The 68,812-nt window shown below is 60.1% G+C and overlaps 1 protein-coding gene, 1 long non-coding RNA gene and 1 gene segment (V, D, J or C); 2 read left to right on the top strand and 1 right to left on the bottom strand.

Moving 5' to 3' along the window:
- Positions 1-11,820: 11,820 nt before the first annotated feature.
- LOC142821073 (uncharacterized) lies at positions 11,821-17,226 on the bottom strand. The gene is made up of 3 exons (XM_075911867.1): positions 16,848-17,226; positions 13,674-16,481; positions 11,821-13,537 (listed from the first exon to the last, which is right to left on the bottom strand). Exons 1-2 carry the CDS (start codon positions 17,224-17,226, stop codon positions 15,391-15,393), a joined length of 1,470 nt encoding a protein of 489 aa, XP_075767982.1. The 3' UTR covers positions 11,821-13,537; positions 13,674-15,390.
- A 3,608-nt stretch (positions 17,227-20,834) lies between these two features.
- Positions 20,835-22,874, top strand: LOC142821165 (uncharacterized). Its single transcript, XR_012898103.1, has 3 exons — positions 20,835-21,091; positions 21,537-22,396; positions 22,483-22,874. It is a non-coding gene; the product is annotated as an uncharacterized LOC142821165 (long non-coding RNA).
- A 12,433-nt stretch (positions 22,875-35,307) lies between these two features.
- On the top strand, positions 35,308-59,993 carry LOC106731800 (T cell receptor delta constant-like). The segment is given in 7 exon segments: positions 35,308-36,313; positions 36,399-39,376; positions 40,072-40,330; positions 54,898-55,188; positions 56,576-56,644; positions 58,510-58,623; positions 59,095-59,993. Coding segments are annotated over 4 exon segments (495 nt in total).
- The last annotated feature ends 8,819 nt before the right edge of the window (positions 59,994-68,812 follow it).

The following is a 68,812-nucleotide window of genomic DNA, read 5'->3' as shown; positions in this document are numbered from 1 at the left end:
GGCCAGACTGAAATCGGCTTTCATCACGCCGCTGGGGCTCTATGAGTTCCTGGTCCTACCCTTTGGCCTCAAAGGGGCGCCGGCCACCTTCCAGCGCCTGGTGGACCAGCTGCTGAGGGGAATGGAGAACTGTGCCCTAGCGTACATCGATGACATCTGCGTCTTCAGCCAGTCCTGGGAGGACCACGTGGCCCAGGTCAGCCAGGTACTGGATCGGCTGAGGGAGGCTGGGCTGACTGTAAAGGCTGGGAAGTGCAAGGTTGGAATGGCCGAAGTGTCCTACCTGGGCCATAAGGTGGGGAGCGGCTGCTTGAAGCCAGAGCCGGCCAAAGTGGAGGCCATCCGGGACTGGCCTGTGCCCCAGACCAAGAAGCAGGTCCAGGCTTTCATTGGGATGGCGGGGTACTACCGGAGGTTTGTGCCCAACTTCAGCTCCATCGCTGCCCCGATCACAGAGCTGTGCAGGAAGGGGAGGCCCGACAGGGTGGTCTGGACAGAGCAGTGCCAGAGGGCTCTCTGTGCACTGAAGGAAGCCCTGGCCAAGGCCCCAGTGCTGGTAAACCCAGACTTCGACAAGCCCTTTATCGTGTTTACTGACGCCTCGGACACCGGGCTGGGGGCGGTGCTGATGCAGGCGGACGAGAAAGGGGAACGTCACCCCATCGTGTACCTGAGCAGGAAGCTGCTGCCCCGGGAGCGGAGCTACGCGACCGTAGAGAGGGAATGCCTGGCCATGGTGTGGGCCCTGCAAAAGCTGCAGCCGTACCTGTTTGGCCGGCGTTTCACGGTGTTCACCGACCACTGCCCCCTGACCTGGCTGCACCAGATGAAAGGGACGAACGCCAAGCTGCTGCGGTGGAGCCTGCTCCTGCAGGACTACGACATGGAAGTGATCCACGTCAAGGGGAGCGCCAACATCATCGCTGACGCGCTGTCCCGTAGCGAGGGGCCCGAACTTCCCCAGGTCACGAGCGGAGTGACCCTGCTCAGTTCGCTCTCGGAAGGGGGAGAACTGTGACGTAGTGGGGGTACTTGCTGGGCTGTGGTGACCCCTGCTGTCTGGAGCAAGACCCAGCAGGGAAAATCTCGCTAGGCAGAGATAAGGACAAACTTGTCGAACCAGTGGCCAGACACCCCCCATGGAGAGGAACAAAGGAAGGTGAATGCTGCCCTGGACTGGGGGGCAGGGCTGCAAGGAAATTTAGTTGTTACTGTGGGAGAGCATGGAGGAGACAGCCTAGGGAGAGGAGCTGGAGTTTAGGGGCCCAGTCTCCCCCCAACTCAAGGGGGCCTGAGGCATCCTAGCCCAGTTCTGTGACCAGACTACATCTGTGCTGTGCTGTATCCTGGAGAGGCAATAAACTTCCTCTATTCCACTGGCTGGTGCAGTCTGTTTGTGACATCTCGGGGTGCAGGAGACGGGGAACCCCAACACGCCGTCACACAGGGGCTCCTGCCCCCTCTTCCCAGCGCACCCTTCTCCTCCCTCCCCCCGTGAAACCCGGGGCACCAGACTCCACAGCCCAGGTACTGACCGGTCCGAGCGGGGGGGCTACAGAGCTTGTGTGCAGGGTGAACAGCAGCCCCGCATGCTCTCCAGTTCCACCCCACTGAGCCAAACCTCTCTGCCTGGGACAACTCATGGGCTGCTTCCTCCCCTCCCCCACTGCTGGGAAAGGGGCCGCGGCAGGGGGCGCTGCGCACCCTCACTACAGAACCCGGTTCCCTTGGAATCCTTCTCAGCCAGCGTCCCGGAGCAGGGCGGAGCCGGTGACTTGGGGAGGGCTTAGGATTTCACTGTTGTGTGTTGCAGAGAAGTGAGGGAGAAGGGGACGCGCGCACAGACAGGGACACACACACACACAGACTGACACACGGACACACACAGACTGACACACGGACACATACAGAGGCAAGGGATAGATGCTCACAGGTGCCCACAGAACCTTCGCCCTCTTCCGCGCCCCGCACAGGGCCGTGTGAGCGCCACCCCACCGTCGCACCGCACCCCCCGTTCACACAGGTATTCCCAACTCGCTCTCTTTCCCTTGGAAACCGAATCGGTGATTTTGGGGTTCTTCCTCCGCTACCCGATGCCAGCCATGCCGGGGTCCGTGTGGCTCTGTCTCTGCGCGCTGCCGCTCTTCCCAGGTGAGCTCCGGGCGGGGGGCGCGGCCCGTCTCTCCAGGGGGCTCCCCTCGCGCCCTGACTCGCTCTGGATTCTCCCCTCCCAGGTGCGGTGTCCGGGAACTCGCTGAGCCAGAGCCCGGCTGCCCTGCGGCCCAGGGAAGGGGAGCGGGTGGAGATCAACTGTCAATACAGCACCTCCTACAGCGACTACGCCCTGGACTGGTACCAGCAGCGGCCGGGGGCCCAGCCCGTGTTCCTGATGGGCAGATATTCCTACGGCTCGGAGAGGAAATTCGGCTCGATTCCAGCCCGGTTCTCCTCGCAACTGGACACCGGAGCGAAGTCTTTCCGGCTGAGCATAGCCTGGGCGCAGCGGGCGGACTCGGCGCTGTATTTCTGCGCGCTCTGGGAAAGCACATTGGTACAGAGCGCGCCCGGCTCCCTACACGAACTGCTCTGGAGAAGATGGGCCATTTCCCCTCCTGCAGTGGGGAGCGGGGGAGCCTCATCCCTTGGGCCACACAGAAAATTGTTATTAATAAGGGGGTCTATGACCTCGTGTCCGCACCTGGTCCCCAATGACTCACCCACATGTGGCTTGGCCCAGACGCTTAGTCCCAGCCTGAGTAGTTAACAAGGCTCTTCCCACAGGTAGAGACAAAGGAAGGGAGGTGGAGATGGGACTTGGCTGGGGGCAGGGGCGAGGGCGGAGCTACGCCATCATGGAGAGAAGAGATGGCACTGAGGGTCCAGAGGCCTGTGGACCCCACCCCAAGGGGCCTGTGGCTCTCTCTCCCCTTACTCCCATGTCCACATCGAACCCAGGCTGGGCTGTGTCTCTGAGACTCAATAAACCCTCCCTGTTCTATTTGCTGAGGGAGTCAGCAGGGGCCCTCATAGGGGTGCAGTCCTGCTATCTGCTGCAGGCCTATTTTGTGATTGGTGCCAGGCAAGGTCCTGTTGCTTTGCTCCCTGGACACCCCTACCTCTGCCCCTCTTCTCCGCCTCTTACTTCAGGGGCTCCCTGCTCCTCCCTCCCATCTCTGGGACTCCAGTTCACCCCCGACCAGCTCTGTCAACTTGTCCACCAGCCTCCTGGTTTCCCGGGGTTCTCTGGCTTCCTGTCCTTGAGCCACAGTCTCAGGCTGGGCTGGCACACTTCATAGAACTGCTCCAGCATCATCATCTTAAGCAGGTCCAGTGCGGTCTGGGCTCCAGCCCTGAACACCCACTTGCAGCAGTATTGCGCTAGGCGGGGGGCCAGATCCACATAGATCTCCCATGGCCCCTTGTGCACCCCCCGGGACTTCTTCCTGTATGTTTCTGAGGTTAGAATGAGCTTGTGCATTAGGGCCTGTTTGACCCATTCATAGTCACGGGGCTGCAGATTCTCCAGCCGGTTGAGCACCTCTGCCGCCTCCTGATCCAGCAAGGGGGTGAGCTGTTGCACACAAAGAAACGTTTCATTATTTCTGGGGAGGGGGGGTCTCACACTTCCTAGCTATTGCAGGGCCAGTTCATGGCTCACCCCAGGCAGGGTCCCCTTGCATCGGTCCCCACACAACCCCCCCCCCCCGCCCCGCCTCTTGATTCAGGGGTTCTCGGCTCCTCCCTCCTATATTCCCTGCGGGAGGCTGTGACGGCGCGTTGGGGTCCCCCGTCTCCTGCACCCCCGAAAGGGCGCGAACAGACTCCACCAGCCGGTAGAACAGGGGAGTTTATTGCCTCCCCAGGATACAGCACAGCACAGATGTCACTAGGTTACAGGGCAGCCCTAGGATGCCTCAGCCCCCCTTGATAAGGGGGGGGTGTCTCGGCTTCTAAACCCTCCAGCCTGTTGCTGAGGCTGCTTCCTCCATGCTCCCAGACAGAAAACTAACTCACTCTCCTCCAGCCCTGCCCCCCAGCCAGGGGCGCATCCACCTTCCTTTGCTCCTCTCCATGGGGGGTGGCTGGTCAGACAGGTTTGGAGCCCCCTTTGCATAATGACCAGACAGCAGAGGTCGTCACAGCCTTAGCAAGTTTCCCCCACTACGTCACAGAGGCCTCCTTGTGTTCCCTCCGCCTCCCTCCCCAAAGCCCCCCCCCCCATATTGGCCGCATCCCAGTGGCTCTGTGAGCACCCACCTTCCATTCCCCGTGCACCCCCCCCCCTACCCTCCGGCTGGTGCGGGCCGGTTTATGGCGCACCGCCCAGGGTCCCTTTCCATTGCTCCCCGCTCAAACCTCCCTCCCCCTCTGCACCGCGCCTTGCTTCAGGGGTGCCTGCTCCTTCCTCCCATCTTCCCTGCAGGCGTCTCCCCGTATTCCCACCGCCTCCCTCGCCACCCCCACCCATATCTGCGGCATCCCAGTGGCTCTGTGAGTTCTCACCTTCAAACTCTCCCCGAAATCCCATTCCTCTGTGTGCCCCATTCCTTCCTCCCCCCAGTCCAGCTTCCCCCAAAGGGTCCCTGTTCCAATGGCTGCGCACCCCTTATTCCCGTCCCCCTCAGTGTGTAACCCCCAGGCACCAGAACCCCTCTCTGCTGGGGGCATCAGGGAAGAGCGAATCTCCGGCAGCGAGACAGAAAAGCTCCCTCGCCCTCCGGGCGCCTGCCCTCGGTCCCCAGACCTACAAGCGCGTGATCCTCCCGCAGCCAGGTTACAGGGACTGAGGCAGGGACCGGCAGGGGGCGCTGCGCCTCCACCTTACAGCGCTCTGCCCCCGCCCCTCTGGCTCTGAACCCTCCCAGCCCGAATATCGGAGCTGGAACCAATGGCTGGGGGGTGAGGGGGGGGAGTGACTCACTGGTGAGGCTCACAGAGTGGAGGGATCAATGCTCACGGCTTGACTTACAACGTCTTCACGCTGCCTCGCGCGTTACGGGCCGTGTAAACGCCACCCGTACCTCGGCTCCGGATCCCGCCAGTTCACACGGCAGCCCGGGTCGCTGCCCGGTTGCTCTGTCTTCCCTCGGACCCGGATCGCTGACTTTAGGGATCTTCAGCAGCCTTCCCCTCCCTCATCCGCCCCCCTCGCCCATGCCAGCCATGCCGGGGTCCGTGTGGCTCTGTCTCTGCGCGCTGCCGCTCTTCCCAGGTGAGCTCCGGGCGGGGGGCGCGGCCCGTCTCTCCAGGGGGCTCCCCTCCCGCGCTGACTCCCTCTGGATTCTCCCCTCCCAGGTGCGGTGTCCGGGAACTCGCTGAGCCAGAGCCTGGCCGCCCAGCGGGCCAGGGAAGGGGAGCGGGTGGAGATCGACTGTCAATACAGCACCTCGTACAGCAGCTTCTACCTGGCCTGGTACCAGCAGCGGCCGGGGGCGCATCCCATGTTCCTGCTGCGCAGGAGCTCCTACAACATTGAATACAAAGCGGATTCGGTGCCAGCCCTGTTCTCCTCGCAGCTGGACACCGGAGCGAAGTCTTTCAGGCTCAGCATAGCTGGGGCGCAGCGGGCGGACACTGCGCTGTATTTCTGCGCGCTCTGGGACTCCACGTTGGTACAGAGCTCGCCCGGCTCCCTACACAAACTGTCTGGGGGCGCCCCCTAACGGAAGGGGGAAGATGCGTCATTTCCCTTCCCTGCAGAGGCGGGGGGATCCGCAGGCCAGGGGTCACAAAGAAACGTTTTATTATATCTGGGGAGGGGCCTCACACTTCCTAGTTGGTGCGGGCCGGGTTTATGGCGCACCGGAGATGTTCCCTTTCCATTGCTCCCCGCTCAAACAGCCCTCCCCCTCTGCACCGAGCCTTGCTTCAGGGGCTCCCTGTTCCCCCTTCCATTTTCCCTGCCGGCGTCTCCCCGTGTTCCCACCGCCTCCCTCGCCAGTCCCCCCATATCTGCGGCACCCCAGTGGCTCGGTGAGTACTCCCCTTCCCACTCACCCGGAATCCCCATTCCTCTGTGTGCCCCCATTCCTTCCTCCCCCAAGACCGGATTCCCCCCCTCTGTCCCCGTGCCAGGGGCTGCGCGCTCCCTGTTCCCATCCCCCTCTGTGTGTGGCTGCCGGTGCACCAGACCCCCTCTCTGCTTGGGGCACCCGGTAAGAGGGAATCCGCAGCAGTGATACAGGAAAGGCCTCCCCTCTCCGCCCCCGCGCCAGCCTCCCGGGTGTATCCCTTCCGCCCCAGCCCCACCGGCGCGTGAGTCCCCGCAGACAGGATACAGGGGCCGGGCCACGGACCGGCAGGGGGCGCTGCGCCCGCACCTTGGAGAGCTCTGCCCGCCCCCCTCCGGCTCTGAACCCTCCCAGTCCGAATCTCGGAGAAGGAACCAATGGCTGGCGGTGGGGGGGGGGGGGGGGGGGATTGTGCTTGGCTGACTGGTGTGGCACACGGAGAAGAAAGGGATAAGTGCACCTAACTTGACTTACAACCTTTTCACGCTGCCTCACGCCTTACCGAGCCGTGTGAACGCCACCCCCAGCCCGGCTCCGGATCCCAGCAGTTCACACGGCAGCTGGGGTCGCTGCCCGGTTGCTTTGTCTTCCCCCGACACCGGATCGCTGTCTTCAGGGCTGTTGAGCGCCGCTGCCCATGCCCGCCATGCCGGGGTCTGTGTGGCTCTGTCTCTGCGCGCTGACTCTCTTCCCAGGTGAGTTCCGGGCAGGGGGCGCGGCCCATCTGTCTAGGGGGCTCCCTTCACGCCCTGACTCCCTCCGGATTCTCCCCTCGCAGGTGCGGTGTCCGGGAACTCGGTAATCCAGAGCCTGCCCGCCGTACGGGCCACAGAAGGGGAGCGGGTGGAGATCAATTGTCAATACAGCACTTCGTACAGCTACTTCGCCCTGGCCTGGTACCAGCAGCGGCCGGGGGCGCATCCCGTGTTCCTCATGCGACGGAGCTACGACAACAATGAATACAAGCCCAGCTCGGTGCCAAGCCGGTTCTCCTCTCAGCTGGACACCGGAGCGAAGTCTTTCCGGCTCCGCATAGCCTGGGCGCAGCGGGCGGACTCGGCGGTGTATTTCTGCGCGCTCTGGGACTCCACGTTGGTACAGAGCGCGCCCGGCTCCCTACACGAACTGTCTGTGTCTAGGGGGCGGGAGGGGGCGTGTTGCGTTTTCCAGAGCGAAGGGAGCGGAGTCGTTCCCCCGCCCGACAACTGTGCATGGGACTGGGGGAGGGAAGGGGCATCTGAGAGCGCACAGAGCAGCGCGCTTGCGTGTCCTTGCACGGGGGGGGGGGAATGTTCCCAGCGCCCCAGGCAGGGGCAGGAAGGCAGCGCCCGGGGAGGTGTCTGGTGCCAGAGAGCCGGGAGCGCACAGTGACCCTGAGTAGAAGGAGGGAGAGACTCATTTGGGGGCCCGCTGCTATTGTACAGGGGGTTAATACCCCACTCTCTGCTTGCCCGCTGGGACCGACACACCCGAGTTAGGTCACGGGCTGTGTAGCCGGCTGGGCTGCGTTTCCGGTTCCAAACCAGTCACGAGAAACTGGCGTAGCCCTGGCTGGTGACTCAGGCCCGGGAAATACTCGCCCCTGTCGGGAAAGGAGCCGGAATCCGAATTGTTCGACTTCTTGGGAGAATCGGTGAGATCGTAGTCTGGGGGCGACCAGTGAGGGAATGACGTCACTTCACGGGGTCACTCAGGGCTGGACGAATGGAGGGAGCCAACTTGTATTTACTGCTGGAGTTCCCTCCGTGCGTAAAGGCGAGAGGGGCTATTTATGAAGATTTGTGTCTCCCGCGAGGACAATTGCCCTGGGTCCGACTGCCCCCACTGCGCCCCTGGGGTGTAAGTGCTCCCGCTGAGCTCCCCCCGGGGCTGATTGGTCTGCGCCGAAAGAAAGGAGCCTAAGCAAATGGAGTGACGCCATTTCCTGTCACGCACCCCCCCCCTCCCCTCCGCAGTGTCTCTCTCCCTGCAGGGGACAAGCGCGGCCGCCCCGGGTGCCTGCAGGTATCACTCACCCGGTCCCAACCCGGGGGCGTCTCTCGGGTCACTAGGCGCACGATGCTGCTCTGGCTGCGCGTTGCTTTCCTGGCGGCGCTTCCCCAAGGTGACCGTGGCCCGGGAGGGCGCGGGGAGCCCGGGGTCCCGGGGCCCAGGGCTAAGGCCGCTCTCTGCTGTGTCCGCAGGTGCCCGAGCGCAGGTCCGGCTGGTGGAGTCCGGGGGCGGCGTGAAAAGGGCCGGCGAGTCCGTCAACCTCTCGTGTGCAGCCTCCGGGTTCACCTTCGGGGACTACTCAATGCACTGGTACTGACAGGCCCCCGGGAGGGGCCCCGAGTGGGTGTCCTATATCAGCCGGGACGGCTCTGCCTCGAAGTACTCCGACCCGGCCAAAGGGCGGTTCACCGTCTCCAGGGACAATCCCAGCCGCCTGCTGCACTTGCTCATGACGAGACTAAGCGAGGAGGACAGCGCCCGGTATCTCTGCGCCACGCACAGTGCTGGGGAGCCGGGCTGAGCTCAGACACAAACCTCCCCTTCCTGTCACAGGCTTCCCCGAGGGAGCCCGTCCCGCCCCACCGCTCCATCGCCTGCTTGTCAGTCGGGCACTACGTCCCCAACGCTGCGCTCAGGATCCAGGAGACAATTTCTGGGGTCCACTCAAGGCTGCAAAGGTTGCGAAACATGGGAAAGCTGCGGCCTCTGCCCCCGTCCCTGGCGCACCCCACCCAACACCCGCAGAGTTCGGGTTGCACCGGGAATCCAAGTTCTGGCTTTGCCCATGGTGCAAGCGCTTGGCTTTCGCTGCTTAAGGTTCTTTTCAAGTAGTTTTTAAATATGCAGTTTCCTATAAGTAAAAAAATTGAAAAGAACCCCCCTCAAATCTTCCTTGCTATGGAGCCACATTGTCTCCGACCCCTTCGTCTGAAAATGCGGAATTGGCATTTTCAGAGGAGTGCGCTCTTTGTCTTAGATGCACCTCTCCCGCTAGGTTATCAATTTGCCACTTCCTATTCCGGTAGGGGGTGTCACGCTTTTGTGGCGTAGCATGTGGGGAGTTGACTGTGCGCCTTCCATCCCAGTGCCAACCCGCAGAGGGCAGCATTTTGTCTTCGGCGCCCTCAATCTGCGTGCGATTTTCATTGGGTTCTGGAATATCGGAGGCTGCGAATCTCTCTGCGTCCGCGCCTGGAAGCTGGGGCCCGAGAGCGAGGCCGGCAGAGGTTCACAGCCCTCGGCTTGTCAGTCGAGCTCCTCCCGGCACCCCAGGGGCTGGAGATGTTGGTGCCCCTCCCCATAGTGCCATTGGGCTTCCTGGAGAGGCACTGAGCCAAACATTCCCTGCCTAGACCCACTCAGGGGCTGCTCCCTCCCCTCCCCCAGTCCTCTGCCAGGGGCCGGAGCAGAAGCCGGCAGGGGGCGCAGCGCGCCCTCATTACAGAGCTCTACCCCCCTGGGGCATGTGAAACGGGCCGGGGTTGGGGGCTCACCGTCGTGTGTTGCAGAGAAGTGAGAAAGAAGGGGGCGTGCGCACAGACACAGACTGACAGACAGACACACACCGGATACATGCTCACACCAGCCTCCGTGCCTGCCATGCCGGGGTCCGTGTGGCTCTGTCTCTGCGCGCTGCCGCTCTTCTCAGGTGAGCTCCGGGGGGAGGGGCGGCCCGTCTCTCCAGGGGGCTCCCCTCGTGCCCTAACTCGCTCCGGATTCTCCCCTCCCAGGTGCGGTGTCCGGGAACTCGCTCACCCAGAGCCCGGCTGCCCTGCGGCCCAGGGAAGGGGAGCGGGTGGAGATCAATTGTCAATACAGCACCTCGTACACCTACTTCGCCCTGGACTGGTACCAACAGCGGCCGGGGGCGCCGCCCGTGTTCCTGCTGCGCAGATATTCCGGCGGCTCTGAGTACAAGCCCAGTTCGGTGCCAGGCCGGTTCTCCTCGGAGCTGGACACCGGAGCGAAGTCTTTCCGGTTCTTCATAGCCGGGGCGCAGCTGGCGGACTCGGCGGTGTATTTCTGCGCGCTCTCGCAGGACACAACGATACAGAGAGCGCCAAGCTCCCTACACAAACTGTGTGTCTGGGGCGGGAGGGAAGGGGTTTCGGTTTCCAGAGCGAAGGGAGCTGAGTCGTGTCTGTCCCTCTCCCGGGCCTCGGGCTGGGGGAGAGAAGGCTCAACTCAGAGCGCTCAGAGAATCGCTTGTGTCGGTGCACGGAGGGATGTTCCCAGCGCTCTAGGAGGTCTCTGGAGCCGCAGAGCGGGGAGTGCACAGTGACCCTGGTGTGGCGCAGTGGGGGGCTGTCTGCCCTGTAACCCTGCGCTGTGATGGGAGATTCTCACCGACTCTCCCAAATGTGTATTGGCCCAGACACTTAGGCTCAGCCATCCAGGGAGAGAGACAAAGCGAGGAAGGCGGAGACCAGCACCTGGCAGGGGGGCAGGGTCTGGGAGGGAGGCAGGGGCTGTCCGAGAAGCATGGAGAGAAGAGGCTAAGCTGGGGCCTAGGGTGATGGACCCTCTACCCGTAGGGCAGAGGCATCCTGGCTCTGGCCCCTGTAGCCACGTCACAGATGGAACAATAAACCCCTCTCGATTCTACAACTGGCGGGGTCTTTTCTTGGTGCTACGGGCTGGCAGGAACGGGAACCCGGGAACCCCTCTGCATCGTCACACCCGGGCAGAAGGGAGGCCAGACCCATTTGGGGACGCGCTGCTATCGCAAAGGGGGTTAATGCCCCGCTCTCTGCTGCCAGCAGGGACCGACACTCCCGGGTCAGGCTACGGGCTGTGTAGCCGGCCGGGCTGCGTTTCCGGTTCCAAACCAGTCACGAGACACTGGATAGCTCTTTCTGGTGAGTCAGGCCCGGGAATTACTCGCCTCCTCCGGGAAAGGAGCCGGAAACCGAAATTGTTCGACTCGTTGGGGAATCGGTGACATCGTAGTCTCGGGCGACCACTAAGGAAATGACGTGGCTTCCTGGGGTCGCTCAGGGCTGGGCGAATGGAAGGAGCCAACTTGGATTTATTGCTGGAGCCTCCCTCCGTCCCCCCGCCTAAAGGCGAGTGGGGCTGTTTATGAAGATTTGTGCCTCCCGCGAGGACAATTGCCCTGGGTCCGACTACCCCCCCTGCGCCCCTGGGGTGTAAATGCCCCTGCTGAGGGTGGGCGGCTGCACAAAGGGAATGGCAGCTCTCCCCCGGGGCTGATTGGTCTGCGCCGAGAGAAGAGACCGCATGCAAATGCAGTGACGTCATTTCCTGTCACACACCCCTCCCCCTCGCAGTGTCTCTCTCCCGGCAGGGGGCAAGCGCGGCCGCCCCGGGTGCCTGCAGGGATCACTCACCGGTTCCCAACCCGGGGGCGTCTCCCCGGGCCGCTCGGCGCACGATGCTGCTCTGGCTGCGCGTTGCTTTCCTGGCGGCTCTTCCCCAAGGTGACCGTGGCCCGGGAGGGCGCGGGGAGCCCGGGGTCCCGGGGCCCAGGGCTAAGGCCGCTCTCTGCTGTGTCCGCAGGTGCCCGATCGCAGGTCCGGCTGGTGGAGTCCGGGGGCGGCGTGAAAAGAGCCGGCGAGTCCGTCACCCTCTCGTGTGCAGCCTCCGGGTTCACCTTCGGGGACTACTGGATGCACTGGTACCGACAGGCCCCCGGGAAGGGCCCCGAGTGGGTGTCCGCCATTAGCTATTGGGCCGGAACCGACAAGCGGTACGCTGGGTCGGTGCAAGGGCGATTCACCATCTCCAGAGACAACCCCAACAACCGGCTCCATCTGGAGATGGGCGGCCTGAGAGCCGAGGACACGGCGGTGTATTACTGTCAGAGAGACACCGTGAGCGGCAGGGACTGGAACCGCGTACAAAAACCTGCCGTCGGCCGCGGGGCAGGGTCCCACACACCGCACTGACCCGGGGAGAGACTGTCCCCGCGCTGCAGCCAACACCTGGGGAGCCGTAATTTGAGGGGGGGGGGCAGTGAAGGCTGCCAAGGCTGAGGCGCATTAATTGGCCTTTATCCTCCTCCCGGACTCCCACTTCCCCGAATCCCTGAAGCAGGGGGTCCCACAGAGAACAGCCTCCTTCCCAGCCCCGATTCATTCCCCAGCAGGCCCCTTCCCAGCAGGGGTGCCTAGCCGGGGTCCCGTGGGAAAAAGTAGCGAGTGAAACCTTGTGGCATCTCTGTGAGGGCGCGTAGGGGTTCCGCCCATCCTACAGTCCCATAGCGGGAAGAAGAGACTCGCCAGCCAGTAGAATAGGGAGGGTTTATTGCTTCTCCAGGATACAGACAGATGTGGTTACAGGAGTCCCCGCCAGGATGCCTCAGACCCTTTGGGTTAGGGGGTCCATCTCCCCCCTAGACTCTCAGCCCTCAGCTTAGGCTGTTCCCTTCATGTTTTCCAGCCAGCAACTGACCCTTCCCCTCCAACCTCTCTTCCTTTGTTCCCTCCCTGCCCTCAACCGGTCGGACAGGTTGGGTCTTTGCCTAGGTGACGTTAGGCAGCCGTCCTGCTGGGCACTGCTACAGATACCGGCCACTGGGGGTCACCCGCAGCCCAAACACAGCCACCAGTGGATGCCCAGAGTGTATGGCCTGGCCATTATCAGAATCACCGGCAAGAGGGCAGAGTTAAGAGTAGCTGGGCAGCCTGCGTCCTGGCATGGCCGAGTTTGTGAAGCCAGGGCTATGCCCCCTTAATGTTCCCTTAAACTACCCAAAGAAGAAAAATCCAAACATTTTAATTCTATGGCACCCAGCTGAGTTATTGGCAGTTGGCATTTTCAGAGATGCGCACTTCTTGTCTTAGATGCGCACATCTCGATTTGAGGCACCAATGCGCACCTGCTGTTACGATCCCCCCAGTAGGGGGCAGGACGCCTTGTTGCTCTTCTACAGTATCTATCCTCTCACCTGAATCATTCCCGCGCGTCTTCTATCCCAGTACCCACCACTAGGGGGCAGCGCCCGTTCTCTTTGGCGCTCTCCAATCTGCGTGCGACCTTCACTGGCCGCTGCAATATTGGACTCTGCCCACGGTCACTATCCCCTGATGGCGGAACAGAGTGTTCGGCGCTGGCTGCAGACACATCATGAGAAGCGCCTTGAGAAAGTTTTTCCCTCTTCGGGTGCCTGTTGGTCGGTTTCCAGGCTGCCATGCAAGGTGCCCGGCCAAGAGCTTCTCCCAACCCGCTGTCGTGGCATAGGTCTGGGAGTGCGGCTGCACGCTCACACACAAGGGCTGCTGATGTCCGAGCGCCCTTCCCCCACATACAGACCTTGGGCGCAATTGGGGCTGCCCAGGCTGGGGAGACACGGCCCGGTTCTGTCGGGAATGAACCCAGGCTCCCCTTGGGCGTTTTGACGAGTCACTGGGGGGGGGGGGGGGGGGTGGAACCGGCATTGCCAGACTGGAAATTAATCTGTTGAAAACACAAAGTGCCCAGCGCGAGAGATTTGTGTCCGCCTGGCCCCCACACTGCGCCCCTGCTGGGGATCGGCGGCTGCCCAAAGGGACTGGACACGGTGTTGGATTGGTCTGTCGGGAGAGAAAGGAGAAAATGCAAACAGAGTGACGTCATTTCCCCTCTCCCCCCGCTCCCCCCCGTCCGCCCAGTGTCTCTCCCGGCAGGGGACAAGCGCGGCCGACCCGGGTGCCTGCAGGGATCACTCACCGGTTCCCAGCCGGGGGAGTCTCCCCGGGCCGCTCGGCGCACGATGCTGCTCTGGCTGCGCGTTGCTTTCCTGGCGGCGCTACCCCAAGGTGACCGTGGGCCGGAAGGCCGCGGGGAACCGGGGGTCCCGACTCCCGGGGCTCACGGCTAAGGCCGCTCTCTGCTGTGTCCGCAGGTGCCCGAGCGCAGGTCCGGCTGGTGGAGTCCGGGGGCGGCGTGAAAAGGGCCGGAGACTCTCTGCGCCTCTCCTGCAAAGGCTCCGGCTTCACCTTTAGCAACTTCACCATGAGATGGTTCCGCCAGGCCCCCGGGCAGGGGCCCGAGTGGGTGGCTACGGTCAGCCAGCCCAGCGGATCCAAGCAGTGGTATTCCGAGGCTGCCAAAGGGCGATTCACCATCTCCAGGGACAATCCCCGTAACACGACGCATTTACAAATGAGCGGCTTGAAACGCGAGGACAGCGCCGTGTATTACTGCGCCAGGCGCACCCACAGCGAGGGGAAGCGACTCTGCGCTCGTACAGAAACCTCCCCCTGAAGATCCCGGGCCGGGGTTCCCCGGGGACGGCGCTCGCGCCCCGCACGTTGAGAAATCAAGCAGAGTGGTCCCCGCCTCCCGCGCCAGGCCGGGGTTGGAGGAGAGAGACAGGCGCTGCTGAATCCGAGCTCCCTGGGGAGCGCAGAGGGTGCGTCCCGGCGCAGGGAGAACGAACAGCTGCATCCGGCCTCAAGCTGCGGCTTCGCCAGCGACTCTCTGCTCAGAAACTGCCCAGTGTGGGGCTCCTGCCCCTCCCCAGAGCAGGCAGCGGGGAGGTGGGGCCCTCAGGGCAGGCAGGGGGCAGGCTGAACCCTTACCATCTGTGACGTAGTGGGGGTACCTTGCTGGTTGCTATGCTGGGCAGTGGGTTGTGAGTGACTCCACTGGCTGCTGTCTGCAGCACGGCCCAGCAGGGCAGGGGATGAGTCATTATGCAAGGGGGCTTCCAATCTGTCTCACGAGTTATCTCCCAGGGAGCGGAACAATGGGAAGAAGGGGAGTGGAGACCCCAACGCGCTGTCACACCATCACCTGGATTTTAACCGAGCACAAATGTCTCCAGCGCTGCGCTCAGGACCCAGGAGACAACAACTTCTGAAGTCTGGGAAGGTTGCGGTACATGGGGAAGCTGCAGCCGCTGCCCCGGTCCCTGGCACACCCAACACCCGCAGAGTTAGGGTTGCAGCGGGAACCCGAGTTCTGGCTTTCCCCATGGTACCAGGGGTTGGCTTTGCCTATTTATGATTGTTTTAAAGTAGTTTTAAAAAATGCAATATAAATAAAATAAAATAAAAATAAAAACGTAAACTTTCTTGCTATGTACCCACATTGTCCCCCCAGCCCTTAGTCATCAGTAGAATTGGCATTTTCAGAGGAGTGCGCTCTTTGTCTTAGATGCGCACCACTCCCGCTGGGTTTCCACTTCCTATCCTAGTTGTTGCCGCGAGGGGACGCACGCTTTCTGTGGCGCAGCGTGTAGGGGGCTTACTGTGCACCTTCCATCCCAGTGCCAACCGCTAGAGGGCAGTATGTGTCTTCGGCGCCCTCCGATCTGCGTGCGATTTTCATTGGGGGCTGGAATATCAATCCGACGCTGAGAATCTCTCTGCGTCCCCGCCTGGGAGCTGGGGTCTGTGAGCGGGGCCGCCTGAGGTTAAAAGGCCGCCGCTTGTCCCACAGCCTAGGTCCGCCGAGCCCGCTGGGGCTGCGCTGGAGATGTGGGCGCCCCTCCCGATGGTGCCGTGGGTCTTCCTGGCCCTGGCTCCGGCCCCGCGTGAGTCTCTGCAGGGGTTGCGGGGCTGGGAGCGGGGCAGGCCAAGGAGAGAGGGGGGATTGACTCTCTGGGCACCCGGTTGAAGGCTTGTTTGGGGACCGGGTCCCCTCTTTGTTCCCAGGTGTCCTGGCCCAGGTGCAGCTGGCGGCGTCCGGCCCGGGCGCGGGGCGGGTCTCGGAGTCGGTCACCCTCAGCTGCGCCGTCTCCGGGGTCTCCATCACCGACCCGAGTTACAGCTGGAACTGGATTCGGCAGCGCCCCGGAGCGGGGCTGGAGTCCCTGGGATGGATCTACCCGAGTGACGGGAGAACCGGCTACGCCCCGGCGTTCCAGGACCGAGTCACCATCTCCGCAGACCCCGTCGGGAACCGGGTCTCGCTGCAGCTCCGCTCGCTGAGCGCTGCGGACGCCGCCACCTATTACTGCGCCGCGCACCGTGACACCGGGACACGGAGCCCTCGCACAGAAAGGGAGGGACCCCTGGGACCCACCTCCGGGGCGGGACCCGCCGGGCCTGTGCCTGCTGCCAGCGCCTTCTGCTGGAGCAGCCCCTCTTGATGTGTGTGTGTCTGTGTGGGGGGCGAGGGGTATATGGGATAAGTAGAAAAATGGACAGATAGTGGAAAGGTGCGAGCGCGCGGGCGCACACACACACACTCTGAGGGAGAGAATGGAGGAGAAAGCGCAAACTCCGCCGCCACAGACTGTCACCCCCAGGCATGGCCACCCCTTCCCGCCCCCCCCCCCCACAGACACTCTCCAGTTGCAGACACGTTCCAGCTTCACCGCCCCACCCTCTCCCGGAGTCCGCCGCTGTCCGCTCTCGGGGGCTTGGGCTTGGTGGCTGGCGATCTGCGCGCTCTCCGGCTTGCGAGAGAGACAGTCCCGGGCCAGTGAGGTGCGTGCGCGGGTGCGTGCGGGGCGGAAGGGGGCGGAAAGCGCAGCCTGCAGCTGTAATCGCAACACTCCCTGGAAAGGGGCCCGCAGCCCCCCCCCCCCTTACCGCCCTCCAAGCCTGGAACACAGACCCTGCCGGGGGGGGGGGGGGGGGGAGGTCTGCCCCGCTTCGCTTTCCGGCCGAAGAGCCCAAAAAGCCGAACCCCACCCCTCGGAGACTCCGGGGTCAGCGGACGCTGGACTTCAGGCCGGGTCAGTTCGGGACCCCTCCCCCCGGGCGGGGAAGCGCCGGGCGAGTCCGTCTCTGCGGAGAGCAATTCCCTGCGCGGAACGAAGTGGGGGGAGGGGTCTCTTATAAAGGAGCCGGATATACAAACCGGGGCGGCACTTTCCGGTTTCTAGCTGCGTCCGCAGGGACAATCCGCCGCCGCCTGGGTCCGGGCAGGGACCAGCCAGTGCGCGGAGACCTTCCCCCCCGCACCGGGGGCAATGCGGCGTTGGCTCCCTTGGGTGTCCCTGTTCGCAGCGTTGGGAGGTATTTCGGCGCACCGGAGCAGTGCGCACCGCCCGGGCAATGGCACAGTCCCGCTCTCTGACCCGGGATCGCTTTCTGTCTCCCTCAGGGGCCCGGGCCCAGGAGCGGCTGGAGGAGTCCGGCGGGGGCGTGACGAAGGCTGGAGACTCTCGGCGCCTCTCCTGCAAAGCCTCCGGGTTTAACTTCAGCAGCTTCAACATGTATTGGTACCGCCAGGCCCCCGGAGAGCGGCCGGAGTTCGTGGCTAGGATCAGCTTCCCCAGCGGGTCCAAGCAGTGGTATTCCGAGGCTGTCGAAGGGCGATTCACCATCTCCCGGGACAATCCCCGCAACACGACGCATTTACAAACCAGCGGCCTGAGACCCGAGGACAGCGCCGTGTATTCCTGCGCCAGGCGCACAGCGCGGGAATCGAGTCTGCGCTCGGACAGAAACCTCCCCCTGCAGGGCGCGGGGCGGGGTTCCCTGGGGGCGGCGCTCGCGCCCTCCGCAATGAGAACTCGGAACCCCCCCGCGCCCCGCCGAAGGGCCCTGTGCGCAGCGGGAGCAGGGCGTGGAGACGGGGGCGGGGAGGCGGCTTCGTTTCCCTTTCACCCTCCCTCCAGACGCGTCTCGGGGGTCGCAAGAGGCAGAATCGCATCGGTCCGCGCAGGGAAGGGCTGAACCCTCCGGCTCTGCCACCGACTCCTCCCTCCTGTGCCGCTCGGCCAGCCATGGCGGCCTGGCTGCGGGGCGCGCTCCTGCTCGCGGCCTGGCCAGGTGGGGAAACCTCTGGGAAAGCAGGGAGCCGAGAGAGAGAGAGATTGTGCGGCGTGTCTGGCTCTTCGTCTGTCTGTCCACCCGGCTTCGGTCTGTCCGTCTGTGCCACTCTCCCTCCGTGCGTCGGCAGCCGCCTAGACATCGTCACACATCGCCTCTTTCTTTCTTTCTTTCTTTCTTTCTTTCTTTCTTTCTTTCTTTCTTTCTTTCTTTCTTTCTTTCTTTCTTTCTTCCTTCCTTCCTTCCACGCCGCGTTCCTTGCGCACTGTTCCGCGTTTCTGTCTCTCTCCAGTCCCCAATGCGCTTTCTCCCTCTGCCGTTTTCTCTCCGCCCACCCGCGTTTCTCTCTCTGCTGCCCCCAATCTCCACCGGGGCTTTTCCTCCGCCGCAGAAACTCCCCGCTTCTCCCGTGTATTCCTGGTGCGTATTGTGAGCTCCCTTCCTCCCCCCGGGCACGGACAGGGCCCATTACGCTCCTTCATTGTGGGTTCCCCGCAGGCGCCCGGTCCCAGTTGCAGCTGGCGGAGTCCGGGGGGGCCGTGGCGGAGGAAGGCGAGTCCCTCCGGCTGACCTGCACAGGCTCCGGGGGCTCCTTCGGCAGCTACACCATGTTTTGGTATCGGCAGCGGCCCGGGACGGAACCGGAGTTTGTCTCGCGTATTAACACCGACGGGACAGACCCGCGTTACGCGACCTGGGACCAAGGGCGATTCACCATCTCCAGGCACAACTCCCGGAGCGAGGTGTACCTGGCCATGCGCAGGCTGAACCAGGCGGACTCCGGCCGCTACCTCTGCGCGGCGAGAGACCCACAGCGCGGGGAGCCCGGTGCGAGCTCCGACAAAAACCTCCCGGCTCGGAGCTCCAGGCTCCTTCCCAGCCCGGCAGCCCCGGGAGGTTTGGGGGGCGGGGTGGAGACCGCGGGAAGCGCTGGACAGTGAGTCTCTGCAGAGCGCACCGGCGGGTTGTGACACCCAGGAGATATTTGGGGGGGGAGGGGAAGCAGAAAACGCCCAACCTCCCCATTTCCAGTGCAGGGCGGACTCGGGCAACGTCACCGAAAAACTACACAGAGCGCTGGGAACTGATTCTGAAGAGAACTGGTACGGCACTGACGTCACTTCCCGTCTGGGTTGCTGCTCGCTCAGACCGGCAGCTCACACATCTCTGGTGCCAAGAGAGGGCGCCCGACAGCTGCGTGTTCTCCTCCTTTCTTGAGGTTCATTGGGAAAGCGCGCGCGGGGGGGGTGGGGGTTGTTTTTTGAGTGCGCGCCTACCATGTGAATTACGGCACGGCTCTGCAAGCAGATGCCCTGCAGACAGGGGAGCTGCCGGCAGATCTCGGGCTGCCCCCCCCCCCCCCCCCCGGTGGGAGGCATGGGCCCCCGGCTCCTCGCTGCGCTGCTGGCCCTGGCGCCCTGTGAGTGCCGGGGCGGGGGTATAAGGAGAGGGCGGCGGGTACAAGTGTGTGTGTGTGTGGGGTGGGGGTTGTTCGCTGGCCCATTTCCCTGTTCATTGATTCATTCGTAGGTGGCCTGGCCCTTGTGGAGGTGGGGCGGGTGTCGGAGCCGGTCACCGTCAGCTGCGCCGTCTCCAAGGTCGCCGTCACCCACCAGAATTTAAGCTGGCACTGGGTCCGGCAGCGGTCCGGGGCAGGGCTGAAGTACGTGGGATGGATCTATCCGAGCAACGGGGACACCGGCTACGCCCCGGCGTTCCGGGGCCGAGTCACCATCTCGGCAGACCGCGCCCAGAATCTGTTCTCCCTGCAGCTCCGCTCGCTGAGCGCTGCGGACGCCGCCACCTATTTCTGCGCCGGGACACACAGTGACACCGGGACAGGCGGGGCCGGGACAAGAACTGAGTCACTTCACAAGGAAGGTGGGGCCTGCCCGAGGCGGGAAGCGGGGCGGGGAGGCAGGGGTGTTGCTGTGGCATTGGGCAGCCATTGGCGATAAAACCACAAACGTATCCACACAGCAACGAAACGCCCCCTCAGCACAACCACCACAACACAACGACATGACAAAGAACCACCCAAAGCGTCACCAGCGCGGGGAATCCACCCGCAACGGGCTACAAGGTGGACACAGAAAAAACCTTCCTTGGGCAACTCACAGATCAGTCCCCACCGCACCGCGAGCAGAGGACGCACCGCCCAGCGCCCAGGAAACCCCACGGCGGCGCGCAGGGTGTGACTACGCAGTCGGGGTTCCCTCGATGCTGCAGCTCCCTTGTAGCACGAACAGACTCCCCAGCCAGTAGAATAGAGGGAGTTTATTGCTTCTCCGGGATACAGCACAGCACAGATGCAATCTGGTTACAGGGGCCTGGGTGAGGATGCTTCAGGCCCCTTGAGATGGGGGTGACTGGGCCCCTAAATCCCAGCTCCCTACTTAGACTGTCTCCTCCAGGGCTCCAGACAAGACTCACGCTTTCCCCAACCCTCCAGTTACCTTGTTCAGCTTCTTTCCTTAAATTGTACAACTGGTTTTAGCCACTACCCTGGAGGGTAAGGCACCCCCTGCTGGGCTGTGCTTACAGACAGCTACCAGTAGGGGTCACCCACAGCCCACAGCCCAAGCTTAGCAACCAGCAAGGATCTTACACTATACCACGCAGGGGCTGTTGAAAGTTTCTTGCTGTTCCCTTGGGACTCTGCTAGGGGCTCACGCTGCATGTTTAACCGGCCAGATGGACAAGACGCAACGCACCGGCCAGTGCAAATCGCTTCTTGCCATGAGGAAGCCCCTGGGAAAGCCACGGGTGGCTTAAAGAATCAAGGGAAACTCCGACTTGTCAGCCTCTCCGGTGTCTGTGTCAGTCGCAGGGCGCGCGCAGACGCTGAGGGATGCGGAATTGGTGGGGAGCAGGGAGCGGGGCTGGGAGATCTCAAGGAGGGAGGTGAAAGGCAGGAAGGAGCCTGAGTCCCTCTGGGTTTCGCTTTGGAATTCGGGCGCCTGACTCCCTTCGGCACCACTGAAAATCCTAACCCAGCGCACAAGCAGGAGACGGGGGTGGGGGTGGGAAAGCAGAGCGTGGGTGCGAAAGAGAGACGCAGAGTCCTTGTGTAAAAGATGAAAAGGAGCCAGGTAAGGAGGAGAAACCTCCCCCTGCAGGGCCCGGGGCGGGGTTCCCTGGGGGCGGCGCTGGCGACCCGCGATATGAGAGCCCGGGGGGCCTCGCCAGCCCCCAGCAGGGAGCCCGCGCGCAGCTGGAGCAGGGCGTGGGAGGGGGCTTCGTTTCCCTTTCAACCTCCCTCAGCCGGATCTCGGAAGCCGCGAGGCAGAATCGCATCGATCAGCGCAGGGAAGGACTGAATCCCACCGGCTCTGCCACCGACTCGTCCCGCCCCTGCCGCTCGGCCAGCCATGGCGACCTGGCTGCGGGGCGCGCTCCTGCTCGCGGCCTGGCCAGGTGGGGAAACCTCTGGGAAAGCAGGGAGGGGGAGGGGGGAGAGAGAGAGAGCTCGTGCGGCGAGTCTGGCTCTTCGTCTGTCTGTTCACTCGGCCTCGGGTCTGTCCGTCTGTGCCACTCTCCCTCCGTGCGTCGGCAGCCGCCTAGATATCGTCACACATCGCCTCTTTCTTTCTTTCCTTCCGCGCTGTTCCGCGTTTCTGTCTCTCTCCAGTCCCCGCTGCGCTTTCTCCCAGCCGGGGTCCCGCTGCCGTTTTCTCTCAGCCCACCCGCGTTTCTCCCTCTGCTGCCCTCAATCTCCACCGGGACTTTTCCTCCGCCGCAGTAACTCCCCGCTTGTCCCGTGTATTCCTGGTGCGTATTGTGAGCTCCCTTCCTCACCCCTGTGAAAGCCCCGAGCACGGACAAGGCCCATTAAGCGCTTTCATTGTGGGTTTCCCCGCAGGCGCCCGGTCCCAGTTGCAGCTGGCGGAGTCCGGGGGGGCCGTGACGGAGGAAGGCGAGTCCCTCCGGCTGACCTGCACAGGCTCCGGGGGCTCCTTCGGCAGCTACACCATGTTTTGGTATCGGCAGCGGCCCGGGACGGAACCGGAGTTTGTCTCGCGTATTAACACCGACGGGACAGACCCGCGTTACGCGACCTGGGACCAAGGGCGATTCACCATCTCCAGGCACAACTCCCGGAGCGAGGTGTACCTGGCCATGCGCAGGCTGAACCAGGCGGACTCCGGCCGCTACCTCTGCGCGGCGAGAGACCCACAGCGCGGGGAGCCCGGTGCGATCTCCGACAAAAACCTCCCGGCTCCGAGCTCCAGGCTCCTTCGCAGCCCGGCAGAGCCCCGGGGAGGTTCGGGGGGCGGGGAAGAGACCGGAGGATGCGCCGGACAGCGAGTCACTGCAGAGCGCGCCAGCGGGATGTGGCTCCAGGAGATATTGGGGGTGTATCGCGGGCCCATTCAGTGTAACCGAAAAACAAAGCGCTGGGAACTGATTCTGAAGAGGACGCGTACAGGAATGACGTCACTTCATTCCCGGGTTGCTGCTCGCTCAGGCCTGCCGCTCACTCATCTCTGGTGCCAAAGGAGGGCGCCCGACAGCTGCGTGTTCTCCTCCTTTCCAGTGGTTCATCCGGAAAGCGGATGGGGGAGGGAACTTTTTTGACTGCGCGCCTACCGTGCGAATTACCAGACGGCTCTTTAAGCAGATTCCGCGCAAAGAGGGGAGTCGCCGGCAGATTTCAGGCTGTCCACCCGGTGCGAGGCATGGGGGCCCGGCTCCTCGCTGCGCTGCTGGCTCTGGCGCCCTGTGAGTGCCGGGGCGGGGGTATAAGGAGAGCGGGGGCGGGGTCTTTGCTCGCTGGCCCATGTGTTTGATCGTTGGTTTGTTCCCAGGTGTCCTGGCCCAGGTGCAGCTGGCGGCGTCCGGCCCGGGCTCGGGGCGGGTCTCCGAGCCGGTCACCCTCAGCTGCGCCGTCTCCGGGGTCTCTGTCACCGACCAGAATTACGAATGGCACTGGGTCCGGCAGCGCCCCGCAGCGGGGCTGGAGTCCCTGGGTCGGATCTATGCGAGTACCGGAGGCACAAGCTACGCTCCGGCGTTCCGGAGCCGAGTCACCATCTCCGCAGACGCCGCCGGGAACCAGGTTTCGCTGGAGCTCCGCGCCCTGGTTGCTGCCGACGCCGCCACCTATTACTGCGCCGCGCACAGTGACACCGGGACAGGCGCGGCTGGGACAAGAACTGAGCCCGTTCACATGCTACGGGCCCCGGGCGGGAAGCGGAGAGAGCAGGAGCGGGTGTGGGGGGAAGGGGAGGGGGGAGGAGTTGCTATCGAAATTTGCAGATATTCGAGAGAAAACCACAAACGCATCAAGATAGCGACGAAAAGCGTCCCCCGGCGAACCACCACTCAGCAATATGACTGCTAGACCCCCTAAGTGCTCAGCAGCGCGGGTCATCAACACGCAAAGGCCAAAAAATACACAGAAGAAACCTTCAGAGGCCAACACACCCACCAGTCTCCACCACACCGGAGGCAGGGAACTCACTGCCCAGCGGACAGTCCCTTGGGACTTTGCTAGGGGTCGCGGTGTATGGAGAGAGCTCCAGCTACAAACGTGGAACTCACAGACTAGAGCAAATCAATCTTTTTGCCACGAGAAATCCCCTGGGGATGCCCCAGCAGATCGGTGGCTTCAAGGAATCAAGGGAAACTCCAACATCTCAACCTGTCCAGTGTCTGTCTCCGCCCCAGGGCGCGCGCAGACGCTGAGGGATGCAGACTTGGTGAGGAGTAGGCGGTGGGGCTGGGAGATCTCAAAGGGGGGGTGGTAAAAGGAAGGAGTCTGATTCCCTTTGGGTTCCTCTTGGAATTTGAGCGACTAACTCCCTCCACAACCACTGAAAATCGTAACCCAGAGCACAAGTAAGGAAGGGGGGAGAAAGTAGGGGGGAAAAGAGACACAACGTGTTAGAAGAGATTAAAAGAAGCCACATAAGGAGGAGAAAGTCAATAGACAAGTGCCCTTTACTCCTCTGAAAACAAGAACTAGGGGCCATGCAAGGAAATTAACAGGCAGCAGGTTTAAAAGGCAGAACAAGGCAGATACAACCTGTGGAACTGCTTGCTAGAGGATGCCCCGAAGGCCAACACTATAACGGGGCTAAAAAAAAGAGCTAGATCAATTCATGGAGGATAGATCTAGCAATGGCTATTAGCCACGGGAGCTGGGCTGGTGTGCCTGGCCTGGCCTGGCTGGTTTGTTAAGTGTTAGGATGTGGAAGATAGTGTGAGAGTCAGCAAACCTCTGTGACAGGAATCAAACTTGTGACTGAAGTTAAGCTCCAGCCCTTCCCTGTGTTTGGCTGGGCTGTATCCGGGAGAAGCAATAAACTCCCTCTGTTCTACGGGCTGGGGGAGTCTGTTTGTGCCATTACAGGGGTGCAGGAGTCCGGGGAACCCCGACAGGTCATCACAGTTGCATACAGGAGGGCACTCAGTGCCCAGCAGTTACTGGTGTCATGTGACAAAGGTGGGTGTTTGTTGTCTCAGAGAACAGCCCAGAGTTGGAGCTGTGGTGTCTGGGACCCTGGTGACCCCGCCCCTGCTCAGAGGACAGCTGACCCCAGTGAGGGGAGAACATTGGAGGGAGGAGAAGAGGCAGAGAAGAGGGTCCCAGGCAACCCACTCACCTGGGAAGAAGACAATGGACTGGGGAGGGGTGCTATTGCTGGGGACATTGGAGGCTCTGCTCTGAGGCTGGGGGTTGTTTTTGGAGGACTGAGTACAGAACAGGCAGAGCTCAGCTGGCTGCAGGGGAGGCTGACCTGCGGGCTGAGGGCCTAGGCCCACTGGCTGGAGGGACCCCTTGCTGTGTTCAAAGCTCAATAAACCCTCCTGTTTGGTGCTGGCTGATAGTTGCTCTGGTCCAAAGAACAGGGGGGCACCATCCCCTCTAGGAGTAGAGGCCCTGGGCGGCCAGAGGGATGGGACCCCCGAGGGGGCTCACCGCAGAGGCAGGCAGCTGAAGGCCCTGAGAGGCGCCGTCCCAGAGGCAGGGGGCAGACCCCCAGGTGAGAGTGGGCCCCCCAAGACAGGGTCGCTGTACTGGAGTGGACACCCTGCGAAAGGGCTGTGTCACTGCTGCTGGAGGGGAGGGGGCTCCCCGAGAGGGGGGTTCCGCTCAGGAGCAGAGGGGCCATGTGCAGGCAGGACCTGTGAGCCTGACAGTCCGATACAGGAGGACGGGCTGGGGGGAAGGGGATCTCACTGCGAGGCTGAGCGCCCTGTATTCACCCGGGACTCCGACTTCTCTTTCCTTCCCCTCCATCCCACCCCAACTTCCCCGCCTTTGGCCAGGCTGCTGGAGAACCCCCGGGAAAGCAGGGGGGCGGGACTGCCTGTGCCTGGCCGCTCCTCGCTGTCACCGTGTTCCCGAGCCGCTTTGCCGGGGCAGGAACGGCTCCGCTCGCTGGGGCTTCCCTCCGAATTAGCACGTTCACACGGCGCCTGTGCGGCGGCGGGAGGCGCGCGGATCCTTTTCTAGCACGTTCCTTCGCCTCCCCCTCCCCTGGCTCCTCCGCCCTCGCGGTGTCACCAGTGAAGAATGAGGAGCCGGCCTCCAGAAGGGGGATCCCCGCACCTCTGAGCGGGGGGCGGAGTGGAGGAGCCGCGGCTCCGCGTTTCAGCCGGCCGGCTCGGGACCGTACGAGGGAGGGGGAAAGGGGTCTCTTGGGGGCATTTACTGCCGGAGGAGGGTCTCGCGTGTCCCTGCCGCTCGGGGGTGGGGCCCCAGCGCCCGCCGAGTCCCTGAACTCCGCTCCAGTGGGCCGAGAGCAGGCACCATGGCCGCGGGTTGCCCCGCCGGGCTCAGCGTCCCCAGCAGGCGCAGCAGCCGGCCGCCCAGCGCCGCCCTCCAGCAGCGCACAGAGCTCCCAGCGCCCCGGGGCCAGGCGCAGGCCCCGATCTGCCGGGCGCGGGGTTCCCAGCGCGGGGCGGCCTCCGCGGGGCTCCCCGCCTGCTCTTCCCGCGGCCGCAATGCCGCCCCTGGCAATGGCACCTGCTTGTTTTGCTGGCGCGTAGAGCCCGCCCTGGATACAACAGGAAGGGCCCCGCAGGGTGGGCGCTGAGCTCCCCATAACTAACCGCAGAGCGGCCCCCCCCTCCCCCCGCCCAGCCCAGCCCAGCCCAGCCCAGCCCAGCCCAGCCCGGCGGCTCCTGCGGTAGCACCAGGCCATGCCGCCAGGGGGCGCCCGCGCTCTTTATAGGGCCCATCCCCAGCTCTGGCACACAGCAGCGAGCAAATCGGTGCCTTGCCGGGCCTGGGCGCTGGGCGCGAAGCAGGCAGAGGTTCGCGGCCTCCGACTCATCCCCCAGCGCAGCGCTGTCGGGCCCGCAAGAGACTGCGCTGGACATGTGGGCGCCCCTCCCGATGGTGCCGTGGCTGCGGTGCGCGATCCTACTAGCGGCCTGGCCAGGTGGGGAAACCTCTGGAATAGCAGGGAGCCGTGTGTCTGTCTTCGTCTGTCCGTCTGGGCCCCTCTCCCTCCGTGCGTCGGCAGCCACCTAAACATCGTCACACATCGACTCTTTCTCTCCTGCCTTCCCTGCGCGCTGTTCCGCGTTTCTGTCTCTCTCCAGTCCCCCCTGCGCTTTCTCCCAGCCGCGGTCCCTCTGCTGTTTTCTCTCCGCCCACCCGCGTTTCTCCCTCTGCTGCCCTCAATCTCCACCGGGACTTTTCCTCCGCCGCAGAAACTCCCCGTTTGTCCCGTGTGTTCCTGGTGCGTATTGTGAGCTCCTTTCCTCACCCCTGTGAAAGCCCCGGGGCACGGACAAGGCCCATTACGCTCCTTCATTGTGGGTTTTCCCACCAGGCGCCCGGTCCCAGTTGCAGCTGGCGGAGTCCGGGGGGGCCGTGACGGAGGAAGGCGAGTCCCTGCGGCTGACCTGCACAGGCTCCAGGGGCTCCTTCCGCAGCTACGACATGTTCTGGTACCGGCAGCGGCCCGGGACGGCACCGGAGTTTGTCTCACGTATTTACAGCGACGGGAGTGGCATAAAGTACGCGACCTGGGCCCAAGGGCGATTCACCGTGTCCAGGGACAACGCCCGAAGCGAGATGTCCCTGGCCATGCGCAGCCTGCGCCGGGCGGACTCCGGCCGCTACCACTGCGCGGCGAGAGACCCACAGCGCGGGGAGCCCGGTGTGAGCTCCGACAAAAACCTCCCGGCTCGGAGCTCCAGGCTCCTTCCCAGCCGGGCAGAGAGGGGAGTCTGTGAGTCTCTGTAGAGGGCGCCGGAGGGATCTCACTCCCAGGGGATATTGGGGGGGGGGGGGGACACCGAACCTGCCCCCTTCCAGTGGCGGGCGCGAGGAATTTCCCGAAAAACAAAACAGAGCGCTGGGAACTCATTCTGAAGAGGAGTGGTACAGGAATGACGTCACTTCCCGCCTGGGTTGCTGCTCGCTCAGGCCTGCCGCTCATTCACCTCTGGTGCCAAAGGAGGGCGCCCGACAGCTGCGTATTCTCCTCCTTTCCTGTGGTTCATCGGGAAAGGGAAGTGGGGGAGGGGGCTGTGTTTCAGTGCGCGCTTACCGGTCAGAATTACGGGACGGCTCTTCAAGCAGATACCCGCAGAGAGGGGAGCAGCCGGCAGATCGTGGGCTGCCCCTCCCGGTGTGAGACATGGGGCCCCGACTCCTCGCTGCGCTGCTGGCCTTGGCCCCGTGTGAGTTCCGGAGCGGGGCTCTAATGGGGGGGGGGGGCTTTGCTCGCTGGCCCATGTGTTTGATCGTTGGTTTGTTCCCAGGTGTCCTGGCCCAGGTGCAGCTGGCGGCGTCCGGCCCGGGCGCGGGGCGGGTCTCCGAGCCGGTCACCCTCAGCTGCGCCGTCTCCGGGGTCTCCATCACCGAGCGGTACAACTACTGGCACTGGGTCCGGCAGCGCCCCGGAGCGGGGCTGGAGACCCTGGGACGGATCTACCCGTATAACGGGGATACTCGCTACGCCCCGCCGTTCCAAGACCGAGTCACCATCTCCGCCGACCCCGCCGGGAGCCGGGTCTCGCTGCAGCTCCGGGCGCTGAGCGCTGCGGACACCGCCACCTATTACTGCGCCAGACACACAGTGACACCGGGACAGGCGGGGCTGGGACAAGAACTGAGCCTCTTCCCAGGGCACGTGGGGCCTGCCCGGGGCGGGAAGCGGAGCGGGGTGGGTAGGTGTGTGTGTGTGTGGGGGGGGGGGGGGGGTTGCTGTGGAAATTTGCAGACATTGGAGAGGAAACCACAAACGCATCAACACAGCAACGAGAAGCGCCCCCCGGCCACCCACAACCCAACGAGGTGACAAACAAACCCCCAAAGTGCTCACCAAGGCAACGGGCAATAACGACAACGTCATCTTGAAGGTTTATTGTAGTTCCCTGGGGACTTTGCTAGAGGCTCACACTGTATGTAGAAAACTGCAGCTACAAAACATGCAACACAGGGGCCAGTGAAAATCAATTATTTCCTCGGAGAAAACCCCTCGCAAAGCCAGGGCGGGTCGGTGGCTTTAATGAATCAAGAGAAACTCCAATTTCTCAGCTTCTGCGCTCTCTGTCCCTTCCCAGGCGGGAGCAGAAAGTGAGAAATGCGGATTTGGTCGGGTGTGGGGGCGGAGGGTTTTTGTTGGCATTCGTGCACCTAACTCCCTTCAGCACCACTGGAAATCCCAAGCCAGAACACAAAAAGCGGTTGGGGGTGTGGGGTGGGGGGAGAGACACAGAGTCAGGGTGGAAGAGATGAAATGGAGCCACATAAGGAGCAGAAAGTAAATAGACCAGAGTTCTTTACTCCTCTGAACACAAGAATTAGGGGATCATGCAAGTAAATAAACAGGGAGAAGGTTAAAAGAAACAAAAGGCAGCACAAGACAGAACCAACCGGTGGAACTCCTCGCCAGAGGATGCTGAGAAGGCCAAGACACTAACAAGGCTCCAAAGAGCGCTAGTTCAATTAATGGAGCTTAGGTCCATCCATGGCGAGGAGACAGGATGGCCAGGGCTGGTGTCCCTGGTTTGCTAGAGGCTGCAAATGGGCGACAGGGGAGGGATCATTTGATGTTTGCTTCACTCCCTCTGGGGCACCTGGCACCGGGCACAGTTGCAAGGCCGGACCCTGGGCCAGAGGGACCTTTGCTCGGGCCCAGTCTGGCCGCTGCGGCTGCCGCTGATAGTCTGGAGACTCCCAAAAACCTAACCGCACAGCCGCCCCCTCTGGCCCCGCCCCAGCTTAGAGGCTCCTGCGGTAGCACCAGGCCAGACCGCCAGGGGGAGCCCGCGCTATTTCTAAGGGCCACCGCCAGCCCCGCTCCCAGCAGGCAGCAAATCTCTGCGTGGCCGCGCTGGGCTCTGGGAGCGGGGCCGGCAGAGGTTCGCGGCCCGTCTCCCAGCAGAGCTCCGCCGGGTCCGCCAGGGGCTGCGCTGGAGATGTGGGCGCCCCTCCCGATGGTGCCGTGGGTCTTCCTGGCGCTGGCCCCGCGTGAGTCTCTGCGGCGGGTGCGGAGCTGGCCCGGGGGAGGGGGTTGACGCTCCGGGCAGCTCCTTGAAGGCTTGTTTGGGGACTGGGTCCCTTCTGTGTTCCCAGGTGTCCTGGCCCAGGTGCAGCTGGCGGCGTCCGGCCCGGGCGTGGGGCGGGTCTCGGAGCCGGTCGCCCTCAGCTGCGCCGTCTCCGGGGTCTCCGTCACCGATGAGGAATACGAATGGCACTGGGTCCGGCAGCGCCCCGGAGCGGGGCTGGAGACTCTCGGATGGATCTACCCGTATGACAACGACACTACCGGCTACGCCCCGGCGTTCCTGGACCGAGCCAACATCTCCGCCGACCCCGCCGCGAACCAGGTCTCGCTGGAGCTCCGCTCGCTGAGCGCTGAGGACGCCGCCACCTATTACTGCGCCGCGCACAGTGACACCGGGACAGGCGGGGCTGGGACAAGAACTGAGCCTCGTCACAGGATACGTGGGGCCTGCGCGGGGCCCGGAGCCGGGAGGAAGGAAGGTGGGGGGGGGGGGAGAAGGGGCAGCCATTGGAGAGAAAACCACAAAGGCCTCAACACAGGAACGAAAAGCACCGTCAGCAGAGCAGCGAGAACCACATGACAAACAGAGCTCCAAGCAGCACAGCAGCCCGTCAATACATGAGAGGCAAGAATGAGGAACCAGCAAGCTACAAAGTACCGAAACCAAAAAACAACCACCCCTCAGTGGCCCAACAAACAAATCAATTCCCAACATGCCCACGTCAGACAACAGGCGCTGCCCCGCACACACTGGCCAGTAACAGCGCAACACAACCCACAGGGGATGTTGAAGGTTTGTTGCAATTCCCTTGGGACTGTGAGAGGCTCAGCTCCAGCTACAAAACACGCAACACACGGGCCAGTGCACAGAAGGCTCTTTTTATTTTTTCCCTTCAGGACAAAACCCCTCGGAAAGTCAGGGCGGGTCTGTGGCTTCAATGAGTTCAGAGAAATTCCAGTTTCTCACCCTCTCCAGAGTCTGTCTCAGTCACGGGGCGGGAGCAGACAGTGCGAGATGCAGCCTTAGTGGGGATGGACGGTGGGGGTGAAATAGGGATAAAAGGAAGGAAGGAGTCTGACTCCCTTGGGGTTTTTTTCCACCAATCTGGGTGCCTAACTCCCTTCGGCAAGATTGGAAATACCAACCCAAAGCACAGCCAAAGAGTGCTGGGGAAAGAGAGACAGAGTCAGTGTGGAAAAGATGAAAAGCAGCCACATAAGCAGGAGAATGTAAATAGACAAGAGCTTTTTACACCTCACGGCACAAGCACTAGGGGTCAGGCAAGGAATTATGAGGCAGGAGGTTTAAAAGAAACAAAAGGCAGAGACAACCGGTGAAACTCCTTGCCAGGGGATGCCATGAAGTTCGAGACTATAACAGGGCTCAAAAAAGAGCTGGATCAATTCATGGAGGAAAGATCTATCCATGGCTCTTAGCCATGACCAGCTGGGTTGGTGTCCCTAGCACCTCTGTCAGACTCTGGCAATGGATACACTAAAAACACAACAAACACTCTGGTCACACTTCAAAGACTAACAAAACTTGTGGATGGGATCATGAGCTTCTGTGGGAGCAACCCACTTCTTCAGATGATAGGAGTGTTACAAGTCCAGATCCAAGAGAAACGCCAATTTCTCACCCTCTCCAGGATCTGTCTCAGTCACGGGATGGGAGCAGACAGTGAGAGATGCAGATTTGGTGAGGATGGAAGGGGTGGGGTTGGGGATTTCAGAGCAGGTGAATGGTTAGAGGACCATGACTCGTTCAGGGTTTCATTTGGAATTCCAATGCCTAACTCCCTTGGGCACCACTGTGAATTTTAACGGAGAGCAGGCCTAGGATGCCTCAGCCCCCCTTGAGATGGGGGAGACTGGGCCCCTAAATCTCAGCCTCTTTCCCTAGGCTGTCTCCTCCATGCTCCCAGACAGAAACTAACTCACTCCCACCCCTGCCTCCAGCCAGGGCTCCACTCCCCTTCTTCCCATTGTTCGGCTCCCTGGGAGATCACTGGTCAGACAGGTTCAAAGCCCCCTTGCATAATGACTCATCCCCTGCCCTGCTGGGCCGTGCTGCAGACAACAGCCAGTGGAGGTCACCCACATCCCACTGCCCAGCAGAGCAACCAGCAAGATACCCCACTACCCAGCACCAAGTAAGCAGGAGAATGTAAGCAGACGAAGTGCCCTTTATTCCTCTGAGCACAAGACCAACGGGCCATGGGAGGAAATCAAGAGGCAGCAGGTTTAAAACAAACAAAAGGCCTCTCAAGGCAGAGACAACCTGTGGAACTCCCTGCCAGAGGATGTTGTGAAGGCCAAGACTCTCACAGGTCTCAGAAAAGAGCTAGATCAATCCATGGAGGTTAGGTCCATCAATGACTGTTAGCCAGGATGGGCCGGGCTGCTGTCCCTGGTCTCTGTGCTTGGGACTCTGACAATGGCAGAGGGGGGGGGGCTCCCTCGATCTTTGCTTCGCTCCCTCTGGCGCTCCCGGCACAGGGCACCTGGTCAAGGCAGGACCCTGGGCCGGAGGGACCTTTGTCCGGGCCCAGTCTGGCCGCTGTTACTCTGGACACAACACGCCCCGCAGGGTGGGCGCTGAGCTCCCAATAACTAACCTCAGAGCCGCCCCCTCTGGCACCGCCCCCTCCCCCCCCCCGGCTCCTGCGGTAGCACCAGGCCAGGCCCACAGGGGGCGACCGCGCTATTTCTAGGCCCACCCCCAGCCCCGACCCCAACCCGGGCTTCGGGCGCGAGGCCGGCAGAGGTTCGCGGCCCGCGGCTCGTTCCCCAGCCGAGCTCCACCCTGCAGGCCAGGGGCTGCGCTGGAGATGCGGGCGCCGCTCCCCATGGTGCCCTGCCGGTCCAGCTCTAAACCGTTCCCAACTCCCCTGAGATCAGCGTGTTTCGCGCGCCCCTCCCTCCCGCTCATCCCTCGGCTGCCGGGCGGGTTTCCAGCCTCGCTCCTTCCTTCCGCCGCTCGGGTCCGACACTTTGGAGGGCGGTGCGATTTGCATATGCAAATGAGGAGGACATTTCTCTCCGTTCCGAACCCCGGTCGGTGCGCGCCGCGGCAGCAGCAGAGGCGGTGACCGGCTGCCGCAGGGCCGCTGCGCCATGGAACCTGCGCTCCGCTTCCTTCTCCTGCTGGCGGGTCTCCCAGGTGGGTGACTGTCCCCGGGGCCAGGCCGAGGGCGGACAGAACCCGCCGGCAGGAGCCTCCCCTTGTCTCCTCTTCCTCCCCAGGGCTGAGGGCGCAGATCCAGCTGGTCCAGTCTGGGGCACAGACGAAGAAGCCGGGGGAGTCGGTGACCGTGTCCTGCACAGGCTCTGGCTACAGCTTCACTCAGTATTCCATTCACTGGTTTCGCCAGGCGCCCGGGAAAGGGCTGGTTAGCATTGGCTGGATTAACACAGCCTCGGGGGCGCCCACCTATGCGGAGAGTTTTCGGGGGAAAGTCACCATGACCCAGGACACCCCCAGCCGCACGGCCTTCCTGCAGGTGCGCAACCTCCAGGCTGCGGACGCCGCCGTGTATTACTGCGCCAGGCACAGCGAGAGAAACCCCATTGGCAGCCGTGCCAAAAAGGAGAAGCGGGTTTCCTGCTGCGCTGGGCCCCAACCGCTCCTCGCACTCACCCGCAGGGGACTCATCTCGCTATTCCGCTCCGCCTACTCGTGTGCCTGGCACCCCCCTGCCGCGGCGCAGCCCAGGTCTCGCGGGGAACTCGGACACCCCTCCCCGTGCGTGTCTGATGGGTCCTGAGCATTTGCGTCCTGCGACTGCCTGGCGCATCCACCCCGCCTAGTGTGCTCCCCTCCGGGCAGCGGCCTTCATCGCCTGGGGGGGTGTCTGTGCCCCGGGGTCACGGAGCCCTGATCTCTGGCTGTGGCCCCCAGATGCTACGGTGGGAACGTGGCTGTAACAACGACAATATCCCCCATGGCCCCGCACGCAGAGCCCACGGCTGGTTACAGCGTTAGGCACAGGGGCCGGATTTTCCGCCTGTAGAAAGAAGCACGATCCCATTGGCTGGGACTCGGGGGACCCCAGCTCCCTCTGCCCAGTTCGGGACACCTGGCAAGACGGCGCCGATTTCCGGGAGTGGGGCAGCACCCGCCAGCGCTCTGCCGCGCAAAGGTTGAAAATCGCCTTGCGCGGACAGAGCCGCCACGAAAAGACTCTGCACGGTCACATGTCTGGGTAGTTTAGAAACCTGCCCCTGTCTGGCCACCCGCCCCGGAGTCCATTGGTTGGGGAACTCCTCCTAAACCGGGTGGTTCACTGGGGTTACTCCTGCGCAGGGCGCTGCCTCTGTATTTACCGGCGCCTCCGCAGGTATCGGCGCTGGCAGCTCCCATTGGCCTGGAAGGCCCATCCGCGGCCAATCGGAGCTGTGCTCCCGAGCCTGCGGAGCCAGAGTTAAACACGGTGATGTGAGGGCCCACTGGCCCGCGGGCCGGTATTTGCCCCTCTGTCCTAAATGTGAACCGCCACCAGCCCTGCCAGCCACCGACCCCTGAGCTGTGACCCCTTGGGCCCACCCTCAGGATTGAAGAACACAACGCCAGCCCCCAAGGGTTGTAAAGGGGGGGAGGTCCTCAGGGGCTGCATTAGTCTGTAGGAGAACACGTGTTTTCTGGGCATAAACGCTGTTGTTTTGCTCACTGGCCCTCTCGGGGCTATGAAGGACCATTCTGCCTGTGCGCCCTCCAGACGGTACCGCTGCTCGGGAGCGCCACGCTGGGACCTTGCCGGCAGAGATTTGGGGGGACCGAGTCTTGGATTTGTGTCTGTGCCCTGGCTTCGCTCCCAGCTCCACTGGCGAGTTGCCCAGCTCCGGAGAGATTTAAGCCCCCCCCCCCCCCCCCGTGGCTGCGGCTCCCCCTCCTTCCCCTGCTGGAGGCGGGGAGAGACAGGCGGCAGCTGCCAGACTGCCCAGACGCAGAGCGATTTGCCTGGCTCCGCGGCTGGGAGGCCGGAGGGCGCTGTCCCCCGGGGACCGGTCTGACCCAGCGCCCGTGCGCCCAGCGAAGCCCGTCGGCCGCCATGCTGCTCTTCCCGGCTCTTTCCCTCATTGCCTGGGCCCGCTTGCCGGGTGAGGGGGCCGAGGCTGCCCCTTGCGTGGGGCGGGGGCTTGGGCCGGTCTCTCGGGGTCTGGCGGCAGCCCGGGACCCAGGCTCCCGCGTTTGACCCCCCCGGGACTCTGGGCGGAGTTTGGGTCTCCCCAGGGCCGGGGGCCTTGCCCCTTCCTCTGCGGTGCGGGGCCCGGCGGGAGCGCGGTTCTGGGGGGGTCTAACCCTGCGTCTCTCCCCTCTCGCCCAGGCAGCGCCGCCGCGGTCACTTTGACCCAGCCGGGGTCCGCCCAGGCTCAGCTGGGAAGCTCCGTCGCCCTGGAGTGCGCGGTGTCCGGGTACAATGTCAATGACCGGCACATGCAGTGGTACCGCCTGCCCCCGGGGGAGACGCAGGCCCTGCTGGCGTCCTACAGAACCGGTTACAAAACCTACATCGCGGAGGGGCTCAAGGGGCGGGTCACCCCCTCCACCAGCGGCTCCGCGGGCCGGCTGACGCTGAGCGGACTCACAGCTGCAGACACGGCCAAGTACTTCTGTGCCACGAACGAGGCACAGTGATCGCCGCGTAACTGCCTCCAACACAATATCCCTCCTGCGGTAGCACCGGGCCAGATCGCCAGGGGGCGCCCGGGCTCTTTATAGGGAGCGAACAGGTGCGCGGCCGCGCGGGGCGCTAGGCGCGAAGCAGGCAGAGGTTCGCGGCTCGTCCCCCAGCCGAGCTCTGCCGGACTCGCCAGGGGCTGCGCCCTTCCCGATGGTGCCGTGGCTGCGGTGCGCGCTCCTGCTAGCGGCCTGGCCAGGTGGGGACACCTCTGGAAAAGCAGCGAGCCTTGTGTCTGCCTTCGCCCACTCGGTCTGCCCGTGCCACTCTCCCTTGGTGCGTCCGCAGCCACCAAGACATCGCCCATTCCTTGCGCACTGTTCCGCGTTTCTGTCTCCCTCCAGACCCCGCTGCGCTTTCTCCCAGCCGCGGTCCCTCTGCCGTTTTCTCTCCGCCCACCCGCGTTTCTCCCCCCCTCCCCCGCTGCCCCCAATCTCCACCCGGGCTTTTCCTCCGCCGCAGTAACTCTCCGCTTGTCCCGCGTATTCCTGGTGCGTATTGTGAGCTCCTTTGTTCACGTCTGTGAGAGCCCCCGGGTACCGACAAGGCCCATTAAGCTCCTTCATTGTGGGTTCCTCCGCAGGCGCCCGGTCCCAGTTGCAGCTGGCGGAGTCCGGGGGGGCCGTGACGAAGGAAGGCGAGTCCCTGCGGCTGACCTGCACAGGCTCCGGGGGCTCCTTCGGCAGCTACGACATGTTCTGGTACCGGCAGCGGCCCGGGACGGCACCGGAGTTTGTCTCGCGTATTTACACTAGCGGGGGTGGCATAAAGTACGCGACCTGGGCCCAAGGGCGATTCACCATCTCCAGGGACAACGCCCGCAGCGAGGTGTCCCTGGCCATGAGCAACCTGCGCCGGGCGGACTCCGGCCGCTACCTCTGCGTGGCGAGAGACGCACCGTGTGGGGAGCCCGGTGCGAGCTCCGACAAAAACCTCCCGGCTCGGAGCTCCAGGCTCCTTCGCAGCCCGGCAGAGCCCCGGGGAGGTTTAGGGGGCGGGGAGGAGACCGGGGGATGCGCCGGACAGCGAGTCACTGCAGAGCGCGCCGGAGGGACGTGACACCCAGGGGATACTGGCGGGAGGGGGCAGGAAACGCCCAACCTCCCCCCTTCCAGTGTATGGCCGGTAAGTGCAATGTAACCGGGAAACAAAACAGCGCTGGGAACTCATTCTGAAGAGGAGTGGTGCAGGAATGACGTCACTTCCCGCCTGGGTTGCTGCTCGCTCAGGCCTGCGGCTCATTCACCTCAGGTGCCAAAGGAGGGCGCCCGACAGCTGCGTGTTCTCCTCCTTTCCTGTGGTTCGTCGGTGAGGAGGAGGGGGACGGGCTCTTTTTGAGTGCGCGCCTACCATAGGATCTACGGGACGGCTCTATAAGCGGATTCCCCGCAGACAGGGGAGCCGCCGGCAGATTTCGGGCTGCCCCCAGGTGCGAGGCATGGGCCCCCGGCTCCTCGCTGCGCTGCTGGCCCTGGCCCCCTGTGAGTGCCTGGGCAGGGGTATAGGGAGAGGTGGGAAGGGGAGTTGTTCGCTGGTTCATTTCTCTGTTCGTTGCTTTGTTCCCAGGTGTCCTGGCCCAGGTGCAGCTGGCGGCGTCCGGCCCGGGCGCGGGGCGGGTCTCGGGGCCGGTCACCCTCAGCTGCGCCGTCTCCGGGGTCTCCATCACCGAGCAGTACAACTACTGGTACTGGGTCCGGCAGCGCCCGGGAGCGGGGCTGGAGTCCCTGGGATGGATCCACCCGTATGACAACGGGTACACTAGCTACGCCCCGGCGTTCCGGGGCCGAGTCACCATCTCCGCAGACACAGCCGGGAACCGGGTCTCGCTGCAGCTCCGCTCGCTGAGCGTTGGGGACGCCGCCACCTATTACTGCGCCCGCAGAGACACAGTGACACCGGGACAGGCGGGGCTGGGGCAAGAACTGAGCCTCTTCCCGTGACACGTGGGGCCTGCCCGGTGTTCCGGGGCGCGGGGCGGAGCGGGAGTGGGCGGGTTTGCTGTGGAATTGAGCAGCCATTGGAGAGAAAACCAAACCCGCATAAACCGAGGAACGAGAAGCAGCCTCAGCACAAGAACCCCAACAAGACAGAAAAACGCCCAAAGTGCCTCCAACGGGGATCGATCCGCAACGGGCTACACGGAGAAATGGAAAAAACCTTCAATGGCCAACACGCAACTCAGATCCCAGCGCACCGCGAGCAGGGAACGCACCGCCCGGCGCGCACCGCCGCCTAACACCGCGACGGCGCGCACAGGGGCTGGGGAAGGTTTCTTGCTCTTCCCCTGGGGGGCTCGCGCTGCGTGTTTCAACCGGCAGATGAACAACACGCAACGCACCGGCGTTGTGATCGGCTGCCTATGGACGGACCAGCCTGCCCCCCGCTGGTTCCCCTCTGCCCCTGGCTGCTCTCTGGGCCACCCGGTGCAGCTCTGCCTCCCCCCTGCCCGCCACCCACATGCTCCTCTCAGCCAGCTAGACACTGAGCCGCCAGGGGTGGGAAGAGCAACTCTGCCTTCTGCAGCTCCCAGCTGGCCCTAGAAGCCTGGCCCCAGCAGAAGCTGGAGAGGGGGGGGGGGGAGCACCGGGGCAGGCTTGGGGAGCTCCCATAGGGCCTCATACATTGTCAGGACGCCCCTGTCTGTGGCACCGCCCGTGTTTACACCCTGGGTGCTGGTGCAGCTCTCTGGGGCTAGAGGTGGGCGCACCGAGGCAGACACAAGCACAGGAGGTGAAAAACACTGAGCTAATCAAAGAGTTTCCTGTGAGCCTCCCCCCCATTGGCTGAGCCTCCCCCCCGTTGGCTGAGCTTCCTCCCATTGGCTGAGCCGCCCCCCCCCCCCACCTTTGGCTGAGCCTCCCCCCCATTGGCTGAGCCTCCCCCCCATTGGCTGAGCCTCCCCCCCCCCATTGGCTGAGCTTCCTCCCATTGGCTGAGCCTCCCCCCCAACCTTTGGCTGAGCTTCTCCCCATTGGCTGAGCTTCTCCCCATTGGCTGAGTGTCCTAGGCCCTGCAACCACTTGGATTTCCTGTCCGGAAGCTCCTGGCATTTGTCTCCACTCCCAGGCGGAGGTGGCTCCCTGGCGTTGCTCTGGGGCGGTGGCAATGGGGGGATCTGTGCTCCTGCTCCTCTCCCTGGCTGCCCCAGTGCTGTGTGAGTGCTTTGCAGAGGATGCCGGGGGTGAGGAGGGGGGAGCCAGCCTGGCAGGACCGGTCTGTTCATTGTGCACCTCTCCTCCGTTTCTCCAGGTGACCTCCCCCCATTCCAGCTGGTGGAGTTTGGCCCAGCGACAGCGCAGCCCTCGGAGACGCTGCAAGTGAATTGTGCTGTGTATGGTGTCTACATCACGGCTCCAGGAACCTACTGGTATTGGCTCAAGCACAGTCCCCAGAAAGGGCTGGAGTGCTTGGGATGGATCGACTATCAGGGCAATGCACGCTATGCCCCATCATTTCAGAGCCGAATCGCAATCACCAGGGACGTGTCCAAGAACCAGTTTTATTTCCAGCTGAGGTCCCTGACAAGAGCCGACAGTGCCCGCTACCTCTGTGCCAGGCTACAGGGGCACCGTGATGAGGAGCAAAGCAGGAGTGAGGCAAGAAGGCATCTCCGGGAGGCACGAGGTGTTGCCCGGTGTCCCAGGGTGAGAAAGTAGGGTTGGAGAGACCACGAAGGAAACCACAAGGGAAGGTCACGCCCTTGAATCTAAGAACGTTTCAAAACTGGTATTTTATTCATCTGAGATTGGACCAGTCAATAGGTGGACAGTGGGCCAAACCTGGACTGACAAATGCTTTAGAAGGGACCATTTTTCTTATTTACTTATGTGATGTAGTGGGGGGTCCGGTCCATTCTCTGGCCACTAGGGCTCTGGGTGACCCCTACTGGCCTTTGTCTGTAAGCACTGCCTGGTGGGGGGCTCACCCTGAGGGCCCTCCTGTGTAGAGCATGGCCCAACTGGTTCTCACCAGAGAGGGAAGGAGTTTAACAAAGGAAGGGGGTGGTTTGGGGAAGAGGGAGAGTCTTGGCTGGGAAACATGAGGAGAAGAGACTAAGCTGAGTCCTGGGGATTCGGGGCCTGTGGACCCCACCCCAAGGGGTCTGAGCCTGCCTGGCCCTTCACTTCGATGCTCACGTAGAACTCAGGCTGTGAGGTACCTTGCAGAAGCAATAAACCCCCGATATTCTACCGGCTGGTGGAGTCTCATCTTGCGGCAGACAGGGTGCAGGATCGGGGGGGGAGGGGCCCCAACATACCACCACAACTTACTAGAAGATTTACCCAGCATTGCCCGGGTCCCTACTCAAATGAGTTTTGTTTTTCTTCATTTAAAGCAATGTTTGGAGGGGAGCAGGGAATGCGGGGTTCAGGGTGCAGGCTGCTCCAGAGAGAGAGGACAACCCCAACCCCCTCTCACCGCAGGAGCTCGGGGCCGGGTGAGAAGCATCTCTCCATGGCTGCTGCAGATCCAGGGAGCACAGCTGAGGGTGGGGTGCACGTCCCCTGGTTGAGGGACAGACACACAGACAGACACACAAGCAGGTGTGTGTGTGTGTGTGTGTGTGTGTGTGTATAGATAGATAGATTCTGAACTACATAGTAGCTATAGATAGTAGATGCTGTCCCTCCACTACCGCCCCCTGCTGGCCCAGTGCGGTTATAGCTGTCCCAAGTCCCCATCGCTGGTCCCTCGCTGCCCCCCTGTGGTCATTCTCCAGTGGAACTCCCTCATCCCAGATCCCTCCCTTTCCATCTTGTGAGAAACTGTCGAATTCCAGGCACGTCCCTTTGTCCTGGCTCAGCCAACCCCTGACCTTGCAGTAAGTTATGAGAAGAGCTGCCTACCCAGTGCGGTGGTCCTAGCTCTTACCTTTTAGGTGTTCTAGAACAAACGGACTCAGGGAGGGATGGACAGACAGACAGATGCACATTTCTAAAATAGATAGTAAGATCATCGTCTGTTATTATTATTATTATTTTCCCTGGAGTCTGGACCTTGACTAGACCTTGGCCAAGAAATTTTGGCTCTTGACAGAAAACAATGGACTGTCCTCTCTTTGATCCAAAATCAACCAACCACAAATGGCACAAGCCCTATTCCTGCTGACTCCTTTCAGAGCCCCCTTTGGTCTCCTGTAACCCATAAAGGGGGCAGGTGCAGATAAATCTACCCCTGAGATTCCCCACACACACTCTGAAACAGGATCACTGTGTCTCTCTTTCCTTCTCACATGCAGATGCACCCCGCCCCCGTTCTCGCCTGCCACACACACAAACCACGGTACATGAGCGCCTCCTGCCGAGTTTTTCCTCTGCAACACACTGAACAGAGCGGATGTTACAACGACTGATGTGCACAACTGAAACATCGCAGTGGTTAATCGACGGACGCTTTCCCTGCTGAGTCGGAGGAACCGAAAGCCTTGTGGTTTGTGGGAAGGGCTCTACCCAAACCACCAACTCGGCGTGGGAAAATGCGCTCTAGGCAAGTCACAGGTGTGTGGCCAGCCCAGACAAACATCAACTGCCCTGGGAAGGCTGGGAGTAACGGGGGGTGGGGAGGAATGCAGTTAGAGGCCACAAAATCCACAGAGCTTTCTCTTGTCACTGGAAGAGATTTAAAGGCAGTTAGGAGGGAGGGAGAGTGAGAGCTGTCAATTCTCAGTTTTGTCTCCTCAATTTATGAAAAAGTCAAAACAGAAATAAATCCACATTGTGGAAATAAAAACGGGGAGAATCTACTTATCTATCTATTCCCCCACACCCCGTCTATCTATCTATCTATCTATCTATCTATCTATCTATCTATCTATCTATCTATCTATCTATCTATCTATCTATCTATCTATCCCCACACACCCCTCTATCTATCTATCTATCCCCACACACCCCTCTATCTATCTATCTAACTATCTATCTATCTATCCCCACACACCCCCTCTATCTATCTATCTATCTATCTATCTATCTATCTATCTATCCCCACACACCCCTCTATCTATCTATCTATCTATCCCCACACACCCCTCTATCTATCTATCTATCTATCTATCTATCCCCACACACCCCCTCTATCTATCTATCTATCTATCCCCACACACCCCTCTATCTATCTATCTATCTATCTATCTATGTAGAGCTAGGGCCACCTAATTTGGGATGCAGCTTCCTCTTCTCCTTTCTTAAAGCCAGGTCGGAGTTTGGTTGTGCCAAGACAACTGGAAGCTCTGGGAAAAGGCCAGTTTTCCATAACATGTCAAGGGTGGGGAGCGGGTGGGGTAAGAGAACACATCCTGGCCCCCGCCTCATGTGCCCACATGTCCTCAAAGCCCTGCCCTGGAGGACCCAGGTAATGCCAGGCAAGTCCGCTGGCAATTTGACAATGTCGTATTAACATGCACAATGGTAACAGCATCAGAGCAGAACAATAGCAAGAGAGTAACCAGACCTGTAGCCGTGGGAATACACCGAATGGTACCATTGACCAGAGCCATAGGGATGTAATAAGCCAAGCAATGAAATGATTTTAACAATAGCAACAAAAATCATTCATAACGTACCATCCTAGCAAACCAGCCCCCTAAACATCAGCCACCCGGTCACCCACCTTCTCCCTCAGGAAACCAACTAAGTAACTAAACAACTAACCCAGCGAGCCAACAAACAATCAAAATGAAGAAAGAACAAATGGAGCCACCCAAATATGTCACCCAGCCCCAGACCCGGGGGCAATCAGACACCGCGCAGCAAATCGCGCAAGCCATAAAACTGTGAAATGAATAAGGCACCTGTGAGACGCCAGGGAAGAGTCCCTGTGAAGTTGGCAGCGCAGGTCCAAGGCCCCGGGCTGACTGAGCGCGTACAGATCCACAGCTGGAAACCCGGCCCCTGCCCCTGCGTGTTGGGATCACAGTCTCCCAGGGTGGGCAGAGACTTCAACAGGCGTCGAATCCAACCCCCTTGCTCAACCAGGACCCATCCCAGCTGGGGCTTGGCCATGCCAGGACTTTGTGGTGCCAGTGACCAATGATCGCAGAATCTGGCTTGGTTGGGTGATAAGAGCCCCTGGTGGGTCACGGCCGCTGTATTTCCCTGCACCGCTGCAGGTCCGGGCCATCGCAGCTCCCATTGGCCAAGAACGGCGACCTGCGGCCAATGGGAGCCGCCAATGGGAGGGGGCCCACCGGGGGTAAACTTGGCAGACCGGATCCAGCCCATGGGCCTGGATTTGCCCTCCACTGGCCCTCGCATGTAACCGTGCGAATAAACACACCAATGAGCAACCGAATGAAAACCCAACTGATTGATCAACCAAATACTCAAACGCTGTGCAAGGAGGCGCTGACCTCCATACGGTGTTCTGAGATCCACTCAGGAGAAAGGATTCCTAATAGAGACGGTGTTCCTAGAAAATAGGATTTATTACCATTATTATGATTAGGCACTAACAGCCGCACTTTTCATTTTCAAAGTGTAAAGAGAGTTGCCGGGTCACATTAAATTCCTAGAAACCATAACGAAGGAGGGAAGATTCAGAAAGTTGGGTTTGTTTAGTCTGAAGAGGAGAAGACTAAGGGGGGACATGAAAACTATTGAAAGTACCGAAAAGGTTGTGACATGGAGAAGGACAATAAATACTCTCCTTCACCTCTGGGATAGAACAAGGAGCAATGGGCTTAAATTGCAGCAAGGGAGGTTGAGGTTGGGCATTAGGAAAAACTTCCTGCCTGTCAGGCTGGTGAAACACTGGAATAAGTTGCCTAGAGAGGTTGTGGAATCTCCATCTCTGGAGCTATTGAAGAGCAGGTTGGACAGACAGTTGTAATGGATGCGCTAGACCATGTTTGGTCCTGCCATGAGGGCAGGGGACTGGACTGGTTGCCCTCTCAAGGTCCCTTCTGGTTCTCGTGTTCTCCAATTCTTTCTGATGCGCTACAAGAATGCCGGTAGAAGTTGGTTTTATGGCACTGAATGCCTATGGCAACTCTGAAAATTTGAGTCTCAAACTAAGATTTTGAAAGGATCTTAAAATAGTTCAGTGCTGTCTGGGGACTTCCCCTTCCTAAGGTGCCTATCTGAAACGAGAGGACATTTATAATTTCAGAAACAAAAATCCCCAGCACATTAAAGGGAAGATTTCCCAAATAGCTGAAGAAAGTTCTGGACAAACTTTTCTTTGGAAGTCAATGTAATGTGGGTGTCTAGCTCCCCAGCCTCCTTTGAGAATCCCAGCCAAGTTCTCTATAGGTGCCCCTTAAAATAACTAAGGAAATGTAGGGTCAGTTCCCAACCTATGCTAATTGGCAGAGAGCCACTGACCGGAAAGGGGTGACATTGATTTACACCAGCTGGGGAGTTAGGCGCTTTCCCAGAGGGGATGATGGAGCCACTATTTTCAGTCGATAAGCTCAGTGTTTTGGCAGGGCGGGGGAATGGGGGACCTGCCGTGTGAGCGTGAGAACCGGTGTCGTGTGCAGAGAGCGCGAAGGCAGAGAGGTTTTTGTAGGACTGTTTATCACTGTGTATACTACAGTACCACAATGGTTGAGGGTGACTGAGTTGCTGTACAGAAACCAGCCCCTGCGCTTTCTGAAGGGTGTGTGCCGTACTCGTAGCTGCTCAGGAGGAAGGAGGTTAGAAAGTCATGAAAGGGCAGCTGCTTTCAGTCTCAGCCGCAGAACGCGAGGCCTTCCTGCCCCGTTTCTCCCACATGTTACAGGCAGGGTGTCGGTGTCGGTGAAGCAGTGCCAGGTGGGAAGCAAGCCTCCAGGAGGGACCTGACTGGCCCCCCTGTGATGAGCCTCATTTCATGCCTTCATACAGCAGTCACCCCCCAAGCGGAGTGGCAGCCGCCACCGCCAACCCCACAGTAAAACCAAACCGAACGCCCCCCCCATCCCAACCAACACACAACCCCCGAATACACCCCGGAAACAACAAAGCAGAACCTGAAACACAAACCAGAAAGCAGCAGTGAGCAGAGGACTATTGAACAGACAGATATAAAAAACCCGCAGCGCTGACCCTTCCAACTTCCCCAGGGCCAAACCAACCAGCCATGGTGCAAGCAAACGTGCCTGTCACAGGGCAGACTCACCACCATGGCGCCTCCAGCCGGCAGTCCTGGGAATTAGCTCGGTGACTCCCTGGACACCTCCCTCTAGCTGGCGTCTCTCCGTGTTTCTCTTTGATCATGGCGTCCTCTTCAGGACACGGCCCTCTGCCAGAGCCTGCTCCAGTGTCTGAGCCCCCCTGGTGTTTATCCTGCTCGCACTCCAGGGTCCTCACGTCCCCAGGGCACCCTGTTCTCCCAGGAAACACCCAGATCCCCTGGACCCACCTTGCCTCAGTGACCCACTGCCAGCCTTCATCTAGCTCAGTGATTACCAACTTTTTCGGCATCGTGCCCCCTTTTTGATTTTTGAGAAACCCTCTCACACATCCCTAAAAAAATGGCCGCAAAACGTGTTGAGAAAAAAAAGAGATTGCCCCTTTAAGAGCAGAGCAGGCATTGCCCTTTTAACATGGCCATTTTGAAGTCTGCCCATTTCAAAATGTCTGTGCCGTATTTTCTGACTTTTGTTGCCAGACTGGCCGGGCTCTTTCTGGGGGGGGGGGGGGGGGATTGACCGGGAGGCTGGGTTGCCTCACATGCCCCTGGAATTTCTTCACCCCCCCCCCGGGAGGCACACCCCCAGGTTGGGAACCCATGATGTCTAGCCCCTGCCGCAGGGCCAAACCACAATCTGGCAAGGCCACTCCTCGCTGGCAAAGGGATGTGGCCCTGCTGCCTCCCTGCAGCCCTTGTGCCCTGAGGCCATGCATAAGGCTCAGCAGCTGGGGGGTTGCTTGGCCAGAGCCTCCCAGCCCTGCCTGCCTTCCCCAGCCCTGCCCTACCTCCAGGAAGCCTCCTGCTTCCCTGGCAGCCCGGTCCCTCCTGCTCTGTCCAGGGCAGCCGGCCGTTCCCCCTCCCTCCGGGAGCCCCTCTTTCCACAGCCCCCAGCTGGGCCCTCCTTAGCCAGAACTGCCTCCGCTGGGGCTTTGCTCCCAGCCCTCCCTCGGGGCTGGGGGTTCTGCCTTCGAAGGGCCAGAGCAGGGCAAACACCTTGTCATAGTGCCCCTCGGGAAAGCAGTCAGTCCTGCACCCCCACCTCCATTCCCTACCATGGACTGGGCTCCCCGAAGACTCCATCCCCCATGATGCAGCAGAGCAGGGACTCCCATGATGCAATCAGCCCTCCTCAGCTGAGAGGGAGCAATAGAGCATCATGGGAGATGTAGTCCAACGTGGTTGTGACGTAGTGGGGGTACTTGCTGGGCTGTGGTGACCCCTGCTGTCTGGAGCAAGACCCAGCAGGGAAAACCTCGCTAGGCAGAGGTAAGGCCAAACTTGTCGAACCAGTGGCCAGACACCCCCCATGGAGAGGAACAAAGGAAGGTGGAATGCTGCCCAGGCTTGGGGGGCAGGGCTGGAGGAGGCTGGTTTAGTTCCTCGCTGGAAGGCAGGGTATAAGGAGCTGGGGAGGGGGCTGGGACTCCCCTATCTAAAAGGGGGGGCACTGAGGCCTCTTAGCCCCAGTTCCTGTAACCAGATTACATCTGTGCTGCGCTGTGCTGGAGGAGCAATAAACCACCCTCAATTCCACTGGCTGGTGCAGTCTGTTTGTGCCATTTCGGGGTGCAGGAGACGGGGAACCCTCAACGCGCCGTCACAGCGGTAGCCCAGGGCTTAAAGAAGAATGGGACCGTGAGGCAGCCAAACTACAGCTCCCCTGAGGCTCCTCATCTGAAATGCTGTGTGATTTTTTTTTTTTAGTGGGGAAAACCCAAAGCTGATTTCCAAGCCGTCCGCACTCTACCAGCTCCGTCTGAGTTCAGCTGCCTGAAAGTTATGGCTGAGGCTTTCAGAAGTGGTGAAGTCCCCTGGGGGTCTCCATCCCCCTGGGCTACACTTTCCAGCAGCGCTGGACTCGTTGCGGCCTTTACGTCCCATTTTCAAAGGTCATTTGGGGACGAAGGAGCCAGTGAGGCCCTGGCTCCCAGGGGTCAGGCTTCCAAAGGGACAGAGGCAGGGGGACGCTGCATCCGGGTGCCTGATTGTGACGAGGGCTCTGATCCTGATGAGCCATTTGGGGCAATTACCTGAGGGCTCTACGGGTCCGGCTAACCCAGTTGTGACCCCAGGGTGACTCGGAGCTTTTGAAAATCTCCCCAGGCACCTAAAGACAGCTTTTAATATCGGGCCCTAAATCCCCAACTCCCTTGTCGTCCTAAGTGAATTAGCCTACCTAGCACCTTTTACACATTGCACTGTCTGCTAACGGTACCTAAATACCTTTGCTCATCTGTCTCCAAATCCCCTAGGTAGCTTTGAAAATGTCACCCCCCAGGTCTCCCTCCTTCAGGCTCCTTTGAAAATACCGGTCTTGTTTGCGAGCTTGGGGCTTCACCCGTGTTTGAAATTCTTGGCCTGGCTTCACAGGAGCTGAAGCTGTGGTGAGCCTCCGCTCCCATTTTCTTGGAACAGTCTCGAAAGGAATCACGTGGCCGCACGCACCCTCCGAACTCTGCACCGTGAGAAAGGGAGAGGGAGTTTTTGTCATGGCGTGTAGCACTGTGTTGGGGGGATATACGAGCCACGGTGATACAAATGCCATAGGGCACTGTACAAAAACCTGCGGGTGCAAAAGAAGCCATTTTTTCAGGGGAAAAGCCTGGGCACCTGAGATTTCAGAGGAAGCAGTGAAAGGATTGTTTATTCCTTTCCTCCCTGTCTCCGGGGAACCCCCAAGAAACGTTGGAGCAGCAGCCTGCGAGCTGGAAAGACAGGCCAGGTCTGAGGCCCCTGCTGGAATCAAGTCTTTGAATCGTCCAACCACGGACGGATTTCTTCCACTCTCTGGCGGAGCTAGGCCACCGCAGGGACTGGCCTGCTTTGGGAACGGGTCTTGTAAGGACAAAGTGCAGGTTTAGTCCTGACTTTGCCTGTCTGCGGGGCTCCTGTGGAGACGTATTCTTCAGCCGGCTGCAAACACTGTGCAGATAAACTCATCTTCGGAGCAGGGACGACGCTGACAGTGGAGCCAGGTAAGCACCAAGCCTTGTCTGGTTCAAATGGCACTAGAAGTGGGGGGAGGTTGCCAGGGGGGTCCACAGGGAAATTATTTGCCTCTCTGGGATTTCTTGCCCGCTGAGGCTCCCGGTTCGAGCAGCCCCTCGCTCCGCTACACCTAATGGTCCAGCCGCCCCAGGGGTGGGGTTCAGCATCGCTCCCTTGGAGCCCAAGGGCCGGCTCCTTTGTGGTGTAAGCGGGATGTTGCTTTACGGGGGTCAGTCCCGAGCTGGTGCCTAGCTGCAAACCTGCAGGAGCGGCCGTGGTCTAGCTTGTATCTATCGGCGTCGCGCTGCTGTGGTCCGCGGTGTTTCACCGAGCTCCGGTAGCTCCGGATCTGGCCCTCTGACCCAGATTTGGTGGGGAAAAGGGCCCCAGTGCCACTAAGCACCCCTGGATTTGCGCCGTTTGGCATCCATTCCCAGCGCGGGTCCCAGGCCTCAGGGCCGGGGCTGGCGAGAGGTTTTGTGACGGCTGCCTGACTCTGTGGACTACGAGAAACTGATTTTCGGCAGCGGCACCCAAGTGACGGTGGAGCCAAGTAAGTAATTTCCCGCAAAGAGAAGCAGGCGCGAGTTCCGAGGGCCTGAAATTTCGGCTTCAGCGTCTCAGGCTGAAGTTCTCCAAACAGCCTAAACCATTGGGGTGCCCGGGGGCCTTCGGAGGGAGCGGGAGCTGGAGGGCCCTGTCACCGGACGATGGGGAAGGTGGGGCCGGGACGTGTCGCTTTGGGTAGAAAAAGGATGAGGCTGTTCAGAGAGGGTTGAAATAGGGGGTGGATTGATGGAACTCGTCTCTACTTGGTCCTGGGATCTCGTCGCCTGGAAGTTGGGTGAGAATTGAAGGAATTTGGGTAGGAGGTGGCTGTTGGTTTGCAAAGTGGGGCTGTAACTCAAGGGAGCAGTGCTGGGGGGGCTTGGGGATCAGTTCACGAAATTGCAGACTCCCCCGGACACGGACAAGAACGCGTAAGTTTTTGTAGGGCCGGGTTGAAGTGTGTTTATACCCTGCCCTTGATCTTCGGGGCAGGCACCGAGCTGCGAGTCGAAGCAGGTAAGTGTTTCCCGAGTGGGTGCTTTGTGCAAGGGAGCGGCGGGAGGTTCCGATGGCGAACGCTCAAAGACCCACCTCTGACCAGAACTGACAGCCGAGCCGCCCTCGGGAGAGCTGAGGTCCAGTGTCAGGCGGCCCCAGGCTCAGACGGCCAAGGCCTTATGTGCCCTCTTCCCTTTGAAATCCTGGGGACGCTTACGGACCCTCAGTCCCATAGGGCTCATAGAGGGATTCAGGTCCTGCTTTTCAACCGTAGTTAGGTGACTGGCTAATTGCGTCCTTAAAACCCCAACTCCCAGCCACTGGGCTGTGTTGCCTGGCTCTCTGCCACGCTGAGAAACCCAGAACTGGTTGAACTTCTCTAGCCCGGCTCCCTCGGCACCTGGCCGGTGCTGAGCCAGAGAATTGGGCAGACCAGAGAGGTCAATATTGTCTAGCAGCATGGCCAGGACTTTCACTGCTCGCTGTGCTGGGAGGAGACATTGGGGGTCAATTAGAGCAAAATAACCCACTGAACACAGAGCCAGGCCTGGCGGCTGTCGACAAACTTCATGGGACTGCGGGAAACTTGGCCGCGCCCATGCTAAGTGGACGCCTGCCGGCTAAAATCCTGCCGGACCAGGGAGGTGGCTGGGCCAGAGAGTGGCGGACTGGAGAGGTTCAAAGGGGACCCAATATTTGTTTCCTGTGTTGATCCCTGTAACCGGCCCCAAGCACCCCTGAGCTGTCTCCTCGTTACGGTCAGTAGCTTGAGCTCCACGGGCCTGCGGCTACAAACATGTTTTCTAACCCGTTCATTGTTTGCCTGCGTCTGCTCTGCCCCCCCTTACCCATGGAGCCAGGTCCGTCTTGCAGTTCAGCCCGCCCCAATTGCCTGCTCCCCCTTGTTGTGCCCCCACAGCTGGCAGGAGCCCCTTGGCTCTCTGCCACGGCGAGGCTGATTTACGCCACCCCAGAATCTGCCCCAAGTCGGTTGCCCCAGCCGCGCGGCCGGCCCACACTCGGCACTTTGAAGTGCCGGAGATCAGACGGGGCGCACAAGGTGTGCGTGGTCTGATAAGAAAGCGGCGCAGCGCCAGGGGCCCACAGCAAAGCCATGTTCATGCCCCCAGAGAAGGACCCAACCCCGGGGGTAGCTAGACAAGCCGTTTTTGTAGGGCCGGGTGCAGCCGTGCTGCCAGAGCTCTGCTCTTTGGCCGCGGGACCCAGCTCACGGTGGAACCAAGTAAGTGTCGGCAGCGTTCCCGCCTCGCATGGCGCAGGGCTAAGCGGTCCAGAGACCGGTGGCCGAGCAGAGGCTCCCGACCTCGTGCAAAGGGGCGGCTTTGAAACGTGCCGCCGCACAGCACTGTGCTCCAACTTTCCGTGGCTAGTGGGAACTCAGGGGGGACGCCGATCAGGCCTCAGCTGGAGCATTGAGTCGCGTTCCGGGCGCCACGTTTCAGGGAAGATGTGCAGGAATTGGACAGGGTCCAGAGAAAACCAAGGGGGGGAAAGAAAGGTCTAAAAAACATGAGCTAGGAGCGACGGCTGGAAGAGCTGGGCTTGTTGAGTTTGGAAAGGAGAAGACTGAGGGGGACACGAGAGCAGTTTTCAGGTGTCTAAAAGGGTGTCACGAGGAGGGAGAAAACTTGTTCATCTTGGCCTCTGAGGATAGAACAAGAAGCAAGGGGCTTAAACTGCAGCAAGGGAGGTTTAGGTTGGACATTGGAAAAAACTTCCTACCTGTCAGGGGGGTTAAACACTGGAATAAGTTGCTGGGGGGGGGGGGGTTGTGGAGTCTCCATCCCTGGGGATATTACAGAGCAGGCTGGACAGACGCCTGTCAGGGATGGGCTAGATGGTGCTGGGTCCTGCCGTGAGGGCAGAGGACCGGACTCCATGTCTCACGGTCCCTGCCAGTCCCAGTGGTCTGTGATTCTTTGATCTGTTATGCAGCCATGTAAATAAGGATGCAGGAGCGTTAGGGTGAGGAACCGACAGTTTGGCCCATGTGTTCATGCTGGGGCTTTCGAAAGGAGCCTAGGGGAGTTAGGGGCATGAGTCCCACTGATTTCAGCCTGCAGCTCTTAGAAAACCCCCCTGTTCAATGGAACCCTGACCCCAGTTGCTGTGGGGCGAGCTTGGGGTCTCTCAGCTGGCAGGGATGTTCCGTGGGGTTCACATTTCCAAAGCCAGCTAGCGGTAAATGGCCCTTGATATCGGTGGGAATTCGGTGCCCGCGGCTCTCCGCACATCCGCGAGGCAGCGCAGAGCAAACGCTAACTCCTCTCCGCGCGCTCCGGGCTGGAGACAGAGGGTCGGGATTTGGGGTGAGAGTTTCGCACTGTGCTGAGCACGGCCACGCTCACCTTCGGGAGAGGAACCAAACTCACCGTCCAGCCAGGTGAGCGCGGGGGGGAGGTTGGAAAAAGCTTTTCACAGCCTGATAGCAAAGTCTGCGCTTTTGCAAGGTGCCCAAGGGACTTAGACACCCAGATCGCAGTGAATTTCGGGGGGACGCTGGTGCCTAAATCCTTTGGGTTCCATTGAAAATTCCAGCTTTGGGGGCAAATGTCCATTAATCCCTTACGCGCCAGAAGTCCCCACTGATGTTAACAGGATCGCCCGGGGCCACAGCGAGGAAAGTTCCCCAACTTGGCCTCTGACACCCCAGAACAGAGTCCCGCAGATCTGAGCGCCCTTTCGAAGCTGGTTTTTTGAAGAGCCTTTGCTCACCGTGGGCAAAGTGCTGTCTACTTAATATTTGGGAAAGGCACGAGGCTGGCCGTGGAACCGCGTAAGTAGCGCGGCTCCGCTGTAGGTTGCACCCGCCCCGCACCCCGCAGCGTTACTCTCGCCTGTTCCTTCCAACGGCAGGGAAAGAAAAGGGCAGGTTCGTCATTGGCTGTTCTGGGGCTCCAGCGGGGAGCCAAAGAGCCTGTTTATGGAAAAACCGGATTTCTTTCCCTCTGTGAATTTCAGTTTTTCCTTGCCCCGGAGAAGCGCGCTCCTCGGGCTGCACAAAAGGCTGAAACATCAGGCAGCCAAAAAAAATTGACCCACTTTTATTAAAGTAAACGTCCCCCTAAAGTCCATGATGTCCAAAAAGTGCCCCTGCTTTGACCGCGCTCACATTCCTGCCTGTCGGGGGGTTAAGCCCTGGAATAAGTTGCCTGGGGGGGGTGTAGACTCTCCATCGCTGGGGATATTGAAGAGCAGGATGGACAGACGCCTGCCAGGGATGCTCCGGACCGTGCTTCTCAACCTTCTTTCATAAAGTATCTCTCTAAAAAAAAGTGGCCGCAACAGTTTTTAGACAGAGAAATGGTTTTTTCTACCATTGCAACACATTTGTTTAAACCAGGGGTTCCCAAACGGGGGGGCGTGTCGGGGGGGCATGAAGAAATTCCAGGGGTGGTGTGAAGCGACCCAGAGCCCCCCCCCCCCAAGTTTTGCTGCTATTTTTGTTTTGTTCCCGTCAGTTCCTTTTTTCTTTTGCTCAACAAGTTTTGCTGCTATGGGGGGGGGGGGGGGGGGGACTGAGGGTTTCTCAAAAATCCAAAGGGGGGTGTGATGCCGCAAAGCTGGGGAACCGCCGGTTTAAACAACTGAATCGTAGCTGGGCGGGCGGTGAATGTTTGGGTGGAACAAGTACCAAAGGAATCAAGCGCTGTGAAACAAAGCAAAAATCCCCCCCCCCCCCACTTCTCCGGAGCCCCGAGGGGTGCTGGTACCCTGGCTGAGAGACACTGCTCCAGAGGGTGCCGGTACCCTGGCTGAGAGACACTGCTCCAGAGGGTGCTGGTACCCTGGCTGAGAGACACTGCTCCAGAGGGTGCCGGTACCCTGGCTGAGAGACACTGCTCCAGAGGGTGCCGGTACCCTGGCTGAGAGACACTGCTCCAGAGCGTGCTGGTACCCTGGCTGAGAGACACTGCTCCAGAGGGTGCTGGTACCCTGGCTGAGAGACACTGCTCCAGAGGGTGCTGGTACCCTGGCTGAGAGACACTGCTCCAGAGGGTGCTGGTACCCTGGCTGAGAGACACTGCTCCAGAGGGTGCTGGCACCCTGGCTGAGAGACACTGCTCCAGAGGGTGCTGGTACCCTGGCTGAGAGACACTGCTCCAGAGGGTGCTGGTACCCTGGCTGAGAGACACTGCTCCAGAGGGTGCTGGCACCCTGGCTGAGAGACACTGCTCCAGAGGGTGCTGGTACCCTGGCTGAGAGACACTGCTCCAGAGGGTGCTGGTACCCTGGCTGAGAGACACTGCTCCAGAGGGTGCTGGTACCCTGGCTGAGAGACACTGCTCCAGAGGGTGCTGGTACCCTGGCTGAGAGACACTGCTCCAGAGGGTGCTGGTACCCTGGCTGAGAGACACTGCTCCAGAGGGTGCTGGCACCCTGGCTGAGAGACACTGCTCCAGAGGGTGCTGGTACCCTGGCTGAGAGACACTGCTCCAGAGGGTGCTGGTACCCTGGCTGAGAGACACTGCTCCAGAGGGTGCTGGTACCCTGGCTGAGAGACACTGCTCCAGAGCGTGCTGGTACCCTGGCTGAGAGACACTGCTCCAGAGGGTGCTGGTACCCTGGCTGAGACACTGCTCCAGAGGGTGCTGGTACCCTGGCTGAGAGACACTGCTCCAGAGGGTGCTGGTACCCTGGCTGAGAGACACTGCTCCAGAGGGTGCTGGTACCCTGGCTGAGAGACACTGCTCCAGAGGGTGCTGGTACCCTGGCTGAGACACTGCTCCAGAGGGTGCTGGTACCCTGGCTGAGAGACACTGCTCCAGAGGGTGCTGGTACCCTGGCTGAGAGACACTGCTCCAGAGGGTGCTGGTACCCTGGCTGAGAGACACTGCTCCAGAGGGTGCTGGTACCCTGGCTGAGAGACACTGCTCCAGAGGGTGCTGGGTCCTGTGAGGGCAGGGGCTGGACTGGGTGTCTCTCCAGCTCCCTTCCCTTCCCGGCTGTTGTGATTTTTCAGGGCCCGTTTAGCGGTTTTACAGCGGGAGGCCGGTTGACATTTTGCCTTTCGTGCGCGGCGCTTTGCAGCCCGTTGGCCGATGTCGGTGCTAACAGGGCTGGTATCAAACGGGGGACGGGGCCGCTTTGGAACCAAAGTCCCGTTTCTCTTGGTTCGAGAGGCCGCGAATCGCTCCAGGCAGGGCGAGCGAGGCTCAGGCGCAGGGGACGGGGGATTTCAGACAAACTCCCGGTCCCTGGCCCCGGAGAGGCGGCCGCGTGTGTCTGAGCGCGGAAGACACAAAGCGCCCGGTGCAGCGCGGTAGAGACGAACGGGAGTTTCTTAGGGACCAGTCAGCGCCTGCTCAGCTCCCTCAGTCCGGGAAGTGCCACGTGTCTCCCCCGGGATGCGAGTGGCGAGGAGGCGCTGGGGTTAGAGGCCCCCGTGGCTTTGGGAAGTCGCGCGCCGCCTTCGGGGCCCCCCAGGATGTAACCGCTAGGCTGTATTGTCCCTGGCGCGGGATTCCCCGAGTACTCGGCGGTGCTGAGTTGGGCCAGGTTCCGGGGGGGGTCGCTGGGGCAAAGGGCGCAGAACAGGGGGTGCCCACGGCCCGGTCCCCTGGCGCGTCCCCCCCGCACGGGGCTTCCCCTGAAGTGGCTGATAGAGGCCCCTGGAGTTTTGCGCCAGGCGCTGCCGCACTGTGCCTGGGAGACCAGAGCTCTGACTTTCGGCACCGGCACCCAGCTGTCCGTGGAGCCCAGTAAGTACCGTTCCCGTGCCTCGGCCCGGCTCCCCGGCGGCAGGGTCCCGGCGGGGCCAGCCGTCCAGCCGCCTGACCCGCTGCCTCCAGGCCGAGGGGAGGGGGCTGCTGAGCCGCACTGCCCCCCCTCCCCCAGGCGTGACACCCCTCAAGTGAGCGGTGTTTGCATCGGGGCTGGCTGGACGCGGCGCTTCGAGCTAAGGGGCAGGGGGGCAGCCCGTGTCCTAGGAGGGGCCAGAGGGGCCCGGCCTTCAAACGCCCCACGGCGCGTCCCGGGGGGTCTGGGGGCCCCCAAGGGCTGTGGAGCGGGGCGGGAGGGCGGAGGAATCCCAGCACCCTAGGACTGGAAGGGGCCGCCAGCCCGCAGGGCTCTTGGCAGAGCTGCCCAGGCGACTCCGCGCTGCTCCGAGATGGGTCCCCCCTCGCGGGAGGGGCGCTCGGGGCAGGCCCGGCCGTTCCTGCAGGCCGAGGAGCCAAAGGCGGCAGCGTGGGGCCCCCCAGAGCCCTGACTTCCCGTCTTACAGTCGCAGCGACGGTTTCATGCCACATCAAATAGCCCTGGGCTGCGAGCGTCCCTGCACCGGGGAGCAGCAGGGCGAGCGGGGGCCCAGGCTGGGCCTTTGAGGACACGAAGCAACGAGGCTCCTGTGTGAACCCCAGTTTTAGCCTCCCCCTCCATTCCCCCGCCCCCCCCCCCACTCCAGCTGGGGAGAGTCGAACTCAGGATCCAGGCCTTTAAAAATAGTCGGGGAGCCGTCAGAGACCCCTGATCCCTTTGATCCCACGATAAGCAGCGATGCCTTGTTTCAAATGACAGCAAATGAAATTAATGGGGAGCAGGTTTAAAACTAATAAGCAAAAGTTCTTCACACACAGCGTGTAGTCAACCTGTGGAACTCCTTGCCAGAGGAGGCTGTGAAGGCTAGGACTAGAACAGAGTTTAAAGAGAAGCTGGATAAATTCATGGAGGTTAGGTCCATAAAAGGCTATTAGCCAGGGGATAAAATGGTGTCCTTGGCCTCTGTTTGTCAGAGGCCGGAGAGGGATGGCAGGAGACAAATCGCTTGATCATTGTCTTCGGTCCACCCTCTCTGGGGCACCTGGTGCTGGCCACTGCCGGCAGACAGGATACTGGGCTGGATGGACCTTTGGTCTGACCCAGTACAGCCATTCTTATGTTCTTATGTTTCCAGAAAACCAAGCCACTTCCCCTCCATCTGTCTTTGTCGTGAAATCGAGGGCGCCCAAGAATGACAAGGTGGCGGCCGCGTGTCTGGCCAAAGGTTTCTACCCCAAGGAAGTCACCATCAACATGAACCCAGGCACAGAGGTGGTATACAACTCCAAGGAAGGAGTTCTCTCCCCCGACGGGAAGTACAGCGCGGTCCAGGTGGTCAAAGTGGGACCCGAGGAAGCGGTGAAGTGCACTGTTATACATGCCAGTCAAAACTTTTCTGCGGAAGACAGTCCATCAGCGCCCGCAGGTAGGGGCATGGTCCAAAGGTGAATTATACCCTTGCCTTCCAGAGACACCTCGTTTCATGGTGAGTCCTGCCCTAAATTCAAAGGACCACCGGCCCTACCAAGACATACTCAATAGAGTCCGGGGTGGGAGGTTGGGGCCAGATTTTCAAACGTGTTTACGTGCCCAAAGGGACAGAGAGCTGCTCAGAAGTATTTTCCAAAGCATTCACGCAGCTCCTTTCCATGCCGATGAGAGTCTCGATTTGTAATGGTTCTTAGATTCCCACTGGGGTTTTAAAAGCAATGGGTGTTAGGCACTGAGACGCTCCGGAAAAGTCCAATTAGGTGCCTAAACTCCTTTAAGAAAATCTCACTCCTGTGACATTTTAAACAGCATCTAATCACCTAATACCCATCAGTCACATAGTCCCCTTTGTCAATCAACCCCAGATGGGAAATACTTCAAACCCAACGTTTCTGGAGTGAAAAATGACCTTTCGAGAACCTGAAAAAAACCCCATTTCATGCACCATGATGGGATGAGATTTTAATTAAGGCATTTGCAGAAAATGGTCCGGACAATATTAGCGACACGGGGATTGGAATTCGCGGGAATGAAGAGTTGTAGAGCAACAAGGGACTTTTGAGAACTTTTTGGATTCCTTTTCTGATTTGAAAAGATTTCATGATAAAGTTTCAAAAAAGAAACCCGGCTCGGTTTTGAACCCTTAGCCAGGAAACTAACTTCAAAATTTGCCTTTTTCTTAGTGAAACTTGCTTTATATTGTTTCAGCCAGAATTAGCTGAAAATATTTCTCTGATGTTTTAGATTTTTACCGCCTTCTCGTGGATTTGGATGTTGAATTCTTATTTAAACTCCAACTCCATGAAGTTTCTTATAGAAACCAGTGAGACTGGGAGTAGGAGTTTAATGGGAAAAGCACTTTGTTTCATCAAGCTAATTAGGGGTTTTCAACCAGTTTATTTCAAACCCTTTTCTGGGTGAAAAAATAGAAACTTTTTGAGGTATGGATTTTTACAAAACTTGACTTATTTTGCAAATATCTTTGATTTTTAGTAAAAAAACCCAAAATTGTCCCCCTAAAAGTGTTCTGTTCTGAGCTATTTCTATCGGAAAAAAGATCAGGTTTTAGCTAAACTTTTGGGACAGAATTGTTTGTTTTCTGGTTGCTGAACACCAATGCAGATGGGTTGTTTTTAAATGTCTGTTTTTCTGCCGGGGCGGGGGAGGGTCAAATACTTTTGTGACCAGGTCAAAAGTGAATTTCAACCCAATCTTCAGACATTTCCATTCACTCGCTGCTGGGTGGGAGGTTCGCTGTATGGAGCCCCCGTTTCAGCGTTGTTTGAATTGAGATATATTTCCATGTTTCTATCTTCTGAAAGCACCAACCCACCTGCCAGCCGCCAGCCCTGGATTTTGTGAATCTTCCACTTCCAGTTCCACCGCTGAAGGTTAGTTGCCCAAACTAGAAAGGGATCAGAACCGGGAGCCAGGAGAGGACCGGTCCCTGGGATGGGGGTTCCCTGCAGAGATTGGGAAATGGGGTTTCTCAGCTGCTAAATAGATTGGAACGTCTGGGTCTAGAACACGGGGTGGGGGAGGCTCCGTCCGCCGAGCCTCGGCTTTCTGGCCTCCATTCAGCTCCCAGGCCCCTGCAGGCCGCTTTCCCGGGGGGCTACACAACCCTTGGATCGCAGAGGGCAGTGATGGGCCATCTGCGTGTGACAGGCCTTCTGGCTGGGCTGGTGTGTGTGTGTGTGTGTCTGTGTGTGCGTGTGCACGCAGGGGTGTGTGTGTGTGTTTGTGCAGCGTTGTGTGGGAGGAGTATTTGTGTGTACGTGTGCAGGGTGTGTGTGTTTGTGCAGGGGTGTGTCTGTGTGTGTGCAGAGTGTGAGGGTGTTTGTGTGTGCGTGTGTGCGCATGAGGGGGTGTGTGCATGTGGCGGTGTGTGTGCAGGTTTTTTGTGTGTGTGTGTATTTGTGTGTGCGTGTGCAGGAGTGGGGGGTGTTTGTGTGTGCGTGTGCAGGGGTGTGTATGTGTGTGCGCAAGGGATTGGTGGGTGTTTGTATGTGTGTGTGCAGGGGTCTGTGTGGGTGTTTGGTCAAGGATGTGTGCGTATTTGTGTGTGTGTGTAGTATGTGTGTGTGCGGGAGTGTAAGTGTATGTGTGTGTGCAGGGTTGTGTGTGTGGAAGTAAGTGTGTGTGTGCGTGCATGCGTGCAAGGTGTGTGGGGGTGTATAGGGGTGTGTGTTTGTGTTTGTGCAGAGGTGTGTGTGTGCAGGGTGTGTGGGGGTGTTTGTGTGCGCGTGTGCGTGCAGGGTGTGTGGGGGTGTTTGTGTGCACGTGTGTGTGTGCAGGGTGTGTGGGGGTGTTTGTGTGCAGGGTGTGTGCAGGGTGTGTGGGGTGTGTGTTCTGCCCCAGACTGTAAATTCAGTGCACGCATTTTTGAAGTTATAAAACAAAACCTGCCTATTTCTAGAGCCTGAAATGTCTTCGGGTCCAAACACCAGAGAAACTCTGGAGACTAAAACCTGTTTTGCGCAGAAAAGCCACCTAGCAGCTCTGGCCTCGTCTCCAGCGATGAGTCTGCCGGGTCTCAGCTCACCCGCGGGCGAGAGCCGGGGGGGTTAGGGTTTCTCTTTCCTTGTTAGCGATACCAATGAACCCCATGCAGGAATGTGGCCTTGTGTGTCTGTGCGCAGTGTCTCTGTCGTCAGGCCTCTCCCGCCCTGCGGCCTAGTGTTTCTCTTTCCTTGTTTGTAACTGGCCTGTGCATGTTGCTTCATCTCCCTCTTGTCCGTCCGTCGGTCCCTCCATCCGTCCGTCCATCCATCCCTCCGTCCCTCCATCCCTCCGTCCGTCCGTCCGTCCCTCCATCCCTCCGTCCGTCCATCCCTCCATCCATCCGTCCGTCTGTCCGTCCATCCCTCCATCCATCCCTCCATCCCTCCGTCCGTCCATCCCTCCATCCCTCCGTCCCTCCATCCCTCTGTCCGTCCGTCCGTCCGTCCATCCCTCCATCCATCCCTCCATCCCTCCGTCCGTCCATCCCTCCATCCCTCCGTCCCTCCATCCCTCTGTCCGTCCGTCCGTCCGTCCATCCCTCCATCCATCCCTCCATCCCTCCGTCCGTCCATCCCTCCATCCCTCCGTCCCTCCATCCCTCCGTCCCTCCATCCCTCCGTCCATCCCTCCATCCGTCTTTCTTTCTTTCTTTCTTTCTTTCTTTCTTTCTTTCCCCGATATAATTTTGCGGGAGCCCCCCCCTTCCGCGGATACAACCCCCCGGATCCAAGCCCCCCCTCTCTCCCCGCAGAGCCAGACCTGGAGAAGGTGAACATGCTGTCGCTAACGGTGCTGGGCCTGCGGGTGCTGATGGCCAAGAGCATCGCCTTCAACGTGCTCATGACGGCCAAGCTGTTCATCTGAGGTAGCCCCCCCTCCCCGCGCTGACACGGCGCCCACTCTGCGCTGGGGGGAGGGGGCGGGATTGCCAAGGGGTTTTATGGGAGTTTGGGGAAATAAAACCCCATTGAAAACCAGTGGGATCCAGCTGGGGGCGCCCCTTGAAACCAGCGGGCGACCTGGCTCTGTTCTTTCAAAGCGCGGAGCTTTCTGACGCTGGTTTTGTTCCTGGCCTGACACACCTGGGTCCCGACCAGCCGCAGCCGCCCCCCCCCCCGCCCATGTGTGGAGGGAGACTCCTAGCCGCCCCGCTGGCAGCAGGCGTTTCCCCTGGCGGTGCACAGCCACACGGGCCTCCGTGCAGCGAACAACATTTATTCCACACACCGATGGAAAAAAATCCGGGGGAACCTTGGCCACCAGCAAGAGGGACCCCAGAGCGCTGGGCCTCGTGCGGCCTGCGACGGGGCTAACCACAGGCCTGTTGTGTTCCTAGGTTGTGGCGCCTGACCCAGCTGAAGAAAGGCGCCAGGGACCAGTGGCGGTGACACCCTTGGGGGCAGATTCCCTGGGGGTATCAATCCAGCTGCCCATTTAGTGCCCGCTCGGGATCTGTCCCAGAACCCCCCCCCCCCCCCCCAACTTTAAATGATTCATTTTTCTGTTCACTTTGGCTTTCCTTGCTGGTTAGCGCTGTCTCTTCCCGGCAGGACGAGCGCACTCGCTGCTTTCCTCCACAGGCCTCTGTGCCACAGGGGTATCGAGAAGGAAGTTTCCCTCCCAGTGTCACACTGAGGCTTCTAAATCCCTTAGGCAGATTTGCAAAACCTTAGTTGGCTCCCCCCCATAGCACTGCGGAGTGACTGCTTAGCACATCTATCTGCAGCGGAAGCGTTTGATCATCTGAGTGGAGAAGATTGGGACCAGGCCTGGGGCGGGGATCAAGCGGTACCTGGCCTGGGGCGGGGATCAAGCGGTACCACGCCCTTGACTTCAACAGGGCGGGCGGGGGTCCACCAGGAGCGGCTGTCGTGGCGGATTTTTCTCACGTTACTTGTAAGAGCGTTGTCATTCCCCCCGGGGAGCTGGGCACATGTGGGCCCAGGGGCTGTAGCTTTCTGTGCCTATCACTGCAATAATAAAGGAGATTCTGCAAAGGAAAAATGAGACTTGTGTTTAATGTTCTGTCTCCTGAGACCTAGTTACGGGGAGTGACTGCCGATCACCACGGCTATGTCTACGCTGCAGGCTCTTGTGCAGGTATGGTTGGTCTTGCACAAAAACGTGCCGGTCTAGACTGCACCTTCTTGCACAAGTGAATTTACAGTCTAGCGTTGGAAAACAGGGCTTCTTCGGGAAGAGTTATCCCTCACCCCACAAGGAATAACCCCTCTTGCGCAAGAGCTCTCCCACGAGAAGGCAGTGTAGACAGGCAACATGAATTTCTTGCGCTAGAAGCCCCTATGGCTACAATGGCCATCAGAGCTTTCTTGTGCAAGAGCGTCCTCACTGCCATGGACGCTGGTGTACAAAAGCACATGGCCGTGTAGAAGTGCTCTTGTGGAAGACCTTTTGCACTAGAACTCTTGTGCAAAACACTTCTTGAGTGTAGACTAGTCTAAGGGGCTTCTCCCCTAAGTCCAGCAAGCCCTGGGTTACAGCCGAGGCTGCCTGTGAATTGAGTCCCTCTGGCTGTGGACTTGTTGGGAGACAAAACCCCGCACAGAATTGTTCCCCCTTTCATCACCCAGGCCGGGTGGTTGGAAATTGCCTTTTGGAGGGAGCTGCACAAAGTCCCTTGAGGTCGTTGGTTGCTGCGTCCCTAGCGGCATGATGGGGAAAAAGTAACAGGCTACCACTTGGCTTTTCCCAAAGGGCCTCACAGAGCCCCACCCCCACCCCCTCTTCCATCTAACTCCCTTGGGCCTTTGCACATTCCAACCCCGATATTCCAGATGGTCTTTCATCCGACTGAATGAGACCCAGAAAAAACACACGAGCACGTGTGCATGGAGGGCGAGTAGCCCTGTGGCGCCTTAGGCTGCGTCTACACTACCAGTTTTCTTGGCCAAAAATATGCTAATGAGGGATTCATTTGCATGAGTCATGATCTCATTTGCATAGGTTCTTCCAATCTGTTTTGTTTTTGCTAGGATTGTTCTGCAAAAACAAGCAGCATGGACATTTTTTTTTGCGCAAAAACCCCCTTTTCCCCCAAGATGCTCCTGCCCCAAAAAGGAGGTTTACTGATCTTGTGGGGAAAGGGGGTTTTTTGAGCAAAAAGAAAACCCACACTGCTTGTTTTTGCATAAAAAAAGTAGCGAAAAATTGGATGGGCAGAAAATATGCAAATGAGAATTGACTATGCAAAGGAGTCCCTCATTAGCATATCTTTTGCTGAGAAACTTGTAGTGTAGACCTGGCAGAGACTAACGAAAAGAGATGAAAAGTCTCAGAGGGGAGCCGTGCTCGCCTGTAACAGAAAAAACGTAAACACCCCAGAATGATGCTGCAGCACCTAAGGTGGGGTCTACACGCAGCCTTATTTCGGAATAGCCAAGAGCGCGTCTACATGGAGCCTTATTTCGGATTAATGCTGAGCTGGCGGATTTCTGACTCCGACTCTGGCAACTCTCATTTCAGGAGCAGAGAGGGAAGTCAGGGGGTGGGGGGGCTCCTCTTTCCACTCCCCGCTGTGCAGACAGCGCCAAAAGCCGACTGAAGCTATTTCCACTTCAGCCAGGCGATTGAAGGAGCTCAGGTTGGGTGGCTGAACTCGACTTTAGCCCGGCTGTGGAGACGCGCCCTAAATTAGAGATGAAGCAAACATGCAGATGGGATCAGAAGCTTTCTGGGCACAACCCACTTCTTCAGATGTGTGTAGGGGGGAAGATCGATGGACATGTGTGGGGGGGAGATGGATGTATGTGGGGGGGATGGATGGATGTGTGTGGGGGGGATGGATGGATGTGTGGGGGGGATGGAAGTATGTCTGTGTGGGGGAGATGGATGGATGTGTGTGTGGGGGAGATGGATGGATGTGGGGGGATGGATGGATGTGTGTGTGGGGGAGATGGATGGATGTGTGGGGGGGAATGGTTGGATGTGTGTGTGGGGGGAATGGATGGATGGGGGGATGGATGGATGTGTGGGGGGATGGATGTGTGTGTGTGTGGGAGAGGAGATGGATGGATGTGGGGGGGATGGATGGATGTGTGGGGGGGAATGGTTGGATGTGTGTGGGGGGGGAAGGATGGATGTGTGGGGGGGAATGGTTGGATGTGTGTGTGGGGAGGTGAATGGTTGGATGTGTGGGGGGAATGGTTGGATGTGTGTGGGGGGGGAATGGTTGGATGGGGGGATGGATGGATGTGTGTGTGTGGGAGAGGAGATGGATGGATGTGTGTGTGGGGGGATGGATGGATGTGTGGGGGATGGATGGATCTGTGTGGGATGGATGGAGGTGTGTGTGGGGGGAAGGATGGATGTGGGGGGGATGGAAGTATGTCTGTGTGGGGGGGATGGATGGTTGGATGTGTGTGGGGGGATGGATGGATGTGTGTGTGGGGGAGATGGATGGATGTGTGTGGGGGGATGGATGGATGTGGGGGGGATGGATGGATGGATATGTGTGGTGGGGGAGGGGTGAGATATATCTACAGAGCCCAGCAGTGCAAGCGCCGGAGGCTGCACCAGGCTGTTTTTTCCGCTCACAGGAAGGCGCGGGAGGAAACGGCTCTCGGTGGTTTGCCGGGGGAGGTGGTTGCTCGGCGACGCAGCCCCGAGGGGGCTCTCGGTATCGAAAGGCGCCTCCCCCCGCCCGGTGGCTTGTCAGTTGCTCGCAGGCCGGATGCTGCGGTGAGCGCCTCTCGGCTCGTCAGGCCGGGCCCATCCGCCCCAGGCTGGTTGCAGGGAACCCAGCACCGCCCCTCTCTGGGGCTCGGCTGCTGGGCCCTGGGGGAGCTGCGGGGCCAGTGCGAGGCCTCGGTCCCGAACCCCCGACCCCTAACGCCACAGGGGGGAGCTTCTGTCTCGGGAACACGGGTCCAGGCGGAAACTGGAGACCGGGGGCTGGTCTGGGAGGGGGTCCCGGTCTCCCCAAGCCCCCCCCCCCTTCCCCTCCTTATCCTGCCCCCACGCCGGCGAGGCACAACCCCCCCCCCCCCCCCCCGCGGGGCAATCGGGGCGCTGAGGTGCAGGAAGGCCCCCGGGCCCATTTTGGAAAAGGGGACTGAGGCCCGGGCCGGGTTTGCGGGCGAACGGGCCCGTGGAGGATGGTGCTTATGGGACCGGGCAGGGTGCACTGGGGACCCTTCCTCCAGGGTCCTGAGAGCTCGGTTCGGGCGGCTCGTTTCTCGCTTATTCGTTAGGCACAAAGATTCCCTTCCCGGCAGGGCTGGCGGAAAGGCTCTGTGCCCAGGCAGGAGGTTTCACTCGGCCAGGCCCGGGCAATAGTGATTCGCACTTGTTCACACTTATTCACTACAGCTCACCATGGTTAGCCTGTGGAGGCCACTCAATGCTTTGTTTATCTGCCCGTCCGCAGGTACGGCCCCTCGCAGCTCCTGTTGGCCACGCCTGGTGGTTGCCAGCCAATGGGAGCTGCGGGAAGCGGTGCCCACCCCAGCACCTGACAATACTTTGCCACTGACTGCGCACGTGGCTGGCGGAACTCCTTGCCGCATGATTCCGCCGAGGCCCAGAGTACAGCAGAACTGACAATGGGCCTTGGTGTTTACAGGGGTAATGGGGACACCCAGGTAACAAAGATCAGAGAACAAACAAGAGCTTTGGAAGGGCTGGAAACCCCCCTGATTCCTGACACAGGAAGTGAATGCAGAGACGTTTGGTGCCCCTCTTACTATATTTGTTACTAAAATCCTTGTACATGGATGAGACCAGTCGGTAGGGACCAAGCTCCTTTCCCCTGGTGCCACAGCAGCCCCAGGAGTGGGCTGGCTTGAGCTCTCTTCGTGCCTAGCGGCTGGGGTGCAAAAAGCCGTGTGCAAAGACAGCGTGGCCCAATGGTCAGGCCACTCGCTCTGGCCCAGAGAAACCGCGGTGAGAGCCCCAGGCTGCCCCGGCCGTTGCGGCCCTGGAAGTGGGGGGGAGGGCGCAGGTCCCTCTCTCAGTCCTCTGCTTCCAATTCCTTTATCCGCAGCTGGATCTCCAGCCACCGCAGCTCCGCTGGGCTGGCCCCTGCCCTAGATGGGCTACGGCTTGCAGGCTTCCCGGGAGACGCTGTCTCATCTCTCCGGTGGGTTCCAGCGCTCCTCCCCCTCTCTGAGCCTGACACACTCTCAGGGGGGGTCTGGCTGCTTCCCCTGGGGATGAGATCCTGGCCCTGTGGCTGGTCATTATCTTCTAACCGGGCAATCAGCTGGGCCTTGGTTGCTTTCCGCACAGGCAAGCCCCTCTCTCCGCACAACCCCACCAGCTCTGCCTTCAAGAGTCGGGCGTAGGCCATCTGCCCGCTGGGCCCCTCGGTGCAGACTCACCAGTCTAGTGCTGCAGCGCCCCACGATTCCCAGGAACCGCTTCGCTCTGTCTCCAGCACGCCTGGCTCCAGGGCTCTTGCTTCTACTGCGCCTTGTCGCTCGCCGCTGGAAGCTCCATCCACGGGGTGCAGTGCATCCCACTTCTGACACCAGTGTGACGGCGCGTTGGGGGTTCCCCGTCTCCTGCACCCCGAAATGGCACAAACAGACTGCACCAGCCGGTGGAATAGAGGAAGTTTATTGCCTCTCCAGGATACAGCACAGCACAGATGTAGTCTGGTCACAGGAACTGGTGCTAAGAGGCCTCAGTGCCCCCTTGAGATAGGGGAATCCCAGCCCCCTCCCCAGCTCCTTCTCCCCTGCTTTCCAGCCAGGAACTCACTCCCCTCTCCAAGCCCTGCCCCCAGCCAGGGCAGCATCCACCTCCCTTTGTTTCTCCCCATGTGGGGTAGGCTGGTTCAACCGGTATGGTACCTTTGCATAGTGAGGTTTTCCCTGCTGGGTCTTGCTCCAGACAGCAGAGATCACCACAGCCCAGCAAGTACCCCCACTACGTCACAACTTAAAAGAAAAATCCAGTTTTCTCCGAATGTCAGTGGTGGTGACATACTCCCTGATTCTCTCCACTCGTCCCACTGGGTGAGAAACACGGGTCTAGACCTAGCTTGACTGGGTTGTGTGGGGCGATCGCTCCCCCTGCAGGCCCCGCACCAATTCCCCCCTCGCTCCCACAACACCAGAAAGTAGGTCAGCCAGAGACCCACCCGTACGTCCACCTGCCAGCTGCCCCGCGCTGTGTTGGGATGCGGGTGACAAACGTTTCCTGAACCGCAGCGCGCTGCTTTTCGTCTGAAGCAGCAGGACTCGCTCCCTCTTGGAAGGAGACGGGAGAACTTGCAGGCGGCTGAAGGACTCGGGGGGGGGGGGTCACATTCCCACGGGGAGCGGTTTTAAAACCCAGAGGTACCCCTATGACTGGTACCGATGGTGTCCACCATCCAGAGAGAGGCGGAGATGGAAGAGGGGTACGGAAAACAGGCAGTGTAGGGCAGTGGTTCCCACGCTTTTTGGCCCACGGCCCACCCTGAGGACCACCAGCCAGCCACCCAGGATGACAAAAATGGGTGCAGGAGCAGGCTGGGGGTTTGGGGTCTGGATGGAAGGGTGGCTTTACAAAGAGGAAGGAGGGAGGAAGTAGGGAGCGAGCGAGGGAGGGAGAGAGGGACGAGGAAGGAAGCAGGCAGGGAGGGAGGGAGGGACAAGGAAGGAAGCGAGGAAGGAGGGAGGGAGGAAGGGAGGGAGAGAGGGACAAGGAAGGAAGCGAGGGAGGAAGGGAGGAAGGAGGGAGCGAGTGAGGGAGGGAGAGAGGGACAAGGAAGGAAGCGAGGGAGGGAGGGAGGGAGAGAGGGACGAGGAAGGAAGCGAGGGAGGGAGGGAGGGAGGGAGAGAGGGACAAGGAAGGAAGCGAGGGAGGGAGGGAGGGAGGGAGAGAGGGACAAGGAAGGAAGCGAGGGAGGGAGGGAGGGAGGGAGGGAGAGAGGGACAAGGAAGGAAGCGAGGGAGGGAGGGAGGGAGAGAGGGACGAGGAAGGAAGCGAGGGAGGGAGGGAGGGAGAGAGGGACAAGGAAGGAAGCGAGGGAGGGAGGGAGGGAGGGAGGGACAAGGAAGGAAGCGAGGGAGGGAGGGAGGGAGGGAGAGAGGGAGGGAGAGAGGGACGAGGAAGGAAGCGAGGGAGGGAGGGAGGGAGAGAGGGACGAGGAAGGAAGCGAGGGAGGGAGGGAGGGAGAGAGGGACGAGGAAGGAAGCGAGGGAGGGAGGGAGGGAGGGAGGGAGGGACAAGGAAGGAAGCGAGGGAGGGAGGGAGGGAGAGAGGGACGAGGAAGGAAGCGAGGGAGGGAGGGAGGGAGGGAGGGAGGGACAAGGAAGGAAGCGAGGGAGGGAGGGAGGGAGGGAGAGAGGGAGGGAGAGAGGGACAAGGAAGGAAGCGAGGGAGGGAGGGAGGGAGGGACAAGGAAGGAAGCGAGGGAGGGAGGGAGGGAGGGAGGGAGGGAGAGAGGGACAAGGAAGGAAGCAAGGGAGGGAGGGAGGGAGAGAGGGACGAGGAAGGAAGCGAGGGAGGAGGGAGGGAAGGAGGAAGGAAGGAATTGGCCTATGATGGTCAGTTTGGGCGTGTCCACACAGCGGCACTAATTCAGAATAACTGACCCAATTCTGAAATCACACAGTGCATGTTCACACTGCAAGCCATTATTTCGAAATAACGTGGAGCTGGGGGACATCTTACTCTGGGCGTGTCTACACTGCAGGGTTTTTCCGGAAATGAAGCGTATTCGGGCGGGCGATCAAATGTTTGGGTGTAAAAAGTACAAACATCATAAAGTGCTGGAAAACTTCAAACAAAGTTTCAGTTTTCTCCACAGTTCAGCTGCGTTGCGGTACCCCCCAGAGTGACACCGGTCTGGACCTTCCTCAGCTGTTTTGTGCAGGGCAATCGCTCCCTCTGCTGGGCACAACAGCAAAACAGAGCAAGGAAAAGCAAATCGTCTGGGGCCGAGCACAGCCCAGAGGCAGCTTGTGGAATATCAAGGGTTTGACACACAGGGGCTACGTCTACAAGGTTTTTGTGCAAAACCCGGCAGAGTGTCCACACCTCAAGCACGTTTTTGCACAAGAATATCGACAGAACAGCGGGCTTTTGCCGGGAGAACGATTCCTCTCCCAGCGAGGAACAAAATGGCAGGTGTGGATGCTGCGTAGGGGTTTTGCACAAGAAACCCCCATTGGAAAAGGCACAGGCGCTCTGACGTGCAGTGTGGACGCTCTTGCACAAAAGCACCAGGCGTTTGCGATGCGTGTTGAGGTCTGGACGTGCTTTTGCACAAGACTTTTTTGCACAAGATCTCTTCCGCAAAAGGCTTCTTGTGCAAAAACCCTGCAGCGTCCCAGTGGTGTCCCCAGCGCGGCGCCAGACAGCGGCTGAGTTAGGCAAATCCATTGGGAGAGGACTGGGGGCTTTGAAAAGGGGCAGAATTTCTCATGGCCTCCAGCAGGGGCCTGAATTTCTTTCTGCGGTCTCTGTTGCCCCCTGCTGGGGAAACGCAGCATTTTCCCGCTTAGCACAGTTCTAAATGGAGCAATTCCAAATAGGTCAGGGGGGAGGAATCCTTTCTGCTCATACCACAAGGCGAGTGTATTCGGTTTTCTTTCCGTTTTTCATCTCCTCTGCTGTCTGGTGTCTGCGCAGGCTGCGTCCTGGGGAGCAATGCGCTGGCTGCAGGTTTTAAAAAGAAGGTGGAAAGAGATTTGGAGAAGCTTCCCTTTTGGACAGGTGCTAAATGAACCGGGTGACCAAGCAAGTGACGTATAACACCTGCCATGGACGGCGGAATTGAGGGAAGATTTTTCAAGGTGGGTGCAAGGATTTGGAGGCTCAGTTTGGCTACGAGACATTGATAGTTCAGAGCCGTAAGGGATTGTCACATTTCAGCCCTGTCTCCTTGGAGGGAAGGGAAATCGTATTAGTCCAGTTGTGCAAGGAGCTTGCGGAACTCACTGCCACAGGATACCATCATGGCCAAGATGTGAGTGATGTTCAAAAAAGATTTGGACTAATGGGAACATCTTAGGATTACGTGGTAAGTCTGATATGTATGACAGGCCTTACACAAAAGCTGGTCAATCGAAACCCAATGGAATGGTTTTCTGCCAGAAAATGGCGTTTCATCCAAGCTAGGCCTGTCTGCTGGAAACGTGCTGTTTTTGATCCAATTTCACTCCAGAAAAACAAATGGAGCAGAGCAAGCGGATAGTCTGAAGCATCCTTTTGTTTCCTCCTTAGCGGAATGGCAAACATCACTATTTCATTTCCCGATGTCTTGTGTTTCAAAATGATTCAATTAAAAATTGATTTTTTTCCCTGTTCAAACAGAGTCCAGACTCCGACTGAACATTGCAGCTGTTTGTCTTGGACGGCTTGGAGAGAGCAGCGATCCAACGGCTTCGAACTGTCTGCATCTTTGGGAAATGCCAGGTTTGGGGGGACAACGTGAATGAAGTTTTCAAAAGTCTTGAAACGTGTCACGGAACAGAAATTCTGTTTCCCTGCCAGCTGTGGGGCTCACGCCAACCCTTACGCGACGGGACCGAGAAGAAACGTCCCTCGTCCTCCCATCTGACCACAGAACACCCTTCTATCCCACAGCCTGGTACCGGCCACGCTGGAAACCGGACACTGGAGAAGACAGAACTTCGTCTCAGCCTGTTCTAGTGATCCCTTTGGGTCTCCTAACCTCTAGGGTTTTTGCTGAGGGACCTGTCACTGTGGGAGTAGACAGCTGGTTCCTCTCCACTGGGGCACAGTCTGCTTCAACTACAGGTAAGTACCTCCTGCGTTTCGGGGGTTTTTATGCAACAAACATATTTGTATCATTACATATGGGATGTACAAGACCCGCATTTATTTCCCACCTCTGCCACAGATGTCCTGCATGACCATGGGCAAGACACGTAATCCTTCTGTGCCTCAGTTTTCCCCTCTGTGAAATGGGTATCATGGAGATTAAGCTGTCAAAGAGCAGGAGGGGAAACAGAGTCACAGAGAGGCGCAGTGACTTGACCAAGTCACACTGTAGATCAGTGGCAGAGCGGGAAGAGAGCCCAGGTTTCCAGACTGCCAGTGCAGTACTATACCCATTAGACACACTAGAGCGAGCTGGG

This window comes from Pelodiscus sinensis, chromosome 30, assembly GCF_049634645.1.
Source record: "Pelodiscus sinensis isolate JC-2024 chromosome 30, ASM4963464v1, whole genome shotgun sequence".
In the NCBI taxonomy this organism is placed as follows: Eukaryota; Metazoa; Chordata; order Testudines; family Trionychidae; genus Pelodiscus; species Pelodiscus sinensis.
Note: the sequence above shows the minus strand (reverse complement) of the source record. Positions and strands in the feature narration are given on the sequence as shown.

Bases quoted from the DNA above. Each gene is read 5' to 3' on its own strand.
- LOC142821073 (XM_075911867.1), bottom strand. From the start codon at position 17,226: ATGGTGAATCGCCCTTCGACAGCCTCGGAATACCACTGCTTGGACCCG. The intron at 16,482-16,847 runs GTCTCCGCGCAC...GAGGGCGGTAAG, and splicing joins CCCCCGGTGCGGGGGGGAAG to GGGGGGGGGGGCTGCGGGCC.